The sequence below is a fragment of the Accipiter gentilis genome, chromosome 3 (genome assembly GCF_929443795.1).
Source record: "Accipiter gentilis chromosome 3, bAccGen1.1, whole genome shotgun sequence".
Taxonomy (NCBI): Eukaryota; Metazoa; Chordata; class Aves; order Accipitriformes; family Accipitridae; genus Astur; species Astur gentilis.
Window position 1 is genome coordinate 2,571,205 of NC_064882.1, and position 72,089 is coordinate 2,643,293.

Here is a 72,089-nt window from a genome sequence, read left to right on the forward strand (position 1 = left end):
CCCGTAAGTCTTGGACTACCCGATATGACCCATCGGGCTTCCGAACAGGTAATATAGGGGTACTGAATTCAGACTCACACTCTTTTAGTAATCCCAACTGCAAAAATTTTTCTATCACTGGCCAAATTCCTTCTCTGTCTTCCTTCTTTAGGGGATATTGTTTAATTCTTACCGGCTTTTGGCCTTCCTTGATCCTAACTTCAACAGGTAGGGCACTTTTCACTCTTCCAGGTGCATCAGTAGCCCATACCCCCGGGTACACTTGGTTTAAGATGTCCTCGTTCGTGTTTCCTTCTAGGGGGAGACTGGTTAAGGTTAGGCTCAATATTTGAATATATTCTTGATCTTTTACCTCCAGAGTAATTTCTCCCTTTTCAAATACAATTTTTGCTTCCAATTGTTCCAACAAGTCCCTTCCCAAAAGTGCTTTTGGGGGGTTGGGCATATATAAAAATTTATGAATGCCCCACTGTTTTCCTAATTTATATTCTAAAGGTTTACAAAAATATGCCTTTTCACTTTGGCCAGTTGCTCCTTTCACCATGACATAATCATCTCCCAGGGGCATCAAATCTTGGTTCAGAACCGAGTATGTTGCCCCCGTATCTACCAAGAATTCTATTTCTTGTTGTGTTTTCCCTAGCTTAATTATAACCAGTGGATCCACTAGGGTAGATTCCCCTGGTTCCCGTCAATCTCCCTCCACATGGGCTACTGTTCTTCCTGTTTGAGCCCTCTGATCTTCCTTCCTGTTCTTTGGACATTCCTTTTTCCAATGACCAAGTTTCTTACACAAAGCACATTGATCCTTGCCCAGTAGGAGCAAGCCTCGCCCAGGCCCTCTCCATCCTTCTTCCTGGATAACAGCCATTAATTTTCTTTGCCCCTGCCTATATCCTTCTTCTCTGTTACTAAATACTCTCAATGCTTCATCTAATAATATTTCTAAATTCCTACCCTCTGTAGGGTGTAATTTTTGAAGTTTGCACCTTATATCCCCTGTAGATTGACCCAAAAACAGGGAGACCAATTGTTGTATTCCTACCTCTGACCCAGGATCCAGTGGTGTGTTGCGGCACATTGCACCCCTCAATCGATCCAGGAATTCGGATGGAGACTCGGAAGGACTCTGTTTGACTGCATATAAAGCTGACCAATTTATAGTTTTGGGGATTGCCCTCTCCATTCCTTTTGTAATCCAATCCTGATACCCCTGCAATCTTTCCATATGTGCAGATTTATTAACATCCCACTTTGCGTCTTGGAGAGGGAAATATTCTTTAACGTCCCCTCCTGTGATCTTATAATGATCTTCAGCTAGGTTCCCTGCTGTTTTTAAAATCAGCTGTTTCTCTGTCTCAGTCATATATTCCAATAATAGTTGTATATCCTTCCAATCAGGGTTATGCTGTTTTACAATAAATTGGAAATGTTTGGTTACACTTACCAGATCACTCCTATAATCTTTTGCAACCTTCTTCCATTCCCCTAGGTCAGCAGTAGAAAAGGGTACTCTGATTAACATCGTCCCCACCATCCGGCCTCACCGCCTCTCGGAGAGGTGCTCGTAAAGCTGTTGAGGTAGTTTTCTTCCTAGTACGGGAAGATACAGGGCTGTCCCAGGGGGGTTGGAGTTCTATCCGAGTCTACATCCTGTTCCTGTGGTCGAGGGGGAGGCTTAAACAAATCAGTTAGATCTTGTTCTGGTACCTGATGGATTATATTTGTCTCTGTACATCTTTGTCCAATACTACATGCCGAACAACACTGCCTCAGTTTACCACTAAGCTGCTCCTTGTTGTTTTCTCGCTCAACTGCGAGCACCATGGGGTCCTGTGGGGGTACTATTCCACAGCCCCTTTGCCACTCCGGACGGTTTCGGAGGATGAAAAACATGTCTGCATATGAAACTTCATCCCATTTTCTTTCTCTCATTAAAAACAGCATTAGTTGTAATAGAGTATTATAATCTGTTGACCCATTAAGTGGCCACTTAGCATCACCTTCTAACTTGTATAACGGCCACCATTGATTGCAATACTTAATAAGGTTCTTTTTATTTTCCGTACCTCCACAGTCCCAACAATATCTTTCTAGTGGGTAATAACACAACACAGAGGACTCTTCCTCAATATTCCCCCTTGATTGTTTCCCATTTTATAACTTCTCCTTTTAATAATATTCCATGAAAATTGTTTCTTACACCTCTTTATAGAATTCTCCCAGTTTTCCTCTCACACGTCCCGAATTTCTGGGATTAAATTTTCCTTTCCACACACCAATTTTACTATTTCAGTTATCTTTCCAACCACAAACAATTCCAACTGTGTACGTAGCCCATTCCCTCTTATCCCAGGGAGTCCAAACCCCACACTCAGGGCATTCAATATCCCCGCCACAATCTATTTGCAATCTCTGTTTACACCACACACATTCCAGGACATATGAGGGCATACACTCATGTCCTGGATGTAAAAGACACCATTCAAATACCCACATTTATGCGATGGACCATACAGGGACTTTCTTATACCAACACCACAAAATGATTAAGATAATCAAACTCAAACTTACAATTACAATTCTAACATATAAATTCAAGTTCCAAACCACCAGTGAGTCACACTTCGTTCGTCTCCGGCTGTACCCCTTGTGGAGTTACGAAACTGTGGATGAGAACTCGCTCCACAACTGAGCTGTGTCTCTTTTACTCAAACATTCAATCTACAGTTTTAGACATTTACACGTTAACAGGCATATATACACCTCAACATAACATTTCCACATACTCACACAAAATCTTTAACATAAATTTCCAAACATTCACATCATACAAGCATCACTCCAGTTGACAACCTTTTAGCAGCTGCAAAAAATGTACCAAGCGCAATTGCGAGAGGGTGCGCTTACCCTTCTCCTGCCTCTTACATACCAGTCATCGACAGGTCCATCCTGGCTCCCGATACTGGGATGCAGCAGTCAACCTGGATTTGCTCGATCTACCCTCAAGATCGCTAGCGGCCGCTCTATCGGTCAGCAAATCCCCCCTTGTTACCATACAGGGTACCCTCCTCCCATACGGGGACTATGCTGCACACCAGACGTCTCTGCACGATTTACCAGCTGCCCCGGCCTGTACTTTTACAGGCTCCTCTTGTGACACATACCATTTGGTCCGCAGCTTCAGGAGGTTGTTGTCTGCTCCCGCGGTGAGTGGCTGGCAGCGGAGGCTCCTCCGAGGAGAGTGCTTGGGGCGCACCGAGGGGCGTCCGCTCCGCAGTCGGTCCCGCAGCTGAGCGGAGAGTCTCCTGCCTGGCTCACCAAAACTGACGTGCGGAAAACAGACTCCACAGTCTGTGAGACTGTAAAGTAGGTATGTTCATTCAGCGCTGGGCAGCACGGGGGGTAGTCCCACCAAAGTCGTGTGCGCCTGATTTGGCAGTTCACTTTAAATTTATACAGTCAAGTGTTACATATACATAGAGTTTCGCAATGCACTTATACATAGGCATTACCTATTCCCGCTTCATATTAAAATTAGCTCTAGGAAGTCATTTCCATAGTCTCCTCTCAACTGCGCTTGCGCAGTGCCTCCTTATGGTAGTCGTCTGGTGGTCGTGAAGATGAAGGCTGTATGTCTTCTTCACGGCGAACTCTCAACCTTCTGTCCCTGCGCAGACTCAGTTGTCCCTTGGCATTTGTCCAAATCCTAAGGCTGGTCTTGGCTGGTTCTTGGAGTCAACCGCTGCTTCTTATCAAGGACTATCTCCTGTCCCAGCCAGCCAGCCTCAACAATGCAAACGTTAAACATCACTTTTCATCCCCTTGGGCCATGTCTACCTCTATTGAAACTTCTTTAACTTCATTATAAGCCAGATAATTATTAAACAATTCCTATCTACATTCATAAATCTACTATATCTACTAAGGCTTCTTTGGTTCCCCGTCTCAGTATTATTATAGTAAGTATTCTTCTGTCACCAGATAGGGATTTATGTATCTCTGCATGTGTTGAAATAGGACTGCATTGTTCCTCCAGTGGTCTCACAATAAAGCACAAAAATCCCAAATGAGGGACAAGAATCCAGTTAGGCAAAGAGACCTTCATTATTCAGGGTCTCACTTAACCCTTCCTATAATACATCTTACACAATCCCAAAGCAAAACACTGTGACAATGTAAACAGGGGGGTTTGTGTCATCACAGAAAAGAAGGTAACCAAGAAAGTAAGCAAGCAAGCGGACAGACAGAAAGGGATGAGAGGAAAATAGCTTTCTGACCTTTCACATGTGTTTCAGGACTACAGACATTACATGCAATTTTTTAATGTCACATTTAGAGCTGGCAATGGCAAGTAAAAGAAATTAGGCCTCCTCTCACATCAGATATCAGCTGGATTCAAGCAGATCAGTAGACAGGTACCTCATGTCCTCATAATATGTTTCAATTGAATGAACTGGAAAATGAGTACAGACTGAAGCAGGTCCACTAACTGATGAACCAAAAGCTCAGACATTTTGAGGCCTGGTAGGTTTTGTATCAGGATGAGTGCAACACATCACTATTGCTACCAGCCAACTCTAAAACAATACAAATAGGGAGCTGTGCTCCACGGCACACCAAATATCCTACTTCCTCCATCATTCAGATGGTGTCCGTTTCCTTGCCCAGAAAGCATCCCACATCCACAAGTCTCAGATGCATTCTCTAATAAGGTATTGTTCCCTTAACCCAGCAAACTAAAAAGCTTTAACAGACCTATGTTTGCATCCCTGCCATACCCCCTTATATTTTCCTTTATTGCCTAGCCACCATGCACCATTGCCACGTCACTACTACTCTCCCTTAAATTATCCTTACTTCCATTGCCTTAATGCACCTGTATTAAGTGTTAATCATTAGAGATTACTCCTCCCCCTGCCTCTTAATACTACACTGTCCCATACAGTCAAGGGTCTCCCAACTTTCCTAGTGCTGCTCCTCTCCTGCCTACTCCACTTCCCTAAAAGTGAACAGCAGCACTGGAAAGCCACTTTGTTAACTGAAAACACAATCCTTTTACAATTGCTACGAGGCTGCCTTGCCCCATCATCTCTCAGGCATTTTCAGGATACAGCTTTATAAAAAGCAAGCATCACTTGAGTGTTGTGTGTACCTAGCTGGGAAAACTGTCTGGCTGGTCAAGCTGTTTCAGATTCTACCCAGTCAGCACTGTATCAGGAGACTCAACAGCCTAGGACTGGGTTTTTTTTCCAATCCCTCAATCAATGTGGTCCTAGGTTAACAACTCAGCTGGGCCTCTGGTATCTGGCTAATGATTTGCAGTTCTTCACTCTTCCTGAGAGCCCAGGGCGGAATAGGAAGGCAGAGATGAGAGAACTGCCATGGTCAATGAAGGGAACTGAGGCTTAAAAACAGAACAGCATTGGTTATCAGTGACACAGTGGATGAACATTATTTATCTTCATCATCTACAAACTCTCAGAGCCCACCTGCTGGCAGCATAGCCAGTGAGCCCCAAGTAGCAAAGCTGATCCAGATCCAAACTTCCCAGTACCATTTGTCTATCCAGAACACTTCAGTATTTAGACTCTGCTTTAAAAAGATAAGGAGTGTTTCTTACATCCTTTCCTTCTACAAAGCACACCCACATCAATCAAAGTAAAGCAATCCATGTCTCATGGTCTGAATGCAGCTTGAAACATACCACTCAGAACATTAATCACCAATACAGCTCTACAGCTCCACTTCTAACACAGTCATCAAAAACATTTGGTTTTCATTGGGTGTAGTTTTAAAGAGCTAGTAATGACTGGTTTCCCTGTTGTCATTAACAGGTTTGTACAACTAATTCTAAATCTGTACATGACCTGTAAGAATATATTTAAACTCAATGATATCCAGAAAACCTTTCTTGCCAGAAAAGGAGGCTCTGGCATAGGGTGAATACATTGTGGTTTTACACCAATAAGATATAGGGCTAGCTGAGGTCCACCACGTTGGGAAGCACATTCCCAAAGTGTCACTTTTATCTATTTATTACAATGCAACTTCACCTGCCAAAGAAACAGGCCAGAAGAGAGATGCTCATAACCAGGTCAATGATCAGAACTGAAAAGTGTCAGAAGCACGAAGGGCAAAATCCTCACTAGTAAAGGAGGCAAGGGAAATATCTACATGAAGAATCTTCATTATTTTTAGGAATACACACCTAAGGACCAAGATTGTCCAGGAGATGGTATCTCAGCTCTGGAGAACCACAGGAGACAGCCTGGGAGCAGCTTGATTTGGCAGCATGCTAGTTGAAACAAATAAAAGGAACATTTCAGAGTTAATCCTGAGTCACTGGTAGCTTCCAGACAAAATATTTTTTAGTGGTCTGAATCTATCCCAACACATAGTGAGTAAGAAGAGCTCTGCAAAGCATTGTAGAGTGGCATGCAAACCCCCAATGTTTCAGTTCTGAGGAAGGAGAGATCTTGAACAGGTGCAGGATCTGGCACCCCAAGGAAGCTCATCACCATTTAGTGGTAATCCTGCACTGTAAAAATCAGAGGAAGACATCTTTCAGTGACAGGAACAAATCAGCCTCCTTTAGCATTGAGCAGCAGAGTGGGAAGAGGGATTAAGGAAGAAGATTAAATTGCAACATCAATATTTAAAATAAAGCACATCTCTGCTTCCTCTGGACATTGTATCTCTCAATTAGCAAGCTATGAATGAGATGCCAGTTGAAACTGAACTATCCTATGACAGCAAAGATACAGGGCCACAAATGCAAATTCACAGAAGTCACAGAAAATTAAGGATAAATCATTTAATCAGTTCTCTGCTACAGCTTCCTTACTTGAAAGGACTGATGAGGTGAAAATCCATTCCTCAGAGGTATTGAGCACCTCTGGGATCAAAAAGGACTGAGGACAACATGGATTGCAATTAACTTCAGACATTACCGTCTCTGTAAAAGAACTTTTAATGTATGCCAATATCAAAAATGGTTACATTGTTCTGGTATAGGACCACAATTCTGAATCTTTTCAAGGTTGGTTTGGGTTTTTTTGGTTTGGTGTTGTGGTTTTTTTCTTTAAAAAAAACCCCAGTATCTCTGTAATGGAACTTCTGAGCATCAGAATGACTTTTGCCATTTCTCAAAGCTGCATGATAACAAAAGGTCACAGGCTGGCTCCAGTTCCCTTGTATTTAGCAAAATAACGTGGTTCAGAACAGAGAAGCTCAACTTAAAGGTCACAACAAAATCTATTTTTCTCCACTGCATTATACAGAATATTTCCTTAGAGTCATATTCCATCCTACAGCAGAGCAAGTGGGTTTCAAAATAAACCTAGGTAACACATTGTACACACCGTTTTCTAAACACTATCACTTTTTTTTTCTTTTTTTTTTTCCGGGGGGGGGGGGGGGGGGGGGGGGGGGAGAGGGCCAGGCAAAGCTTAATAACAACTAAAAAAAATAAGGATGGAAAAGTACCAGAACACTTAAGGATGCTAAATGCTACAGCAAACTGAATTAACACCTGTGAAAGTCAGCTGTCATGACTTTAAAATCTTTAGGAAGCAATTCTTATATCCCTGCTTGGACCATTCTTAATAAAAAGCAATCAATGGTGATAAAAGGGTTTATTGCATCACCTGTTTCCAGGCCTTAAAGAATTTTCCAGATGCAAATGCTATACCAGACAAAACCAGACTTTTTTGGCTTTTTGCTTATCTTCTCATTTAAAAGACCACTGGAGTGTGAAGTTCAGCCTACTCCTTTTGTTCTGTTTTTGTTTCTTTGGGATCAATTCTGAGTAACAAAGTCAAGAGAATAATTACTAGAACAGTGGTATTTAAAAGGTTTTCTACTGAGTGAGAATTAGCATAGACCTTTATGGCCTGGAGGAAGCTTAGAGAGCAATGATACTATCCGTGGCTACTGCAGGGGGAGACATGAGATAAATCTTATTCCCACATTTTTTTCCTAGTGCTTTTGAAAAGGTTGCCACCTGCAGAATGCTGTAACAACACAACTCTGAATATAAGGGGTGAAGCTAGATTTTAGACAAGGAAATGGTCAGAGAACTTCTTTGAATCCTTCCAGTTTACAAACATCCTGTGAAGTTCACCTTTTGCCTCTGTTTAGTTCCCCAAGTTTCAAATATAATAAAAAACACTAAATAAAGCCAAGAAGCTGATATACAAGATGTATGAAAGACCTTTTGTCATCTTTGTTTGTGTAGAGGCTTCTTCCTCCTCTCATCCTTTAAAATAAATGTTTGACATGAATTGTGATTCTGTACCTTTCTTGGGGTGGGGGCAGGGGAAGTCTCAGACTACAACCACCTTGATGCCAGGTACCCTATGAAAAAACAGCACATATATAACACAAGTATATGCACATATGTATGATCAGAAAGATCCATATCACACCACAGTGATAAAAGGGGCAAAAAAGATGTATACTAGGAAGATTCTGATAAAGCAGTGCAAAGGTAGGGGGTTTTCATGTCTGGCAAAGATAAAACACCTCTTATTAAGAAGCAATGACCTTTACAAGCAGTGACCTTATATACAAAATATTTCAGGGAAATTTAATCATCAGGATAACTGAAAGTTTATACAGCAAAAAGCCTGTTAGTCAAGGATGTAATTTTGCTGCAGAAGAATCAAAGTTAGTCTGAATTTTCACCTTTCTTATCCAAATTTAAAAAAACAACTGTAGCTCTTGCTATGGACATTTAACATTATAGACTCATGGCAAAGAGTAAGAGCACTGATGCGTAGCACTACTGCATGTAGAAGTCTGCAAAATAAGAGCTACTGACCAGCCTATAACTGAACAACAAATGTAGGCTTGATTTTTATTTTGCATCTTTAATATGTATAGAAGCCAGAATCTAACCTAAAGTTATCTTGGAATAAGTGTAAATAGTATAAAAGAAATCAAACTTAACTCCATATAAGACATTTTAGCTTGCCTGGATTTTTGTTGCCAATTTGTTTGAAGGAAACTATTACTGATGAAAACAGAAAAAGCACCTGGTATTCCTGCTTTAAAGGTGAGAAATATATAACATTAAAGCTTTTCTTCCTTGAATCTTTCACAAGCTTCATTTTATGGGCATCAAGAGTTTGTATTCAAAAACAAATCTTCTAGTAATAGCCTGACTAGAAATGTATTAACTACAAATTTGGACATTTTTGTCCCTTTCTAGCTGAATCAGTAGCCAACCTACCTAGATGTACATTAAAAAGATTTCACTTGAAGATTTTAACAAATCAAGAGCAATTACTACACTTGCGATCAACTAATCTTTTTTTCCCCATCTTTAGAGGGCTGATTTTTGTTTACCTATGAAAGTAAGTTTCTAGATAACAGCCAGTTTTAAAAACATGATGGAGATGGGAAATCTGAGAACTAACATCAGAACTGTCCTGCTAAAAGCAGTAGGAGGCTTTTGTCATGCAGGTTTCTGCTCAGCTATAACCTATACACAGTTTGGGTCTCTTTAAGGAAGATGAATTGAAAAGCAAATATTTTTCTTCCTCCTCACACTTATAAAGGATCAGCAAAAACTGATTGGCCTCTTTTTTCATGCACACTTTGTACTCAGCTCTATTTAGCATCATGCCATCTGGGCCTAATTTTTTTTTTTCTTTCTGACATCAGCAAGCTTCATAATGCAAAGCAAATTTCTTTTAATGCTAAGGCTAGATCAAGAAGAATGAGCAGGCCAGCATGTTTTTCCACATTTAGACAGCCAGATGAACTCCTACTCATCTTCACCACATGCTACTGAAAAGTCAAGATTTTGCTACATGAGGCTCATTGTCTTACAAGAAAAAAGGGATGCAATATTTAGGCATTGTTTTACTGTTAACAGGTGGTAACTTTCAAATTCAGCAACTGTCAGCAAGTGGATTGTCCCAGCTCCTTGGATATTTACACAGAGTAAGCTATTCCCTTCACAGATTTTTTGTTTGTTTTTAAATGAACAGAGACAAAGTTTAGATCCCAGCTACACCTATACACCACTACACAAGACTTCTTCCATCCTTTCTCCTAATCAGCACTGCTCATCAGCATTTGTGTGAGCATCTCATAAGAAAAAGGTGCCAGCAATACACATCCATGTTGCCAAGCCATGAGCTTCTGGTAAAGCTCTGCCAGCTTCCAAGGTAACAGAGTCCTTGATTATTGCTTGAAATTTGTTTTCACATACAGAACAGACTTACAAAGACAATAAAGACCTTCCTTTCCCTTCATTGGAAGATTTTTTTCAGTTGCTTATAACTCTGCATATAGTTTAACTGTTCAGGTCAAAGTCTGCAATCTTGTCTGAAGGGGTAAAAGTTGCTTGGTTTTTGGTTTTTTGTTGTTTGGTTTTTTTCCCAACCAAAACAATGCAATCGCTTCTGAAGCTAACATGCCTTCCCCATGTCAAAAAATTGACACATAAATACTCAAAATCTCAAGCATGCACATGATCTGCAGTCAAGACTAGCACAGCAACAAGCCACTAAGACAAATATACAGCTTTTGTCTCCACTGTTTGTGCACTTTGAAGATAAAGATTTGCCAGAGATTCAGTGCCAAAACCTTGATAGATGCCGCTTGCACGGATCTAGTTTGGCATACAGCTGATCAGGAATTTCTCTACAATTGTAGCTGAACTGCAGTGAAGCCAAGAACCAGACTTGAGAACTTTGACATCACATTCAAAGAAACTGACTGAACCAGTGCTTACAGAAACACCTTTGTGCATACTCCTGCTGTGGAATAAACTTGTGAGCTGAGGGTTGGCTATCCGAAAAACAATAACAAAACACCCCCCATGCTTTAGCAGCATGTCTGAAAGGTCAACGTTTTACACCAAGGGAAGGAGGTGCAGAATCCTGTTAATGCTAAGAATCTCCTGCCTGTCATCTCTTACCTTTTTTTTATTGAAAGGAACCCATCTTTAACAATCCCACTCATAAGATGACAAGAGAGAGGCAATCACTCTCAAAGGTCAGGCCCAAGCCCTTCTGTTTAAACTACTGAAGACAGGGCTGCAAACTGCATCTTTCAGAGTCAGCAGTGTGGAACTCGGAGAAAGACTGCATACTGTATGAGGAAAAAAGTTCCCAAAGGCATCGTGTCTATTTGATATCATCTAGATACCAAAACTGGCATATTTCTATACACCATTCTTGTAGTTATGAGGTGGTTTACTCTAGAAAGTACTTTCCCATTAAATTTCTCACTATATGGGTACATGTAAGGCTTGAGTAGCAAGCAAAAACACAGCCTCCTTGTTCTATTAAATAATTCTCTCAACACGTGCTACAGACTTCTTCCCAACACTAAACAATCATACTGTGATACTTCAACAATTTCTAGAGCACTATTAATAATGTAGCAGCACTCTGCATTCTACAGCACTATGGCTTTTCTTTGAGCATTTTATCTTTTCTTTGTGGTATGGTAGCTTTGCTAATACGCACATGATTTATGAGATTTCTGAAAAGAAATAGCTTTCCTTCCTGAAAGCAAGGTCTGCAGAAAGACATGCATTTTATTCCAACAGTAATTCAGATTATACACATCTTCCTTGACCAAGTAAGCATTCTTTGCTCCCTACTTTTCAGTATTTTGACATGTTCAAGCCAGAAACAAGTTACCTTAAGGGTTCACCCTTTGCCCCTAATGTTTTACAATTTTACCCCTTGTTAAAAACAGGGGATTAGTGACAAACATACCAAAACACCTAAAGAAAGGTAAAAATTACTACCAACACAAGTTTTTGTGCACTGCAAAGTGTTATCAAAGAAAACAGTTAAATATTTAAAATTATAGGATATTTGTTGAGCATTAAAAGTGAAAAGTGGTGTGTAAAGAGGAGGATGTATCTTAAGCAACTTATTTCATGACTGATGGAGGTGCTGTGAATATGGCCTGGAGTTCTTCTATCCATTGCAATGCAAAGGTCAAAAGCACAAACCATCAGCTGCAAAATACATACTATGCAAATTGACAATGCATTTCAAATGGAGTCATTCTTTACTTGTCCTGGAACGGTACTCAAGCAGGAATGACTGCTTCCAAGATTTGTATCTGCAAATACCAGTATTTGTACCAATCCAAAAGCGGGAACGATACAAAGATAGTTGTATCAGTATAATGCCACGTAAAATTAATCACAGCCACAACAGTTCTGAAGACCCAGAGCACATTAAAATTACTAGTGAAGTGGCTGTCATCTTTGGCATTCAACTAACTGAGAAACAGCAAAAAAACAGATTGCTTATTTCTTCACATTTTCAGATATGTATTGATAAAAATAGGGCCATTATGGAATCCAAGTTTAAAAGCTTACTATTAAAATACTTGTAAGGAGGAAAATGACCCATTTAAAACAAAGAGAAGAAACACAGTTAAAGGTAGTGCATTGAAAGCCTGAGTTTCGTCTAACTATAAATCACACCAATTCACTACTATAATAAAACCAACAAACAGCAATACAGTATTTTTCATTCATAAGCTGCAAAATCGACAGGAAAACTTTCCCAGCTGATAACAATAGCATTCTCTCTTGAAACTAGATATGGAATACTTTGATTTGGGGGTATTTAATGCCATTTTGAAAAATAAAAGTGCTAGTTGAGGAACACCTTATGATCTTGCAGTCAGTGTGTCACCTCAGAGCCATGGGCTGGGGATCACTATTAGTGAAATCACTTATGCACAGATGCAGCTCAAAGACAAAAATTTTGTTTCCTGCTAAGATGTAAGTGATTAAACTTAAGCTAAATAGAAACAAAACCAAAGTATCCAACTAGACAAAGAAGGAAGAAACACCTGAGATAAAGGATGCGCTACTGGTGGCTTATAAAACCTTCCTGGTGATCACAGGAGATGAAAGCACACTGCAGAAAAGCAATGATTATTACTCCTGTTAGCTGTGATCCCACTTGAAACGCTGTGTGCAGCTCTGTTAATATTCACCACCAGGCTGTGAAGAGTAACACACATGATAAGACTGAGAAACTGATTTATGGGGAAAGATTAAGAGTTAAACATGTGGATCTTTGCTAACTTACAGTGAAGAGTGAGCATGAGTATCCATGAATATTTGATAGATGTAACTTCTAAGAAGGAGGAGATCTATCTAGTGTGACACACAAGGATTAAAAGTAAAATGATGAAGACCAGAAAAGAGAAATTTTGATAAGAATTTCCTTATTGAGATGTTCCATCAGTGAAATAATTATAGTGTGAAACCTCTTCAAGTTTCAGGCTAATCACAGATAAAAGTTTTGTGTGCTGCAGCGAGAATTTTCACTTTGGCAGGGATACAGACCGGCTAATATAGCCATTTATCCTAGGCCCCTGGATAACTCTGCTTAAGTGTAAAAGGACAAGCAACAGCTGATGGGTCAAGGGTGAGTATGCCATGACTATTCTGCTGTCTTCTTACCTTTCCTAACCACCCGCTCCCCATATATGTATCCAACTACCTCAGTTGCTTTTCTTGCCTACTCCCTTTACAAGCACACACATACACAGCTGCTGCTTCTACCCTTGTACATAGATCTATAAACAATGGACACAGACATGAACTGGTACATCTTTATGGAACCGCAGCACATCTATGTGTCCACCTGCAGAACAAATTGATGCACATGTATAGAACCACTTAGTAGCAGTGACAGAGGTTTGTAAACAGGGAATGAGCAGGAAAAAAAAAAGTCTACACACACTGACTGTGAGACATAAGCACTGACTAAAAGGGGCCCACCAACAGAACAGACTGACAAGTGGTGCAAACTCTGCCATGCTTTTGATGCTTCCATGTGCATTTCCACCTGACTTGGACTCCAAATGTAGAGCAGAACATGCATCACTCTTGAGCTTTGCATCCCTAAAGATAGACATCACTGGTACACATATAGGTAAGTAGCAGATACTATCCTTGGTGTTTATAGATATAACCTTCTGATATCATGGGCTTTTTATGCCAACTGCAACCATAGGATGCCTCAAAATTCTTAGGCAAGTAAACACTGAAAGCTTTGTTGGGAAGGGGAGTTCTTGACAAAGATAGAAGGTTACTGCATAGAATACCTATGAAGATTTATGGAATATAGGTATTTTAGAAACTAACCAAAAAAAGAAGGAAAAAAAAAAAAATCAAAGCATAACAATGTAAAATTTCAGCTTACCAAAGGGAAAAAACCCAAACTTTGTTCTGAAAAGATGTGTCTACTTCAAACTCATTAAGCTCCATAGTGATGCCAAACAACGACTCTACTCCCACAACACACAGATAGAAAAAACTGGAAAATCTATTCACCCTCAGTGTGTAAATGGTGACCAGCTAGTGTATTGTACAAACTCAATTAGTGAAACAAAATTACAATAATATTATATATATAAAAAGGGTTGTATTTTTATGTCCTGTGAAATAAATTCATAAGACTTACTGCTGCGACAGTTCAGTGAAGCAAATAATTTAGTAAAATTCAAGAAAAATGGAAATGAATATGATTAAATGTCTACAGAGACCCTCTTGTGCAAGGATAACATATTTGGCCCAAGAATAACATTGTCTCTACTCATAGTTGATATAAGTTACAAGAACTATTAAGTCAGATGCTTTAAATCTCAGATCAAAAACTTCTTGTGAAATCCGTGCCTTTTTCCTTATGAGCTGCATTATAAATACCACACAACTAAATGAATTATTACAGGTAAAGAAACCTTCCTCAAAAGTTCCTGTAATAAGCAATTGTTAAGCACAGTCCATCAGAGAGGGTGTGTTACTTTCTTTTCTGATGGGCTTACTCTTTATAGCTGTTTTACAAAAAACATTGAAAGGCAAAACAACACAGAGACCATCCTCCCCAATGTTAATGTGATAAGGGAAGGGGGAGAACATAGTCCTTTCACCATTTAACTTCTTCAAAATGAAAATGGTGTCACTGGCAGATAATTGTTTGGTTTTCAATGGTTTATCATGCTTCAATTGTTATGCTTCTAGCAGGATTTCTTCATGCATTTTCCCTACAGGTATATAAAAATTATGGTGAGCATCTCAGTATCTGATTTGCCCAGGGGGAGAGAGAGTGAAGAGAAAAGCACATCTCTATTTCTGCATGGCTGGGGTTATTCATACATTGTGCCAATTTGTTCACGTAGAAGAAACAGAAGAAAAGCAGTAGCAAGTATACCCTTGGGTAAATCTAACGGTTAGAGAGCAGCAGGTCAGAAGGTTTATTGAAACATAACAGATGAGCTTTAAAATCTACCCTGAATGTCAAGTATCTGAAAACTAAGTAACATTCACATATAATTTTACATTAAGCATAAACAGTTACGCTGTGTCACAACAGCCTAAATGCAGTTTTCCAAGGTTATACGGGGAAACTGAGTATCTTTCCCACTCCTTGCCAGACAGACTTTTCCTTCCAGGGCCAAAGTTACCAATATGTGGGATATAAGCTATAAATCAAATAACGGGTATACACGGTCTCACCATGTATGTTACAGTACCTTTCACACCACATTCAGAGATTCAGTCAACATTTGTGTTAACAGCATTACTCAAAAATACCCAGGGGATCATTAGTGTCACAGTGTCATCACTGAAATCCTTAGTCATAACAGGAATAGCACCTTAAATGTCACCAAATTTAACTCTTTTTAAAAAGCACAGCTCTGTTACCCAGATTCACTGCAAGTAAGATGCTTCAGCTGAGTTGGACTTACTTGCTTGAATAAGTAATGTTATTGAACAGTAACAGAATCATGTTATGTCAGAAAGATCTTTCACTGACTTCTGCTTTTTTGGTAAAATTTCTTCCGAACCAGCAGAGTCAAATATACCAGTGGCACATAATGTAATTTATTTTTATTTTTAAATATCTGTTATTCTCATTCACTGCACATCAGGAAAATACTAGTAAGTCCAAGGTGAAGAACCAAATACCTCTCCCACTGGTATGTCAGGCAATTTCAATTCTGAAGAACTTTGCTTAGCCTGTTTAACTATTTCTTTCCACTGTGACCACAGCTCTTATTTCTTGTAATTGGAAATAAACTGCAGATTTAACTTCTGGAACTACTTAATGCCAAGAAATAAAATGAAATTACTAGCCATTTTTGCTGCAAGTCTTTGACAAGAAGTCACATAACAGATTTCTGGTTTAAAGCACACAATGCAGCCTTTCCTAAGTAGTCACTCTGAGGACTAACAAATGTCAGCTGCTTGGTAAAGCTAATCAAAACCACAAAACCTTCATGTGGTCACCTAAAACAGGTAGGTCCTTCTTGGAGCATCAGTATTTCAAAGAACATAGTCACTGTTTAACTACATACCATGAAGTATAGGCTCAGGTGCCATGTCTTCACACAATGATATGAAATTTGTCACAAATTTTGTATCCATTCATCTGATTTTGAACCATCCCACCTTCAGGGGGAACTGCAAAGCCAAATCATCAACCCTTTGTCTACTGGAAGGAACTGTGAAGGAAGAAGTCACAATGCTACTTGTGCTGTTAAGAAAAAGCATCACATTTAGAAGCAGCAAAATTTCTTCTGCTTCCCACCTCCCCACCTTACACTGTGATCAGTGTGGAAAGCCCGACCTATACAGGCATCTATACGACAGATACCAAAGTAATAAGACACAAGTCTGCAGCCTTCTGCTCCTTGAATCCCTCATGCAGGATTAGGGCATTAGATTGCAAACTCTTTGAAAGATATATTTTCTTCATAGCTCCTGGAAAGTAGACACAGCATTGTATAGATAAACAGCCTTCAGAGACTGGCACAAAGAATGCCTGAAACTCGTCCCCCTCTCTCTCGCCGCTCAAGAAAAAGTGTTTTAACAGCGGCTTCCTTAATAAAATTTGTCTTTAATTTCATTATTTTAAAAAGATAGGAACTCCCTGGCAAAATTCACTGGCCAGAAATGCAAGCCTTCTCTGCAATGCCATTATTGCACTTATATAAGACAGGGCGGGAGATGGTTATCTAGCAAAATGAATAGGCACCAATGTTCTACTCCAGCAGAGATGAAGGTTTCTACAACATGTTTCTATTTGTAATTAGGACCTTATTTAAAAGTACTTGGGTGACTACTGATCCTGCAAGCCCATTACTATAAACCACAAACCTCCCGTTAACTTCAACAGTGCAGTGCAAAGCTCACTGCTTTTAATGATTTAATTTTCTTACAACAATATTAACAATGGATAACATGCAGATCCCTGCACAATTTCAAAAATATTTAAGGGAAAACCATGTTTAAGGTAAATATTTAAGGCACATGAAATAAATTTTATACATAACATTCTTACTTTTAGAGAGTTCAAAAAAATCAGAAGGCACCCACAGGACTTGTGAAATCCATGCATGAAGCCCTTTCCTGGTCAAGCAAGTTAAGCATGATCATAATATGAAATATGTAAACAGAACTGTATGTATTATACATGCATTATACTAATTCAAAACTTACTATATACTTTTTTCCTGTTACAAAGGCAAGGTTGCTCTGTCCTACATTTTGTAAACTACTTGCCTTGAGAAGTTTCAGGATATGCCTCAAATCTGATGACATCTTTCAGGAGGTGCAGTCTCACAACATAAAGCCACATTTAAAAACCCAAAGACTTCCAAAGAGAAGAGACAGTTTCCAGAATCAAACTACCATTTGTAATTCAAGTAGAAGAAGAGAGCTTGGAATATGCTGACATTTTAATTTCATGGACAGAAGAGACTCATTTGATAGTGTGATTAGCTACAAGGACTGATCTGAATACAAGTGCTATTATGGTCAAGACAACAGTATAGAACAGAAGAGACTTATTTTCAAGAGGAGATTGAAGCTACTCCAGTGGTCAGACTATCTGTGTTATTGTCCATTTTAGACTTAAAAAGCTACAGTTAAACAAATGATCAAAACAGCTACTTGCTTAACGGAAGAGAAGCAAGTAGAAACAATTCCAACACTTGAGTATTGATCAAGTTAAAAACATTTAATTCCTCTTATGTTCTAGTTAGGTATACAATTTCTCATTTAATATTGAAGCAATTTCTTTCCTCGATGATAGACAGCAGAGTATTTTATCTCTGTCTATATTCAATTAGGTATATTAGTTTTATCCAAAAAGTAGTCCCATGTGCAATGATAAGAGTTCCTACATATTGAATTACAAATTTTCACACATACTGGGATCTTCAGACCCACCATTGATTTCCTTCTGACTACAATCCTAGGGTAGGACCTTGGAGCATTTCTCTGCACTCAGACCCTACTTCACACACTGCTCCTGCCCACACCCTTTCACAAGAAAGAAGCCCAAGCATGCAGGTGAGAAGAAACAGTATTAACCAGCCACATCCCCAAAGTGAGAGACTGGGGGAATGGGGAGTGAAAAGCATGTTAGCCAACACACCTGCCCCTCCAGGCTGGACTTTGCATATGGTCTGTAAAGTAAAGAAATAGATTTTAGGCCTCAGAGGAGGCTGCATCTTTAACAACCCCACGCTGAATTGATATTCACCTCTTTTTGTGGGTTTTTACTTCAACAGAAGTACATGAAATGGGGGAAAACAACGAAACTCTCAGCCTCAAACCATCTGCCCAAGACAGCCTGAATCTGGGCTTCTCTGGACCATGCAAACCATGGCCTAGACCCCAGGCCCTCCGCTTCAGCCAGTCCCCACAGCAGGCTTCTTTTGAGGTAAGAAACTACTTGTATGAGTGAATTCAAATAATTCATTATAACCTTTCCAAGCAGAAACAATATCTGCAACAGAGCAGGCAGGGCAGGCGGGGAGGTCAGGCTGAAAGTCTTAAGGCACACAAATGCAGTATTATAACTCTGCATTTTTACACTTTCTGCTCATTTCACCATTCATCTTTGAGACAGCAGCCAGCCAAATGGGCTTTCTCATTTTGTTATTCTGTTATTCTGAGCTTGTGGACCCAACTCTTCTTGAAGTAGTCACTCCTCAGCCATATCTCATACAAGCTTCATGTTAGAAAAAAATGGCTCACTTGATACATTTTATAACCAATCATGTATATTAAATAAGCTGATATCTGATAAATATGCCTTTCTTTCACAGTATAGAAATATATCTACACAATCTTGGCACCATATATATACTCTAAAGATTGAGACACACAGACCTAATAACACATTAGACAATATAAAGGAAAAATAAATTACCCAAACTTGTAGCAAAACATACACTGGAATATAAAATGCTTTGCAAATTTGTCAGTTACATTAAATTTTTCATACTATAACAACCTTTATAAGAACATTCATTCCAGCATTCCACTTCCAGCAAGTGCCATAATTCCCTAACCTTTGGTTTTTATTATACATATATATGTATAATATTTTAATATATATAAAATACACACTGAGAAACACCTGGCATCAAAACAAAATCCTTAAACTTCATGTTAATTAAACACTGAAGTCAACTTCACATAGTAATTTCTTTTTCATTCTGACTTGCTCAAGCTTTGGAGGAAAATTTCCTTTTGATTCAAAAAATCCCCAGTCAAATTCCAACATTATCAGAACCCTAAAACCCAATTATTCCCCCAGTTACACTATATTAGTGTTATTCCCCTGATAACACTGATACTCTTGATATCCAACTTGGGATTCTCAGCACTAAGCTACATAAGCCTCTGAAACTTAAGTTTTCAAAACTCACTTGTGGAGCATTTACAAATGCTCACATGGCTCTGTTTATGGAGAGACAGAGTGTCCTTCCCTAGGAGTCAATTCAGAACAAAACTTGTGTTTAAGCACTTCAAACCATTACCAGATGGAACTTGTCTCTTTGCTAGCAATTGAGAATTAACCAAATCTGGTCACCTTAGACTCAGTCTGACCAGCCTGAACCCCTCTTCTGGAGGGCTTAAAAATGAACTGGAAATGTTAAGTTACTGTCCTCTACAACCAAAAACAACATAACTGCTAAATCATTAATCTCCTCATAAACCAAAGCAACACAACTGTAGGTCTGAGCAGGCCATGTATCTTTTTTGTGAAACCTTTATGTCTATGAGTCTCATAATGGTTTACTGACTTGTCCCTGACTTCTCTTTAATTCCATTATCTGTGGAAAATATTTTCTTATAATTTAAAGGTAAAATGAGGTTTTGCATAATGAAGACTACTGAAGACATCTGGGAGGAAGTCATAAGGAGCTAGGGGAATAATTAAAGAGTCTCTTAATACAGGCATTTTTTTCCCCTGAAATAATACTTGCTGAATATACTGCCTTCTTCTGTGATGATAAAAATAAACAAAGCCCCTCTGCATAGTGTGGTAATATTGTGACTCCTATAAGAAGTAGCAGAACAGCTGCTACCCTCATTAAATTAAAGATAGTAGCAAAATGTAATGGAACTTAATTTGTACAGTGATGAGCTCTGAATAGATTGCTAATTGTCCTGCTAGATGTTGATTTTATGTTTCTCCTGTGATTCTTCATTCCTTCCTTAGTCTTGTGACAGACATGAAGCACAGGAGACAGGGAAACTGCCACCCTAGGATATGGTGAGACAAGCCTGACTAAATACAGGCTGGTTTATTTTATATTTTATAGAAAGCACTCTCTGAAGGAGGAGAAACATCTCCATTGTTTTCATGACCATACCACATTTACTCCTCTACAGTGCAAATTTGTTTTGCCTGCAGCAACCTGTATTATGCCTCAAAGTATTGCTTGCATGAACTGGGATATTTTTTGTTGCTACTGCATATTACAAGTTAGACAGGTAAGTGATTGATTTAGAAATTTAATATAAGGAGACTATGAGCATCTTGGTTTTGAAAGAGGTGAAAAAATAGCTGTGGAAAACGTGCATAATGATTGGCATGTAAACACGTCTTCCTAGAAGAGATGCATATTCTTCCAAAGGTAACAGGTATTATTAAAAACATATGCTGGGTTAAATGTGAAATTCTAAGCCAATTCCTATCAGTTTTATTGGGGTGGGGATTTTATCACCATGATGCCTGCCTCAAAAAATGCTCAAGCTACACACACCATGTATTTATCAACAAGCAGAAGACAGAGTAGGAGAGAGAAAAGATAAATAGTGACTATTTAGTAGTGTTTGTAGGAATAAACTTCCTTCCATCTGCAATGTGAAAATGGTAGAGTCATTGGGATTCAAAGAGTAGCAAAAGCACTCAACTGTTAGAAGTCCTCATGTAAAACTCACATCAATGTCATAAACCCTTTGCCACACTGACTTGCAGCCATCTCTAAGGAATACAATGACAATCACACTGAGCACATCTGTGCACAGAACAGATAATGGGAAAAGGATGAATGGCTTAGCCCTTTTGAAGTAGAAAAAATCTTCAGGCTTAAGTGGCACAGGTGCACCAGATCAAATGTTAATTGAATTTAGGTACTTCGGCCTTTTCAACAGACCTAGACATAGCAATGCAAGAACTGTGGTACTCAATTTTTAAGCATCTTGAAACTGCAACAAATCACACAAGCCCTGAGGCCTTTTTCTGTTTCTCCTTAATAACACAGGTGGTAATTACAAATATATAGGAAGGATCAACAAATCTCCTCACACTGACCAGACCATAGAAAAAGCAAAACAGACACCTTTACCCTAAACCCACCTAGCAGTGCAATTCAGACGTCTTGCTTTTGCATTGCAAAAAAAAGTGGCCTCCCCCACTTGAAATGCACAACTTATTGTGAATTATGCTTTGAAACAGTTCAAACAAAAAACCACATAAGTCTCTTAATTTGAAGTATGCCTGCCACACGCTCTAGCTACTCAACTGCTACAACAGTCCAACTTGCAGGGATCTTTCTTACCTACCAATTGGTACAAAATGCAAAAGTCTTCAGTTGAGGCTGCTGCAGTTCAGAAGGGAATAACAGCTTCTGTGAGCCTAAACCTAGAAGTACACACCACAGTCCTACTGATTAGGGCAGCAAGCTGGGTTCCAGTTCCTGCTTCAATGCATGCTTTTGTTTCACTGAACAAGGATCTATATAATCCTCCGTGCACAAACAGTAACAGACATCCAATCTGTGAACACCAAAGTATACTATCAAGAGAGGAACAGTTTCGAACTGAAAAAACTTCATCACAAAACATCTGCAACTTTGCAGTCAGGAACTTTCACTGAAAAAAGGAATGGGACTCTGTTCTCCAGTAGTCCAGCAAGTGGTCTAACTACTGCTTGCCAGGCAGCTTCCTGGAAAGAAGTGTGAGTTTTGAACTACAGCCAAAAAATGCTGCCACAATCTGGAGTTCGGCAGCCCTACAGGGTAAGGATCCTAACAAGTACCAAGGACAGAAATACAGCCATTAGTCATTTAGTCAGAAGTTTGTACACCAGGATCCCGTACTTCCAAGCAGGGGAACCCTCCCCACACATTGTAGAGGATACCTACATGTCCAATTTGGGATAGTGAATTCCAGAAGGCAGCAGGAAGTTTAAAACTATGTTGCTAATACTTTATTATGATGTTAAGAGTTGCGACAACTCAACCTTTTCATCAACTTGAATGAACAGAAGGGTTTGGGGTTGGGGTTTTGGTTGGGGTTTTTTTTGGGGGGTGGGGGGTCAGTATTTTAGAAATGCCCAACCATTACTAAGTAAGCAAGAACAAGCCTCATGATGTTGCTTTCCTCAAAGGACTCAGTAATATCAGAAATAATGCAACTTTATCAATAATCAAAGGTCTGCAGTTCAGAAAGTTTGGACTGCATATCTCCGAGTACCTGTAAGAAGTGAAGTAATGCATTCAGTGGAAGTGCAATGTTTGATAGAAATGGCAATGCTGAACAAGATAGGTATGAATGTACTTGTAAATATGTTGTATAACCCAGGAATCACAAATACAGTGTAACTTACCATCACTGGCTCCAAATCAGGAAGATTTGGGTTTAAACTAACAGTCAAAATACAAGAAGATATATGACTTCATCTGAAATCCGATAAAAACAGATTTTTCTAATCAAGTCATTGCATCAGTCTTCTATAAAGCATTAAGAGCCTTTCTCTCACTGTGAACAAGTCATTGTTTCGACAACCTTTTTAGGCATGCTGAGAAGCATTTTTTAAATAGCAAGGACATTTTAATTGTTGATGACATGAATCAACTATGTGAAAGAACAGCTGCATCTTCAGATGACATGAATAGAAGTGTGATCTGCGTGTAAAGTATAATAAAAGAACGTTTTATCCTCCATTTACTATTTTTGTGCAAGTTCTACCTCAGAAATTTAATTTTAACTGTTCACAAAAAAAGCTAGAAAAGAAGATAAGGTGGTAGGGAGGAAGCTTTTATGTGCATCTAAAGCATATGTTAATCTGTTTCAAAGATTACCTTAAAGAAATTATTTGTTTTCTGTTCACTGAACACACTGCTTCACTGAAGTCAGGGATGACAGATCTCAATGTTAAATAACTGCAATTTCTTGAGTCTAAAACCTGAGCCTTCTCATTATATGCTTTATAACTGGAAGCAAACACTGAAGTCCAAACAGCTATGAAATTCAGCCTTTGCAGCTTAGGCATATTCTAATTATTCTTGTAGGATTATTACTCATATCTTATATGAAAGACCTCAAATACAGGAGAAGGCCTCAAGAATTTAGACAGAAAATGAATTACAAAGCATACCTTGAACACAGGAACTGACATTCAGCCTCTGGCATGCTGTCATCAATAGTCACCAGTGCTTGATACTTCAGATACCACAACAAATGCAAAACTTCTTGAGTTAGCATATGCATTCCAACTAGTATTTTGTACTCTGTGTACTCTGTTGTTCTAGCTACTGCAGATACCATTCTCTCCTAGGCACAGTAGTGACATAAGGCCATCACTTCAGATCTCTGACAAGTTCTGAAGAAGCTTACAGGACGTTTTAAATTTATTCTTGCATGGACTACAGGACAATTTATAAAATAGCAAGAGAGCTTCAAACCTGAAAACTCAGCACTTCCAGTTCAGTCTAGTCTGGGAGTTGACAAATATCACATCTATGACCACAGCACAGCCAACAGTTATCCAGTGAACAAAAGCAACGTAAACCAATCCAGAGGGTTGAAAGAAATGTTACTCAAGCTATGTTAAATTTAAACTGCCAGACACAGTAAAGTTAATATCAGCATAAAAGGAGGAGGGAAAACTGTTCAGACAATTCCAAAACCTCATCAGAACAACAGCTTCTTAAGTGACTTTTCCTAAACCAACACATTGCTAGGAAAGTCAGCCCATAAGGCAGACAAATGCAATAGAGAAAAATTGAAAGACTTTGAGAGGGTCTTTGTCAGGAGATGCAGTTATGTCAAAGTTAAAGTTTCACAAAACAAACATTGGTTTTGTCAATAGGGTATTTCTGAGGGGCAAGGTCTGAAATATCTCCAGAGCAGATGGGGAAGAGTTTGCCAAATGAGTTCTAAACAATATTTCAACCAAGATGAGGGAGTTTATCCTCTCTTCTTTTGGAAATTTACAAAATACTCATACTTCACTCAAATCTCAAAATCTTTCAGAAACACTGGATTCTCCACATAGCACCAGGCATTAAGACATAATTTTAACAATTTTATTTATTGAAAGCTTACTGACAGTTCTGCAGGAACTTGTAAAACCAAGATTATACCTGGATAGAGAAAAGTCAATTGGCAATCAGGCAAATAAGAATTTCTCTGTGGAAGGCAGAGAGGCTAACATGGCTTATAAAATACATAAGATTACAGTTGGCCCATCTTTTAGGGACACTGAAAAATAGAGAAATAAAGCCAACAACTGACACAGCAATAGTGGAAAATCATTTTCTGTACTGTTGCGAAAGTCTTGTCTAAATTGCTTAAAATACAGTCAGTTTCTAAATCCATTAACCCTGACGCAAGCACCTTCATATCCATCATCAGTTCACAAGCGATTCTCAAACCTAGAAAAATATATTATTCCCACAGTCTGTATGCATACCACTTAGCAACCAAAAATCTTCATGAGTTATCAGATCAAACTTTCAAAGCAGCTTCTTCCAATGACAACTGGTTTTTAACTTGAAATTTATTTTCCAATGCAAAACTCGGCACCCTTTTCCATCTATGCACTCATATGGAAAATACAGACAGTCAAGAGATTTGAATTTGCATTTTCTGCAATTTCTTCTGGTGGGATGAAACACTATGGATACAAATTACAGCGAGAAAATGGGTAGATTAGACCTCAGCTCTCTGAATATTTAGCACCATAATGTTCTCTGCCTTTAAACTGTTATTTGCAGGTTGGGGAAAGAAGCTTCTCCCTTAAACTGTAAGAGGATTCCCTTAAGGAAGGGCAATTGGAACACTAAAAGAACTGCTTCTACCAAGGCTAGTCATATCAGTTCCTTAGAGCAGGGGTGGAAATCCTATCAGTTGGCTTATGCCCTTCCACAGCTTCATAAGGTATCCTTTGAAGCTGAAGAAAACCTTTTGAAATGACCAGTTATGCAAAAAGGTTTTTTGAAAACAGGTTATTATGGAATACTGCATTCTTCCAGGTATTCTGTAAATTGGGAAATAACCAAAGATGCATGGGGATCTGAGGAATATGCCAGTAAAGTTAAGACTTTTCCTACTTCTGCTTCAATACAATAGCTTTTGCTAAGTAAGCAGGCATGCTCAGCTAGACAGCTTCCCTCCGAACTGTCCAGCACTCCACAGCACAGTTTCAGGCTTTAAACTCTCTCATTAAGCCGATATAGACTTTAATACCCCATGGATTTCAAGGCCTTTCTGCTACTTTCTGCAAGATTTACTTTATATGCAGTCCCAGAATTACAGGGTATGCTCATCACTCCTGCTAGAGACAAAGAATAATTAGGAGAACCGGTCAGGCTTTCAGGTTGTCTCAGTGATATCCAAGCATATCTGTAAATGTCTACAATCATGCTGAAATATTATGTGACAAAATCTTTCCCTTTCATTTATCTACTAAGAGCAAGCAAACCTAAAACATATCAAGATCTGCAGTCATTTAATATTAAACTAAATAAGGAATAGAGAGTAATCAAACCAAGAAGCAGGATTGGGGGGGGGGGGGGGGTGTAAAATTTTCAGTTTCTTATCATACAAAACTAAGTCCAAAATCTTGATGTATTTTTACCCAAATTAAAGCCTTCACTTGACATGATTCTGCTAGATTACAGAGCAAGTTTAGTAGAAACAATGTTTTGAGTAGATAATTCAAAAAACCTTTAGAAAACTCCAGCAATATCTAAATAAACAAGTTTGAAAACAGAGTATATGATGTCTTCTCAAACAGATCAATGTATGGTAATATTTCTATTTTGAAACTGATGTTAATTTCCATTTTGATAGAGAAAAATATTTGAAAACATTTGACAGTGGAACTCATTTAAGAAACAAATCTAACATCTCATACATTATGTTCCTCTCACCTCCAGCACTCACATTTATTTCCACTCACTGTTGGCCACAACCCGGATGTCTAAAAGGAGATGTTTACAGCTCCTCATCTATGACTGTCTCACTCCGCCATTTGAACCTCACTCCGTCCACTCTTACAGGTTCACAGCCTTGTATATATAGTATTCTTCTTCTCCCCGCCCCCCCGCCCCCCCCCCGTGAAGTGAGGCTCAGCTACAGACTCTTCTCAAGAGTATTTCACCACCTCTAGATGCTTTCATGTCAAGAGAATCATGTCATAGAAATCAGAATCACCAAGGTGACTGACAGCTGTAAAAGGCTAGGGCATGCCATCTGATAGGAAATCCTATTTCAGAGAATCCCCAAACATGCATCTATCTTTCCAATCAACTACCAGTCTCATCCATGTGATAATCCCTCCTAAGAATTCCTGTGCACCACAAAAAAAAGGAACTTCTCTAAACTCATATGTGCCTTAGAATTTTGATTCATAATTCCTGGGATCCCTAGGACACTGTCACAAACACAGTTAATCATTTACAGGCAATATGGCAGCACAAGATCATCTACCTATAAGCATCGGCAACAGACTATTCCCTCTGACTTTGGCCCCCCGCTCCACGACACAGACATGGCATTAGCCAGAATTACCCTAAAAACACGGCCTCGTTGTATAAACAGTTACTTATACTCAGTGCTTCAGAGAAATGAAGACAATTCAGGCATATTCTACACATGAAGATAAACTGTTTTATTATGCCATCTATTGCATTTGCTTTGTGAATATGTTTGTTTTCTGTTTACTTCCATCATTCTACAGTTCCATCTTACTTGTACCCATCTTAGTTTTACTAATTAATCAGACATTTATATAACTTAATTCCTGAGGAATTAACTTTTGCAGTTTAATTGCTGACTGTTAGAAAAGCACTTTCTAAATCCATTTGAAAAGCAGTGATTTATATCATCAATGCAAACAGGGAGCAAAACAAAAGCAACTGCAGAGCTAAGAGCTTTTGGTGAATGCCAAAATGCCATTAAAATGCTGTTCATAGTCTATATGATACGGTCAATTTTATCATTCTTTGTGAATGCAATTGCTTCCTCGGAACATGCTGACGGAGAGGTACACGTCCACAGATTGTTGGTGCTTGCAGAACTCTTTATCATTTTTTAAATTTAGTGCTGTATGAAAAAACACAGAAAGCTAGTGTGCTTTACAAATCAAGATCATAAAAATTAACTTGGCTGAGGCTGTCTCTTTGAGGATTTTGAATCATGCCCCAGATAATCCAGAAGGAAAAAGGATGAGGTACTTGTCTGGGACACAAACACTGAAGTACAAAATACATTAAACAATGATAGCACAATCAAGACTCACTTGACACAGGAATAAAGCTCTTTCGCAAAGTGAGAGTGAGGAGTTCAACATCAGAAGAAACTAACTGTACTATTTAAAAACAAGATAAAACTACCCATCCCAGAACTTTCTTTTTATTACTTGATGATGAATTAATATAACCTTATTCAATCTGTATCCATCACCACTAAAGGAGCATTTCAAAGACCTACCAAACCTGTAGAACTCATGATTTTGCCTCCATCTGTCCTGTTATTCCAATAGATAATACATCATTCTGATTGTCCTATGAAAGTTACATTGTGCATTACAGCATTAGACACAACAGCAGCAAAACAGTTTGTCACTGCCTAAGGAAAAGTTCAGTTGGTCACATTTGGTACCAAGTAGCATGTAGACAACAATGTACCCTGGTTATAACCCAAACAGATTGGTTAAGGATATCCTCTGAAATGAGAGAAGAAATTTGCTTTAACTACCAAGCTGTTCCATATAATATGAAAAACACGATACAAAAGAAAGCAAAATGAGAAGGAAGATCAAGGAACCAACAACAGAGCTATAGGTACAAGAGGAAAACAGGATAGAGAGACAAGGGACTGAGGAATGAAGAGTCTGAAAGGGAAAGGAAGAAAAAAAAGGAGATGATACCCAAAGATTCTACAGCACTGCAGAACTCAGGCAGACATGAATATACTTCATGAAAAAGGATCACCTTGACCATCTGCAAGGATAGAAGCCCAAGAATCTAAGCAACAATGCATATTTTTCACTCTTGGAATTGCAGGGCTCAGCATTTGTTTGAATAAGGATTACAGAGTAGAGAAAGATGCCATAATTAAAACAGACCTTGCTTCAACTTGAATTAACAGATTTGCATTATCAGTACAACAGTGCACTTAGAAACTTCATTAGGAAAGGAACAGCCACATGTAGCAATTGTCCACAGAAGAGAAACCCAGTGCTTTGAACATGTTCTGACAGAGACGATGTTCTCAAATATAAGAGAGAAAAGGAGGACAAAACAAGAGATGGTCTGAGGGGAAAAAAAAAAATCAACAACAAAACAAAACAAAAAAAATTACACAGAGTATCCCTGAAGCACTCCTATAAACGTATGGCTCTCACGTTCTCAGTTCTCCCAATTCCTGCCTAGGTTTTTTTGGTTTGGGGTTGTTTTTTTTTTCTTTCAAGTGTGTTGAAGAACATTTAACCTTCATTAGAGATTAACTTGTTGTCAATGTTACAGAAACTTTTTACATCAAAGGACAGACTCCACAGCTTCTGAAGATTCCCATCTATTTTAGGTTTGAATCTCAAAGGCACTGGCCAACAGTGAGGTAAATAGGAGATGCAAAACACAGTAATACAATATGTCAAAACAAACATACTAGAAAAATAGTCACTAGTGAAGTTAAGCAGGAGATGGAGTTGGTCTATTTAGTAAGTCTCTACAAATATATTCTTTTCCAAAAATTTTCCAAGATTTTTAATGAGCCCTAGTTACATGTAATAATTGTGAAGTATATCAAGTGAAGACTGGATATTACGGGCTACATAAGACAGGAGAATTAGCACACTTCTGTATTGGGTTTGTGTGGCAAGGTTTTGGTAGGGGGGTGGGCTACAGCGGTGGCTTCTGTGAGAAGCTGCTAGAAGCTTCCCCTATGTCTGATACAGCCAATGTCAGCCAACTCCAAGGCCAAGCCCATCAGTGATGGTGGTAGTGCCTCCGGTATCAGATTTAAGGAGGCTGGGGCGGGGTGGGTGGTGGGGGGAACTGTGCAACAGTAATTGCAGGAGACAGGAGTGAGAACATGTGAGAGAAACAACGCTGCAGACACCCAGGTCAGTGAAGGAGGGGGAGGAGATGCTCCAGGTGCCAGAGCAGAGATTCCCATGCAGCCCGTGAGGAAGACCATGGTGAGGCAGGCTGTCCCCCTGCAGCCCATGGAGGTCCATGGTGGAGCAGATCTCCACCTGCAGCCCAGGTAGCACTCCACACCAGAGCAGATGGGTGCCCGAAGGAGGCTGTGACCCCGTGGGGAAGCCCGCACTGGAGCAGGTTTTCTGGCAGGACTTGTGACCCCACGTGGGACCCATGCTAGAGCAGTCTGTGCCTGAAGGCCTGCAGCCCGTGGGAAGGGACCCACGCTGGAGCAGTTCGTGAAGAACTGCAGCCCACGGGAAGGACCCACATTGGAGCAGTTCATGGAGGACTGTCTCCCATGGGAGGGACCCCACGCTGGAGCAGGGGAAGAGTGTGAGGAGTCCTCCCCTGAGGAGGAAGGAGCGGCAAAGACATGTGATGAACTGACCGCAACCCCCATTCCCCATCACCCTGCGCTGCTGGTGGGGAGGAGGTAGAGAATCTGGGAGTGAAGCTGTGCCCAGGAAGAAGGGAGGGGTGGGGGGGAAGGTTTTTTAAGATTTGGGTTTATTTCTCATTATCCAACTCTGGTTTGATTGGCAATAAATTAAATTAATTTTTCCCCAAGTAGAGTCTATTTTGCCCATGATGGTAACTGGTGAGTGATCTCTCCCTGCCCTTACCTCTGCCCACTAGCTTTTTGTTCTATTTTCCCTCCCCTGTCCAGCTGAGAAGAGGATTGATAGAGCAGCTTTGGTGAGCACCTGGAATCCAGCCAGGGTTGACCCACCACAGCTTCAAAGGCAATAGCTACATCAGGCAATCTCCCCAGATTCCCTGTATATTCAGAGTGACAGAAGCACCTTCAGGCTGCTTTAGGAATTCTGTATCATCTCTGGAGCCATGTAATGACTGCAGGCTGATAACCACTGTAAGACTGATCGATACAAGGATCTTGCTTATCCACACCCCACTCTGATAACACACATAGGCATCTGTTCTCAGAAGTGACATAATTTTCTTTTTACTAGAGATGTAATTTGAACATGAACTGAAGAAACTTAGCTCTTAAGAAAAGCAAAACCTAATGGAACAGAAGCATAATTCTATCACAACTGCTGAATGTAAGATTTGGCTTGCAGTAGGATACAGAGGGATAGTCTCTATTTTTTATGTTTACAGAAGCAAGGCCCAGAAATTAAAATTTAAGAGATAAATGTCCAAGTCAAGATAAACTTACTCTTATGACAAAAGGACAAATTCTAATCAAGAATTAACAACAAAAAGCTATCTTCAGCAGTTTGACAACGACTAGATGCAAAACCAGCAAATTATTCCATGATGAATACAACAGACAAACTTCAAAATACACAAAGAAACAGAACACATCTCTAGTACCAGTTGTCACCACACCCGAGAAACATCTTTTCTCCAGGCAATGACAAGAATGAAGCAACAGTTTCACTTTTCCATGATCTCATTGTGCCTTTAGGATCATTTCTTATTCCATGCCACTTTTGCATCAGACTAAAACACGTGACCTTTCTAGGAACAGAAAAACATACAAGGCCAGGGGAGAAAAACTCTTTTGCCTGCACTAAATGAAAATGGGTAATAAAGGCTGAGCCCAGGGAATAACATATGTTGCAAATAATAGCAAGTACCCACTTCCTGGGAGATTTACACAATAGAGTTCACATGTCAGCAACTGTTTGCCTATAATATAAATTCAAATTGACAAGACTGAGGTATTATGGAACAGCATTTATCTCGATTGTCAGGAGAAGTCATTTCATTCCTTATGATTCATTTAATTTATACGTTAGTGTATTAACTGGATATATTATTGATCTTTGCTCCATCCAATTTCAGTTGCTATAGCATGGACAAAGTGATATGAAAAATATCACTCCTGGCTTTTTTTTTTTTTAAATACAGGAGTGTCTGACATGTCTAAGGAAAACATTTCAGTGTATTGGACATCCTATCAAAAGAACACATTCTGGAGCAAGCAACTGATTTTGAGGAATAAGTTACTGTGAAAGTCAGTTTTTCTAGAGTTTGTACTAGAATATCTAGAAAACTCTGTTTTTCTAGATACCATGCTTTCCTCTCTCCTTGATTGGAAAAAGGCAAAGATGGAAGCAATCATGACAGCCCTGGTGCGGGGAGAAGGGGAGAAGGGGAGAAGGGGAGAAGGGGAGAAGGGGAGAAGGGGAGAAGGGGAGAAGGGGAGAAGGGGAGAAGGGGAGAAGGGGAGAAGGGGAGAAGGGGAGAAGGGGAGAAGGGGAGAAGGAAAAAACAAAGAAAAAAAGAAAAAAAAAGAAGAAAAAGGAAAAAAAGAAGAAAAAAAAAGAAAAGAAAAAAAGGCTGCTATGTATCTGGGTGAAACTACCTTTCAAGCACAGAGGGCTGCTTCAAACATATACAAGCCACAGCTGTCACTCTGCAGAACCGTAAGTCTTTCACTCTTAAGACAGTATCATTTGACAGCTGCTATGAATATTATGAATACCATGGATGTCCCATTACTTTCACCTGACAGTCTCTGAAGCATAATAAGGAGCCAAACATTAAAAAAAGCAGTAACAAAATGAGCACCAGCAGAAAGCACACTGACATAAGAATGTCCTCCTAACTCTGAAGTTGTCAACAAACATGAATAGCATACAGGTGAGCCTAGGCTGCCATTTAATTTTATTTGGATAGGCAGCAGGATTTTGAACTGTTTCAGAATCTTTCTTCACTGTTCCCCAAGCCCTCTCCCACTTTTGGGATGCATTAAGTTCTATAATCCTGGATAAAGACAATATAAACTGGTTTTACTACGCAGTTACCTCAAAAGAGGGGGAGAGAAGCAAGTGACAGCATTCTACTTGTTTTGCAGTAGCTCTGATTAGGGGCCAGCAAGATCAGGGTCCCACTGAAAAAGGCACTGCATAAAGGAATAATAAAAGAGTTACTTTCCCAAGAGCTTACAGCGAAGACAGACAAAAAGTCAGGAAATTACTCAAGTAATCTACAAGCCAAAGGACAATTAACATCACATCTCTTCCACCAATTCTCTCTAGACATAAAGCCAGCACTCTTCTAGCAGTTTTAGCTTCCTACAGGAAAAAGAGGTACCTCTGATCTTTACAGTAACTCTGTCAGTGGATGTTCACAACCTAGATTCAAACTGTTCTGCACTGCTGAGATCTTCCTGATCTTCGTGGCTGCTGCACACCTGTGATGGTTTGCTGCGTACAGGGTGTTCTGCAAACACAAAGGTACTGCCAAAGTCAGCACTTTTCCTGTGGAAGGCAGCCCTTGGCAGTAACAATTTGCTTCTGATGTTTAAAATGGCTGATCTCACACTTATCCATTTTCTGGTCTTCTATGATTTTCTCATGGGCAGCCATTGCAATTCGTCACGTTAAAATTTCCACCTTCACACTCTAACACTATTTTGGCAGCACCACTTTTTAATTCTGTTGTCTCCAACTAGTAATAAGCATTAGTGGCCCAAATTTAACCCATTAATTGAAATGCAGATAGCCAAGCTGTTCAAGTGGGAGTCTTAATTTCGAGTTTCAGAAAGTGCCTGCAGTGAAGCAATTACAGTCAAATAAAATATGCCAATATGATTTTATCTGAAATTTTTATTGAGTTTGAGTTCACTACCAGGAAACGAAGTGCGTATGCGCCATCTTATGGTCAACGAGAGTGGGTGCGAGCCCACAAACCAGGCTTTCCAAAGGGCAACCTTTATACGGCTTGGTCCACCACCACTGAGGTTTTAACCCTTCTAGTAGTTTTACTCCCAGCTAAGTGCTCCGTAGACGGTATCATATTTTTCATACGACTCACATTTAATAGATGTGAAATTATCACTTCAAATAGGGCACCCGGCAAATCTTACAGAATGAACATGCTTTAAAACTATAAAAATTATAGTATCCCAGGATACGTTGCAGCTTCTTAGGGTTATTTGCACTTTACATTAAAACAGATACAGTTGCAAAAACAGCATCTCAGTTGAATTTTGGTGTTTACTGTCTCAATTCTTTGCTCTCCTCTTGGTCCTCTTAAAAGGAAGGTTTTAGAGGTACTGTTTTGGTACTTCTGAAATCCTTAAGGGAGAAAGAAATAGTGCAGTAACATTATTTGCCTGATCTCCTTGTTGTCTTAAGTCAAATTGCTTTAGGCTTTTTTGTTCTGTTTGTTGGCTGTTTGGGGGTTTTTTAAACACATAACTGGACCTAGCTTAGCCTCAGCATGTAGACATTTTACAGACAGGTAGAGTACATTTTCAGATGACAGGAGAGGAGATATTTCTCATTAGAAACAACCATATGTGAGCCTTGCCAATGCTTCATAAATTATCTGACTTGCACCAAATAGCCATTGTTCTAAGTGTGCACATAATACACAAAGACAGCAAGGAAATAACTGTTTTTACACAGTAGGAAAACAGAGCACTCGACTCGTGGTTGCTAAGGAATATGAACAGTGATGCAGAGATCTCCCATATGAATCCAGAGGGGATAAGCATCCAAACATTTGTACACTTTCTAATTATTTTTTTTTAATTTGTTTCAATAGGATGACACTGTAATTGGCTAAGAGACCAGACAAAGCCCACAGAAATCAATGGAAACCTTTCTTTTGACTTCTCTGGGCTTTGGTCTGTGCCACAAACTGCAACACTGACAGCCTGGAAATGAAAAAAACAAGATTGCACAAAAAGCAGCTCAGATTCAATCTGTGTTTTCACAGCCAGCTCCCCACAGAAGTTTGGTATCTCTCCATTTGTGGCTGCTTGGGGACTTAGCCAATATACTCAGTGTTTTTTCTTACACGTTGCCATTTTCTAGGTTACTTCATATTTATATGCCCACCTTTTATTTTTGTCTGTACATCACACTATTAGAAGATAACTACCTACATTTGAAATTGTTCAGGCCATGAAAGTTAGTAACAAAATTTGATTTTCAGCGTAACAGCACTCACATGCCAACTAAAGTGAACAATCATTCCTCACCTACATCACAAACTAGGAAGGAACTCTGTTTCTATTTCATTTCACTCCATCTAATTATGGAGCCTTTCAGCAGATGCAAACACTGGGCACAGTCACCCAAACTAAAGAGGAAAAAAGGTATCTTGTTACAGTGCCTCCTCTTTCTTCTAGAGCCATTTTGCTCTTACACCTCAGCTTTGCCTTGAGAAGGTTTTGGAAGGTGCCAGTTAAAAAGTGCTTTAAGGACCAAGCACCTTAAAGCTTGGTGATTTACTGATTTAAAGCCTAGAAATGCTCCAGTGCTCATCCCTTCCAGCATTTTCACTTTCCTGCCTCCAAGCTAACTACGAAGACGTACATGCTGCAAAGCATGCCGGGTTTCGCATGTCCTTGCACTGGTTTTTCAGACTACTTTATACCTAGAGACCCCTCTCTCCCATTTTGCACTCAGGAGCAAGGACCACGGCAGCCCTGAGGTGCTAAAGTCCAAAGCCCTGACTAGAAAATGACTCTGTGTCCCTGGACCTTTCTAAGTAGCAGCAGCTAGTCACTGTGTTGCACAAACAAGCAGCACATCGCACCCAGAGAGCGGGGGACCTGTCACGACACAGCTGATCCCGCTTTTCCTGGCACCTGTGCTCTGTGAAAAAAACATACTTTCAGATGTCCCACTTCAAATTTTGATCATAGTCCTCCTTCCTTTTATCAGCAGCAGCTTTAGCAAAAACACGATACAGTGGATTAGAGCATAACTCGGTTGAAAAATGAGAACGTTTTTGCTGTGCTTTAACCAAAGCGAGTTCCTTCAGCCCGCGGGGCTCCAGCAGAGCAGGCCCCAACGAGCGGTGGGGTCAGAGACTGGCTGTGCTGCTGCTACTGCTGCTTCACGAACCTTGGAGCACAAGGAAAACGATACCCCCGGTTGCTCCGTTATCGCCGCCCTGGTGAGGTCTGCGAGACAACGCCGGGTTTAGCTCTCCTGCTCCACGCTACTGCCTCTTTTTGGCGGTTTATAAACTAATAACTTTATTACAAAACTGACGTATTGACGGAACGCGCCAGGCCCACTAATCCGAAAGGAAAACGACGCGCAGTTTCCCCGTCGCCCCCGGTTTCCCTCACCGCCAACCTCCGCTCGTGGCGGCGGGGCAGCGCCGCCCAGCCCTCTTGCCGTGCCCGCGGCCCGGCCACCTCCCCTCTCCCCGCACCGATCGAGCGCCAGCCCTCGTTTTCAGGACGTTACACCGAAGGAACCGATGGGGGAGCCGTGCGTTCCACGGCTTTTACACAGGATTGGCGTCCAAACCCGCTCAGCGGAACGCAGCCGCCCTGCCTGCGCCTACAGGACCAGCTGCCGCCCCCCGCTCGCAGCCAGCTACGCCGGCCAGGCCCGGGGCCTCGGCGGCCCCGAAGCGCTGAGGGAGCCGCCCCAGCCGACGCTCACCGCCCCGCCCGGCGCCCAGGGGCCGTCCCCGGGCCCGTCGCCGCGGGCACCGAGCGGGCGGGCCCGCACATGCCCAGCAGCGCGGGCAGCCGCCGCTGCCCTCTCCGGCCGCCGCCGCTGCCGGCTCCGCGCCGTCCTGCCGGTAGGTGCGCGCGCGGCCCGGCCAACGGCCGCCACCGTCCCCTCCACCGTGAGGGGCCGCGGCCCTCGGCCGGGCGGGTACCTACTGCGAGCGGAGGAAGGCGGTCGGGTCGGGTCCCGTCGCTCGGGGTCCCTTGGGGGCTCCGTCCCCGCTCGCGGCCTGTCCCTTCCGGGAAGGGGCAGCGGTGGGGCGTCTCGGGAGTCGCCTCGAGTGGGGTGGGGTGGGGGGGGGTAGGTGGGGAAACGCTGCCTCAGGTACTCCCGAAAACACAGCCGGAGCCAGCCTTTGTGTATAGGGAACAGCGCGACGGCAGGGCCTCGGTGTGCTTCTGCTGGGGTAAACGCGCTGGAGGGCGAGAAAAGTTATTTTTAGAAAGCATGAGGTTGGTGGCTTTTTAAAGCAGCCTTGGTCGACAGATCATTTTTAATAGCTGGCAGCACATGCGTGTCGCTGTGGCAGCACATGCGTGTCGCTGTGGCAGCACATGCGTGTCGCTGTGGCAGCACATGCGTGTCGCTGTGGCAGCACATGCGTGTCGCTGTGGCAGCACATGCGTGTCGCTGTGGCAGCACATGCGTGTCGCTGTGGCAGCACATGCGTGTCGCTGTGGCAGCACATGCGTGTCGCTGTGGCAGCACATGCGTGTCGCTGTGGTTGCTAGAGGATTATTTTCTGCGAATTCAGTAGAAGCACACTCAGAAGTGGTAGTCAAAATGACATGGTCTCTGTGCCCTTCATTTTATTCCTGTGCTTTCCTTCCTTTTGAAAAAAGATAGCTTTCCTGTGAGAGCAGGCCTTGAGGCCTCCCACGGGACTGCAGTTCATTATCCACTGAATCTCTATCAGCACCAAGGAAAAAGGGGGGAAAACACTTATCTGAAGCATTTTGAAAGACATTCTTAGTTATCCTTTAAAAAAAAACAAACAAAAAACACACCCCACACACAAACAAAAAACCACCACACATCTAACTTGACAAGTGTTGTGACTCATAGTGATGGCTTGCAATCATTAAAGCACTTTAAATGCAATACTTAATACAGCTAAATAAAGCTGGATTCTCATTTTAAAAAGAGCTGATGGTTGTTTAAGGTCTGTCAGATCTCCAAATTTGTAATCTGCCTTTAAAGCTCCACAGCTGGCAGTAAAGGGAGGGGAAAAGGGCTTTTTCCTGTTCACTGGGACACCAACAAATTCTCCAGACCAAAGCTGTACTGCTATTTGTGTTTACCAGAACAGCAGCATCTGGCCTAGTCTTGCTGTGCCAGTGTCATTGGGAGGCTGTGACAGAACCTGTGAGTATGAAGCAGAAACCTTTTCCCTTAGTTCAGAAAGGAAAATAAATGCCAGCACTGATTTTAACATGAATAAGTTGACATTTAATTTATGGTAGAGCACATCTATGGAGATGAATTGGAAGCATCAATTGCAGGAGATGCACATACCAAAAGCACTGGGGTTCCCATTTGCTTTTCTAGTTTAATGTTGAATTAATTGCTCTTTCCCTACAGATATGAATTACTCTCGGTTCATAACCACTGTGAGTGCAGCAAGAAAAGCATCTCCAATAAGACTTCTGAGTGAGTATATGCTCGTTCTCTGGAAGGGTATCATTCTACGTTCTGGACTTCACTGAGGTATCATGACTAAAGACTTGAAAGGTCTTGAAAGAAAACTGCTGTAAGCTGACAAGCTAGGCCAGTTAACTGCTTTGACTTTTGTCAAGTTGAGATGCCAAGCAGGTATAAAGAATGAAGTGAATAGCCATTTCAGAAACCCATCCAGACAGAAGAAATTGTATTGCCACTTCAACAGGTGTCCGAAAAGTCTCTGCTACTGCTTCTGAAGCAGGGCTTTTGGCACAGTTTGCTACTGAATTTATGCTGGTTGTCCACAAACAAGCTACTGCTAATGACTTGAAATTCAGTTCCAGCATGTTTCTTTTCACCTAGCTCTCCTGTATCCTGTTAATGTCCTTAAATTCCTCACTGCCCCCACCCCCTCAGTGTTGCTACACTTTCCTTTTCTATATTACAGTATCTTTAGGCTACCATGTTACATAGTCTTCTGTGTGACAAATAGAAAAGGTTAACTGCCTACTTGTTTACTCAGTTGAAACCTACAGGGACCTGACAGAATGAGAGCATGAGACATACATCACTAGTTAAGCCTTCAGGGGTCAGTTTCATCTCTTGGTAACGGGTTAGCATTTGCTGTTCAGCTTAAAATGCTTCATACAGGTACAGCTAAGTCAACTAATTCACTCTAGTCAATCTCTATACTTTCTCAAGTGATACACTGATATGCATCATAACACAAATATTAAGTAGCACAGCTTGTGCAGAAAGACATTAAGGCTGCAGTTTTGATGACAAAGTAAATATCTCCTTACCAGACCAAAAGTCACAGACATGACCCATGTTGCTGAACTGATAAGAATTAACTCCCCATGCTCAAGTTCACTAATAAATAGCAGAGAATAAACTCGATAACCAGGGGCTTTATGCCAGATCTGGTGTCATCTGTCCTCTCAGATCTGGTATAAAACTGTCAAGCCAGCATAAGTGCCATATTGTAAGCTCTTAGATTTAATGCAATAAGTGCCCTTGCTGGATTAAGGTCCAGTCTGCACTGCATAGATTGGATCTGAATGATTGTGAAACTGTGATTATAAAGCACAAGTTGTTAATATTTTCTTCATACTGAATTATTTACACAGTGCCTCTGCCACCAAAGCTGGGCTGCCAGAACCATTCCCATTCCCTTATGGAAAAGCTATAATCATATATGTAACTACTAATGTAGCTGCAGTACTGCCACATCAGCTAAAGTGAGACTGAAGAAAAACCAAATCATTCCAAGTCATTCTAAACAGAAGATCATTAAGGTGAAGCTTAAAAGACAGTCACACAAAAAGTTTTTATAATAGAAGAACAGTCCAGATAAGATAAAAACAGCTATTTATGATTTATTTTAACAAAGATGATTTTTTTTGGTTTGGTCTGTCCCACCCATGTCTCCCTCCCTGCCCCCCCAACACCTATTTAATCCAAGAAGAAGGGTGAGTTTAAAAAGAATTATCATACTTTTGAATTCATGACAGTTAAAAAAATAAAGTGAAAAATGGGACAAACTTCTTTGGACCATTATTATATCCTGACTGAAGAATATGATCAGTGTTACAATAATTGAATTGTAACCAAGGTCTTTTCCTTTCACTGTAGCTGAACTGATGCAGAAGTCTCCTCCATCTCTCATCTCTCTGGCTGGAGGGGCACCAAACCCTAATGTTTTTCCATTTAAGAGGGCTACTGTTGCCATTGGACATGGAACTGCTGTCGAGATTGGGGAAGATCTGATGAAGAGAGCTCTCCAGTACTCAGCCTCAGCAGGGTATCCGTCACAGCTGCTTGCGCTTCAATATACCAGAATCAGAGGATCATAAAATCCTTTATTATTGCATTAATTCACCTGTGCTTTTAAAACCTGTTTGTAAAACCTGTTTTACAAAAACCAGGTTTAAATTCTTTCAATTTGCCTTAACTATTTACATTTCAGTTTAAGTGGAAAGTTTTGAGCAGATAAGTAATTAAAAAAACCCTAATACTAGTAATTCTCAAGCCAGAGCATCTCCTGGCTATTAGTATTTGAGAATCCAGACTCCCAAATCAGTAGGAGGAATCATTTTGTGTTTTGCAATAAGATACTCATTAAAAGGTACTGCATTGCAATACATAGTTTCCACATTCTGGAGTATTTGTTTTGCTTTCATTTGGTACTATATATTAAAGTCAATATGTACTACTTGTGGTAGTTGGAGGTATTTATAGTATTGTCATCTTTAGTACAAAAATTGCATATCATTAAGTTACTTCAGCACTCATGTGAACTCCCAGCAGACAGCACTGAGTCAGGCTCATGACAGGTTTGCAAAAATATTTAGGTACCTAGAGGCACACAGGCCATTAATCAGTGAAGTTAAGACATTTCTTAATATTTAAATGAACCCAGCCATTTGTGAACATCCTACAAGATCTTAAGACTTTTTTTAAAAATCTCTTACAGAAATCCTTATTATTTTCAGCCTGTTACTAGCAGTACTGCAAGCTTTGTCACATTGCCACATTTGAGTATGGAAAGATCACTCCTAGGAGTGGATATTGTTCAGCCTCCACCCCTATTCCATCCTTGGCAAATCATTACCACCCAGATTTCAGTATGATAATTTGGTGTATGGACCACAGATGCCTATCTCTTCTGCCTTTCCATAAGAAACATTTATCTCATTTTCATCATTTGATAAAGCAGTCATAAAATCAGCATCTAAGTGTATCTATGACAGTTGAAATCCTACTCAGGACTGTGTGCTAGATGTGGCAGTGATTTAGAGGAACAGCCTAGCTTCAGCCTTTATAAGATCTTAGACACACCTTATTTGATTCATGTTTCAGGATTCCAGAGCTGTTGTCTTGGCTAAAGGATTTCCAGCGGAATCTACATAATCCCCCCACAGCCAATTATAGTCCTGAGCAAGGACAAATGGAAGTGTGTGTCACAACCGGCAGCCAGGAAGGCTTGTGTAAAGTAAGACTGAAAGCTTCATATGTTAAAAACATTTCTTTCAGAGAGATATTTTTCCATAAGTTCAGTTATACTCAGCATTAAGTCCTAGTGTATAACTATACACAGGGTACATCTCACTGTATTATCAATACGAGATAACAGAACTGAAATGAAACTGGTGTGGCAGTCTGATCTGTCAGGACTGCACAAATGTTCAAGTAAATCAAAGAGCCTGTCAGAAAATACACTATAAGGTAACATTTCATGTTACAGAAGTAGTGTAGTAATAAGTACATAGATGCATTATTTGCTTTACCATAACTCAATTCTAATTATGGTAGGCTTCCTTAAATAATTACCCTTTCCAGTCCACTCTCACTGCTTAGTTGATCCTTTCTTTAACTGAAGCACTGTTTCTATTGTACAAGAGCAGTGTCTTTCCATTTCAAATTGGTATTCTCTAGATGATTGCCTAGCTTCATTTGGCTCTCAAACAGATTTTTCATCTGTTCATTGCTTTTCTCACAGACAGCATAATTAAGTGGTTAGGGAATTACTAATACCTAATCAAGATTTTTAATTCCACTGCCAGAAGTATGAAGCATGTGCACAAGAATGGCACAATCTTTCTAAAATAGACTCTTCTTTTACAGGTGTTTGAAATGCTCATTAATCCTGGTGACAACATCCTTTTGGATGCACCTACATACTCTGGGACACTAGCAGCTGTAAGTATTCTTTAGCTACAAAATATTGTGAATGCTGTATTTGAAGTAAACAGCAATTTAGTAGCTGATCTGCAGGCTCATATACACTGTATTTACTGTAAAAAACTATCTAAGAATCAAGTTTAGTGTTAGTCCAGTTCATAAATATAAATTCATAGAAGCCTTTCTACTAAAAGTTCTGTAAGAGCTATTCCCAGGACAGAAGTTCCTCTTCCAAATCCTAGTTCATTCAAGGGCTAAAGTCACATTTAGAACTGGAAAGAAAGCCATCACAACCTAGTCAGGTTGAAGCAAATTTATAACAAGTGGGTATTTTAACATGTCAGCACATTCACCTGAAATATTTCATGGTCTGATTACACTGTAGCTATAAATACTATAAAATTGGAATAGGCCTGAAACATTCATATATGAGTATGAAGATGTGAATTAGTAAGAACTATACAAAAATAGCAAAGTTAACTTCTGAAAAATAGCTTAATCACTGTGTAAATAAATGTCAGCTCAAAATGCATAACAACTGTTAAGAAGGGTTAAAATAGGTAATACACCACAATTTCAGTCTAGTCTCCCCTTGCATCAAAAGGAATTTTGTTACTGTTTGCTGTGCTAAGTTTGAATATATCTTGTCTAATCAAATATACTTCTAGGAATATATTTGACATTGCAGCAACTTGCATTTTTACTTAAAAATGCAGAGCACTACATGGTACAAATTGAAATTCCTCAGAGGGGAGACAGCATGCTTTTTTGTTGGTATTTTACCTATATTTTTTCATACTGCTGTCAACATGTCATTGCAGCAGCACCATTTCATTCTCCTTTGTATTGCTGAATATATCTATTGAGAACAGATTCTTTGCCCTTTGTCAGTGAAGAGTAGCTTACAGTTCTGGCACTTCCACTGAAGTAGAATGTAAATTGTCAGGAGGAAATGAAAGTGCCATGAACTTACTATCTGTGGTGAGAGCATAAGAAATCCTCAGAGAACACAGTTCAAATTCACAAAACCCTCTTCTGCTTGCAAAACTATGTGATTTCCTAGAGAAGAGCAGCAATTGGACATAGGAGATACCCATTTCTTCTCAGCTGGCTTAACGGGGCAAATAAAGTGTAATGTGTTAAGTTTGACAAGCTTCACAGCAAATTCAGGCAAACTTTCTTTTGAATAATGACCAAATGGAGTTTGAGATAGCTATAAAGTCAGAAAGACTTTGTGTCAATGAAATTTTACAATGCCAGAGACAAAAGGAAGACCTTTGAATTATGGGATTATGACAGTTTTGTTCCTCCTACCAACAGCTGAGACCTTTGGGTTGTAACATAATTAATGTTCCTAGTGACCAACATGGCATTATTCCAAAAGCTCTAAAAGAAATTCTTTCTACTTGGAGCTCAGAAGATGTAAAAAATCATAGCCACCACCTCCCCAAATTCCTGTACACTATTCCGAATGGCTGCAACCCAACTGGAAACTCTTTGACCACAGAGCGCAAGAAGGAGATTTACCAGGTACGTAGCTGGTGAATCTTGTAGGTGGAAATGGATAAATGTCAGTCTTGTTTCAGTTAAGGATACCCCATGTGTGGTATTTGGGCCCATTATTGGTCCAGTAGACATTCCTCCTAGAACTTGTTTCTAGCAGAACCTCTTTCATGACAACTCTTCAGAGGTGGACTATGCATTAGATAAATTGTTTTTGCAATAGTAGCCTATTGCTGGCTGATACCCTTGCCATGGGCTTCAAACTGGACTTAGTACAAGTTTTCTGCACAGTTTGAACACTACATGGAACAGACCTTCGGTTATATGCATGTGTCCTTGTACTGCAGGTACCATGTTTACTCTTATAATTGCTTGATGTCTAAATCGGGCATTTGAAAGCTTCTCTTGACAGGGCCTTGTATATAGCGAATCAGCAATCCACAAGTTCATAACATGGTCCTGGTAATAGGCCCAAGGTACAGGAAGAACTGAATTTACAGTGTCTTTACATTTTAACAAATCTTTACTTTTTATTCATTTCTTTAGCTTGCAAGAAAATATGATTTCCTCATAATAGAAGACGATCCTTACTACTTTCTTCAGTTTGAAAAGGTAATTTGTCTTCCATACTCCTTAGTAACACCTTCTTTTCTGGTCCAGGAGAGAACTAATATTTGAGCCATGGATCTTTCTGCATGCTCCTTCATGTCCTGCCAAGGTAGCTGTAGGCCTCACAGTCTATACTACTTTCAGTTGTTGTCCCCTTTGTGGCATTTTATTGCATCAGTCCTGTCCTGAATCAGTGGTTCAAATGCCTCAAGCCTTATACAGGAGAGAATTTCCTTCAGTAGTCAGAAAATGGCAAAGGCTTTGCCTCCAGAGCAAAACAAGTATGCCACTGAAGCAGCACATGAAAATATCAGCCTCAATGTTTCTTTCAGCCCAAGCTCTTCTTTCATTCAGTGGAAGACTGCCTACTCCCAATCTACTATATTCCAATTTTACCCCTTTGCCTTTTAGACAACCTGAGGGAGTTCTCCCAGATACCACAGGAAGTAGTATTGGATAGGCAGCTTCCCTCCTTCATATAAATTTTCCCCAAATGGGTAACAATCGAGTGCTGACCCATCTTCACACATGGATCTACAGTTGCACAGTCTGCAAAAGTACCTAATTTCAGGAATGAAAACTGGTCTTATAAAGCAATTGAACATTGGTAGAAGCTAAAGTTCAATATTTTCTACTTTGAAACATGTTTTTATGGGAGGAAGCAATAAAACTGCTTCACTTATTGAATAGCATTGTGTAGCTTTGTTAGAGTGTAACGGGAGAAAGTGTAAAAGCAGAATTCTTGATAACGAAAAAGTGCGCTGAACTCAGATCATCAAAATTTGGTCATATCTTCTGATTTCCCTTTTTTAAGATAAAGCCAAAAGTTACAGGTCCCCATCTTAGAAATAAGAGTTTCTGTTCACTCCATAAAAAATCATAGCAGAGAAATCGTTATTTCTCTCTCCTACTTATGGCATCATACCACAACTTGAACTGAACAGTGGGCTAAGCATCAAAAAATAACAAGGCTGATTTCTTGATGACTTTCATAGAACATTGTGATCACATCTCAGACAGCTAGCCTGAACAATCACTTGTCAGCACATTACTACATTTTTTCCTTGGAATGCACATCTGTAAAATATTTACTATCAAAATATTTCTTTAGGAAATTAATTATGTCTTCATAGTAAAGAAAATAATTCCATCGTAATCCTTACTAGCACCTTGAATGTTATTTTTTATTTTTCTTCCAAGCCTTGGGCTCCAACTTTCCTCTCAATGGATGTGGATGGCCGAGTTATCAGGACTGACTCTTTCTCTAAAATTCTCTCATCTGGGTAAGGCCAGCTTCAGACTGCTCAGCATTGCCTGTTCAGTTAAGGCACAAGACTAATACTTCATACAAAATGATCAGACATGTCATAGTGTTTTTTCATCTAATACCTATCCATTTCTGGAATGTACTTTTGGATCCACAGCTTTTCTCAGTCTGCTCACTTCTCATGTCATCTCTTGGCAGTCATTTAACTCCAGATTCTGTTTCTCTTCTGATACTGATAGTTAAGCCACTCTCCCCAGGGAGCCCATTCTTGCAGACACCAGCTAGGCAGACAGGTGCTGGATTCCAGCTCTGTTCCTGGAACTCCTAGGAACTTTTCTCTCTTTTTCCATTTCTCCTTTTATGTCTTACCATTCCTGCAGACTCCCTGGACTTTAATACAGAAGAGGAATGATGGCATCATTCTCCAAAAACTATTCATAGGGTTATACTGATCTCTCATCTTCTAGCCCTACAGTTCTTTCAGGTTGTTTCCACCTGCCTGAAAAGCTAAACTGGCTGTTTTCCATTTCACACAAGTCAACATACTTGATTTTTAACTTGCTTTTGTTTATTATCCTAAAGATACATGAAAGTAATGTGAATTCTGCATTGGCAGCTAGTGGATTAGTGAGGAGACAATGCTAAGTTTGATTGCACTTTCAGAAGTGACACAGCAAAAAGGCATGATGCAATTTCATCTTTGTCAAAGATGCATATGAGCTTACTGGTTCTATTTTTCTTCAAAGAAAAACTTCAGCCAATCTATAAAGATGGGTTATAAGAATTGAAGCATGAATAAGAATCTACTTTATCATTCTAATTTCCATTTATTCTGCTATACTGAAAGGGAGTGAAAGAGTAAAGCTGTTTGCCACTTCTCATCTGTTTTTCATAAAGCCTGAGCATGCATGATTTTTCATTATGTGAAAACCTATCTTTTTCTTCCCTTTGATTCATGTAATCTTTATGGTTGCAGAGGAAGGCTTACGAATGTGGGATATGTCCTGAAGTCTCAGAACTAAGCTGCTACTCTAAGCATTAAAAACCCTTAAATGTTTTTATGAGCCAAGTATCAAAGTCATGAAATAAATTGCAGAAGCCTGGGGCTTAGGGCAGTATTAAGATACAAACTTAAATGCATAGAAGATCCTTACAATGTCAATGAAATGGTTACACATTTTCCCAGTTATAAGTTAAACAACTTACACAAAGTATTAGCACATTGCATTTCTGTAGTAACTTGTTTTTTGGTTTTTTTTTAGGTTAAGAATAGGTTTTCTGACAGGTCCCAAGCCTCTTATTGACAGAGTTATTCTACACATTCAGGTTTCAACAATGCACACCAGCACTTTCACACAGGCAAGTACCAAACTGCCAACTGAATTGTATTTAGAAAAGGTAACATATTCCAAGTCATAAGAAACCACAAACGAACAGCTTTGCACTTTTGCAGTTGCTCTGCACTTTTGTAGTTTTGTTTACAATAAGCACATACACAGTCAATTCTGCCAAAGGAGAGACCACCATAGAAATTACAACCAGAGCTAGAGGGTGTCTCAGTGCATGGAAAGCACAGCTAATATGCCCTTAACCCTCAGATTTCACAAATCAAGATTTAAAATACTTTATATCTCTTGCCAGTAGATTCACTTGAAAAACCTCAATGTAAAGCATACATTGGAAGAAGCACTTAGTTTTTTTCTGTTTGTCATTCTACTTTGCAATTAGAACAATACTGGCAGCCCACAAAGACATTACAAAGCAGGCTGCCGACTACAGCCCCTTTATGGTTAGTAATAAGGAAAGGAGACATTGAGCACATCTAAATATGGCTTCCATCTTCCGGCTCCATTAATTTGTCATAGAGACAGTATTAAAGCAGAGAGGCTGATACAGGCAGGAAGGTAAAACAACATACATTGCCTTCCTCTTTCTCCCTGATTACTATATTTAGCTCTGCACCCATTTTTCTCTCCCCCCACCCCAACTTCCAAACATGGCCATGATCCTTGGAGACATCAGTAACACGGACTACAATGGCCTGTTGCTGTTGCCACCTCTGTTTATAAAGGGCTCCAAGAGACCCCACATGCAATTTCTTGCCTGTGTGGAATTTTGGATAATGCATCAGGCTATATATCTTTTGATGTCTGCGGAGAAGTGCTGTTTAAAATATGGTATTGATGATGTGTTTTATTTCTTTAGATTATGATATCACAGCTGCTTCAGCAATGGGGAGAAAAGGGTTTCTTGGAGCATATAGACAGGTAGGGTCATGTCATATGCCAAATCCCATCATCTGTCATTCTGCTTCTTGTTACCTACATAAAACATGCTTCGCGGTAACCGGGTCAGAGGAGGTGCACCAGTATTAGGCCAAATGGGTAAGCCAGGTCACCAAGACTGACAAGTATTCACACAAGAGTCCTGAAGGAGCTCAGCATGAAGTTACAGACATGCCAGTCAGGGCATGTAACCTACCACACAACAATCTGCCAGTCCACTGGCACAGTCATTACACAGCTCCCATCTGAAGGGAACTCAGGAGGATCCTGGGACCTCCATGTCAGTGAATAAAGTTTTCAACCCTGCGAAAGTGGTAGGGTCTATAGCAAAGGCTAAGATCACTGAGCACGTATCTATTGAGAAGGAGTCAGCATAGCTTCTGTAAAGGCAGTTCGTGTCTCACTAACTCAGTGGGGACTCACCCTCTAACATCCTTAATCTAATGATTGTGGATGCTGATAGAAAGACCTACAGAGAGCAGTAAGGTTCACCTACACTCACTAAACATTGCCATTATCACCATTCTTAGAGACAGAGCACTAGGCTAAGGTCTAACTCAGCAAGGCATTTCTTACATACTGACTGACACACATTTGTTTTTCATTTATTATGCTGGAGAAGCATAGTTTCTCTGAGTATCCATGCTTCATTTCAGATGCAATTGGAACCCCAAGCTTCCTACCTCAGGGGAGTGTGCCACACTCTGCAGAGGCATGTAACAGGAGCGTGGGCAAAGCATGGAGAAGGTTCTTATGTTCACTGTAACAGCCACTTCTGTCCCCTGAGCACCTGCCTGTTGTCCATACTGTAAACACCAGCATTAAAAAAACCCAAAGCAGATGCACCAGCCCTAGCTTTGCCTTCTTTTAAGAATTAGGAGCATAAAGATAGGTTTTGCAGGGAAACTTGGACCACACTTTAGCTCAACTTTCAGCAGTTCAAAAAATATACTCTAAATGCATCTCTTCACTTACCACCTTCTTGTATGCTAAAAGGCATCCTTGCTCAAGCCAGAAAGCTGTTCTTCCTCTCAAACTAATGAAAATAGTGCTGCAGTAGGGTAACTGCAATGCTTTATAACCTTCTAGACTCAGTTGTCAGGTGACTTACTGATGAGGCCCAACAGCTGACTGCAATCTGTTCCAGGTGATATCATTTGGACAAGGATGACTTCTTAGATCATGCTCTTGAGTAGGAGCTAGCCTGTTGTTTGGAGCAGCTACATTTTTGTGGAAGTCTTGTCTTACTTATAATTTCATCCAACGTGAAAGTAAAATGATAACAGAAAGGCAAAAAACTTGCAACAGAATTTGTGACATGATAAAAACTGCATAATTGAGATTTTCCATTTCGTGCAGAATGTAGCAATTAGTATAGGCTGAGTCCCAAAACTATATAAGCCTTTGGTAGTGTCGCTGTTTTTCTATCAGGTGTAATAAAATACATCCAGAAATCAAAGCTATTGGGTCAGAGAGTATAAAAAAAATCTAAACGTAAAATCATGCAAAGTACTAGGTATGTTTTCTCTGCAGAGAAGGGAACACATTTGCATCTGATTTATGAACTCTTTATCAGGCATTTCTCTTGTGCCTCCCATTGCACAGCTGTCTCATTTCATGTTAACAAAAGCCGCTGCACAAGACTTATCCATGTTGAAACTTGGGTTAGGGTAATTTTCCCTAGTAAGAGATTGAATCGTTTGGTAGTTTTACTTAAAGTGTGAAGGTGATAGGGGATAGAAAAGGGGAAGCTGTCAAATAGTCATGACAGGTTTATCCTATGATTTGCTTTTTACCTTGTGAAATACTATTTCCATATGTGCATATTACACAAATTCAACCCAAATGCACAAGTACTGAGGCTGTACTTTTGCATACGTATAAGTCCTTATTTTTCTTCAGTATGCCTGTTTTGTGCAGTAAATATTGCTAACAGGACTTGTATCCACTGATATAATAGACAGAATGGATATAATATGTAAAGAGTTTCCTTGGCATGTGTAAAGCTTAAGAAGCAGCCACACAGGCACTTCCTCTGATTGATCAGTGCTTTGTTGCAGACACTCTGAAGCATTCAAGACTTCTCTGATACATACACAAAATTTTATACACATAGTATACTGTATTGTGCCCACTTAGGATATGCTTATGTTTCCATTAAATGTGCACTTAGGTTGTTGAAATAGAAAAGCTTTGTTTCTGCCTTTGGAAACAAATGGACTCTGAAGTGCTATGGGAACATGACTTTGAATTGATAATTTACTTTCAGAGTGGTGGAGTTCTACAGGACCCAGCGGGATGCAATGCTTATTGCTGCTGACAAGTGGTTGAAAGGTCAGTGAGTACAACACAGCTAATTACTTAAATTTTTTTCTAGCGATTTATCATTTTTGTGTTCAAGAAAAATCACTGAAGTTCATCTCTTGACTGAAGTGACAGATAAACACTATAAGCAAATGACTGACATTAAATATTAAGCTTGGGACAAATTATCTAGTGCTGCTTTTTTCATACTTTTCTGATGGGACAAGGAGGTGGTGATGAGAAAAAAGCTCACCACATTACTGTATAAAGCAGTTTTATAAAGAGCATATATTTCACTCCACTATGTCCTTAGATTTTTTATGTTTAAAATCTGTCTTTAAAATCTCTGTCTGAAATAACCCGATTCAATGGCCTTAATTTAAAAGAAGATATAAACAATTGATATAGCAGTACTGATAATCTTTTCTTTCTCTGAAATCAATTTCAAATGTTCTCTTTTGTGGTTAGTCACGGAGCATAGAAAGAATTTGATCAACGATAATGCAATTACAGTTAGTGACTCAATCCTTTTAGTTAGTCTAAGTGAAATCAGCAATAACTGCTTAAGAACTGCCCACCTACCTTAGAGGATACTTCCATGGGACATGGGTACTTGGGCACCACACAATCATTAATGTACTTACTCTTGCTAATTCCAGGTTTTTAGATATGCAGTATTTCTTTTTCTACATAGCTCTGAACAACCTTGGGTTGTTGACCTAGGTAGGTCCTCTTTGTCTCAATTCCCCAAGTATCAAACCAGTGTAATAGCAGTGGGCTACCTTAAAGTGTATTGTGAGAATATACTTATGTAAAAGACTACAGGATCTTCATGTTTTCTAGTAATAGGAGCCATAATATTATAGAAGACAGACCTTTATTTTGTCGATATGTAATGTTTAAATGCACCAAGGAATAGCTGGAGAAGATGTCAAGTCAAATAAATAGTTTCTTCAAAAATATGTCCAAAACCAGATAAAGAATTCTAGGTAAACAAAAGGTATACAGTAAGTTTGCAAGTGTAGTTTAAGACATAAATCCTCTCTAAGCCTTCCCATCTGCCTCACAACTCCTAGGCTCTCCTTTTCTTTGGGGAAGAATCTGTAATCATTGTAACTTAAAACCGTTTTGCGCTTTGCTGTGCTTTAAATCGTATTGATAGTCAATGTGATGTTAAGAGAAACTTAATCAGAAAAATGATTTTAGGTTGTTTACTTGATCTGAAAGTAATCAACAAGTATAGTTTGTTAATGTTTGGGATTTCTGTAATTCAGAGCAATCACATTCACAAAAAAAGCATTGAGGATACCAGCACAAGTGCAGTAAGCCCACACAGATTTGGTTAGGAATACTTTAAATTTGGGAAGTGGCATCCTGGCTCTGTGGCCTACATTCCCTTTGAGTTCATTGGAGCAACAAATCTACAACATCACTAAATCTATGATGTATTGGCTAAAGGTAAAGCAGAAGTTTCTTTCTTGATTCCTTTCTTTTTTCTCTCTCCAGACTTGGCAGAATGGTACCCCCCTGCTGCTGGCATGTTCTTATGGATCAAAATTAAGGGTGTTTCCGATACACAGCAGCTGATCATGGAAAAAGCTTTGCAGAAAGAAGTATGACCTATGGTTTAACAGCTTATGATGTTAAAATGAAATGAGGGAAGGATAAAATAAATTTACGGTATCTATCCGCACATATGAACACACATTAAAAAGCAGGGGAACTTGCTGTGCATCATTATTGAGTCTGCAAGTCAGGCATTGTTGCACAGTGACTCATTAATAAAATACTTTCATGTCTGTACTCAGTTGTTGATATTTAATCACCTTACTTAAATTTAAACCATTATAATATATAGTACAAGGTCATGTATACAACATATATATGTATCTATATGAATGATGGCTGTCCACTATAGCTTTTTAATAACAGAAATTAAGTGTGGTTTTATTTCTACATTTATAAGAGCCAGCACTGTGTACTCAGTAAACTACATCCCACCTCACTGGTGCTTCTAAACACTGTGATGATAAGCCAGACCTGGTAACCCACCAGCCTAGGTGACCAAAATCTGAGAGCCCCTTATTTTGTTATGAAAAGATTCCAGGTTGCATATTTTTGGCTTCTCATTTTGAAGAGAAGAAATATATGACACCATGTTCTGGTACCAGTGTTTCAGCAGTGAGCCTTCTCAAATGTAATTTAACATAATGTAGAAGTGGTGATAACTGGGTGCTAATCAATTTTTCTTAGGTGTTACTGGTTCCTGGAGGAGCATTCAATATTGATAGTTCAGAGCCTAGTTCTTATGTCAGAGCCTCCTTCTCTCTGTCTTCTCCAGGCCAGATGGATCTGGTAAGTGAGATTTTTTTTTTCTACATTCTTATCAAGACAGTTTCTCACATAATAGTGCTCCCTTATTTTTACTTACTTTGGTGATTAAGCAGTACTTTTGAAGCAGTATTAGCTGTTTATTAGGCAAGGTACTCATATCCAAATGACCTGAAAGGTACCAAATTTTTAGGACTACTTAAAATTTTTCTGTGTATCTCATACATGTAGAGTCTCACGCTTAATCCTCCCAGACATCATTCATAAAGGCTTTACTGAAGTCAGAGGAAGTTTTGATATTTGTTTTAGCATTAGCAGGCATCACATATCTTTTGTTTTTCAGACTTTCCATTCCTGAGATTGAATTGCCTGTTTTCTTCTGTGTGTGTGTGTGTGTGTGTGTTGTCAATCCCTTATAAGAAAGAACAGTGGTTTTCTTTCATGCAATTGACATATATGTTGTATTTAATTTCTCAGGAACTAATCTTCTATGTATTTTAGGAAATTTTGGATGCTATTTGCCTGTATTTGTAAAATCAGTGGGAAGAAAGATAAGAGACATTTATTTGTGCAGATTTAATACTTGTTTGATTCAGGTCCTTGAAACAGTTCAGTATTTGTAGTTGTACTTTCATTCAGTTGTGAAGGTGTGTAAGAGATAAGTGCTTCTATTGCCTTTCTATTTCTTCTTCTGTATTTCTTCTATTTCTTCCTTCTCCTTTGTAAAAGTAGTTCATAACCATACTATTGACAGTCAAACTGTATCTTTTATATGCTTCCCCACTCAACTGTTCTTCCTTTTCTTTCATCCTTGCAGCCTCTAGGCCCTTATATTAAGTTAAAAGAGATACTATTCCAGAAGATCACTAGTAGTATTAAAAGTACAACTGTTTAGTTGCATCTGAACTCCGAATAACCTTTGAAAATCAGTATATATATATATTTTTCTGTTTCAGAAAACTCTGCCTTGTATTTTCTGTCAGAGAAGTGGAAGCTTTGTCCGGTCAAAGCCCATGCATGTTGTTATAAAAGGAAAACAGAGAATATCAGCAGAATTTTGCAGTATCAAATACTGACTTTGTATATGGTTAGGGTAGTTTTAGTAACCTTACAGGTTTGGTATGCTGCCTATTTAAGTAATGCTGGAATATAAATGTGAACCGTGTTTGTGTCATTTCAGGCCTTCAAGAGACTGGCTGACCTTATAAAAGAAGCTTTGTGAAAAAGCTAAATAGAGCTCTTGCAGCAATCAAAGTCATCTCCAGAAAATATTTGTTAACATTTGGATTTCATCAGAACACTTTCAAAGCAAGCACAATACAGTGGATGTTTCCTTAGATTGTTTCAGCTAAAAAAGCAAAAAAATGAAAGAGTGAAAAATGATTTGCATAATTTTTTTTGACAGGACATTGCATTGCTAAATTTATTCCAATTCAGAAACATTTAAAATACTCAAAACCAAAATATTCTGTTTCCTGTCAAATCCATGGTTTTATTAGATTTTAATTGATTTTTGTTCTGGCTTTTGTTTTCCATTTGGGTTGGGAAACAGGGAAATCTGTTACTTGGGAAGTTGCACCTGAGGTGGTCTTAGCCACTGTTACTTAATCCCAACTGATACATTCCTCCAACACCTTATGTTGGAATTTGTTTTGTGTGTCGCTTTCCTTCTTGTCCTGCTGTATGGCATCTGGTTTTGAAGATGTGAAGAACAGTATTTAATTCTACTACAGTTTTGTCAGATAAAACTGATGTAAGGATGCTAAAAAATTGAAACTGATCCAGCAAAATTAGGCTGTGATTACAAATAAAACTATTTGGCCTAAGGTCCCTTGCAATTTGCATGGGTTTTGCAGCTCATTCTCTAATTCGTAAAAGGTTTTCTGATTTCTGCCTTCCACTTCAGTCTGTGAATAATTACTCTGTACCTGTGTTAGAACATCTCTGGTTTGCAAAGGCATGTGAATGTGCTAATACAGCTGCCCTCTGCTCCTAGTTAATCAGTCCGACATGTTTTTGAACAGAGAGCATAAGTAACTGAACCGGGGACATCATGGAATGGACAATACCCTGACACTGCCAGATGTACAAAGCAAGCAAAATGAAAAAAATAAATAAATGTTTTGATCTCTAATCCGTTGGTCATTATCATCCAAACATTTGATACTTGGCAACATATACAAAACCTTCAGAAAGTTTTAACTGTACAGATTCTCCAAGGCTTCCCATTTTGCTTAGTAACTTAAGTTTTATTTACTCTTTGGATGAAAGTGCTGTGGTTTTCCACCAGTAGCAGATGGTTGTTTCTTTATGTGCAAGTGTTCAGAAATTCTAAGTAAAAATATGTGTTCAAGGATCCAGCCAATCCTTCAGCAGCTCAAGAAACCCAACCGAGTAAGGGTCAGGCACAGCCTTGCTTAATTGGAAGTTTCACTAGAGTCCTGGTTTTAGTACTAACAATAATTTTCATCCCCTCTTTTCCCTGTAGTCGTAAGTAGCATGTGTTATAACAAACTAGTACAGACGTGTGCCTTTCCCAGCATCTCTCCTGTCATCAGGATCATTCCAGTGCCTTCAGCCCAGCATCGCTTTTTTTCTCAAGCCTGTTAATTTAGTCACACATCCAAGCCATCTCTGCACTTTGCAGCTTCTTGAGCAGCATATCTAAACTCAATCCAGATATCAAACCCTCTTCCCAGATTACTGCAACTTCTAGTCCAGTTGCGGACTAATTTTCTCCAACTTGATATCGGCACATGACGCCTTTCCTCTCAGACCCATTCAAAGTACTCGGCATGGTCCCAACTTGTCTGTCGCTCCCGCCCTCCTTCTGCAAACATGGGGCTGGGGCTGTTGTCCCACCACACCTCATCTGAACCCAACCCCCATCTCCAGGTTCCCTTCTGATCCTCCCTGTCAGCAGCAGGAGTGGGGCTGCCACCGGTGGGCAGGCTGGTGCAGTAGATGAGGTCAGCCCTGCCACGGCGTCAGGCTGGGCTTGGGCAGCCAGGACGCACACAGTGACATAGTGTGGGGAGAGCCTGCAGTCCCAAAGCTGCTCTCGGGGCGCCAGCGCTGGCTTTGAAGACAAACGTGTCCCTTTTTACACTGATGGTGCTAATGGGGGGTTCAAACTAGCGGTGCCTTCTGTGCAGTGCTGCCTAACGCCAGTTTTCACGTTTCAAGTCCATTTGTTAACCACAAGTAGAAATTTTGAAAGCTCTGACTTTGCTATCAGTAAGCCAATTTTTATCTTCAGTTCCATTTAGAAAATCATTTTATACAACAGAACGAACTGATGTGTGTTTAATTAAAACAGAGGAATAAATTTAAATGTTATTTGACTGGTGTTAGTTCTCAGGCAAATGCTATTGTCATTGTCAGATACTTTTGTCATATTGTCATTCAGCCAGATCTGAATTAGAAAAATGTAATCAAAATATCATTATTAAGCAACTTTATATTGTTGATGTGTTGAATAATACACCTCTTAATTTTCAGAGATCTGAATGTTAATTTAGTTGAATGTAAGCAAAATGCAATTCAATTTGCTACACATTAGATGCTTTTGCTATCAGCTAATTTGAGAGAGTTTGGTTTTTCCCCTGACTGTGGTGAAGCATCTAAAATTACATTAACATCCTGAGCAATGCAGATTGAACAATGGCAGTGAAATCTTATATGCACATAGTGTTTTCCTGAACCTCTTAAAGCACAGTTTCTGGTCTCCCGGGAGAGAGCATTCACTGTGATTAAATGTTGCTGGAGGAAGCCACTTAGAGACAAAAGGAAAAGGGTGGGCAACAGGTTCACATAGAAAGAAATGATGTGGCAAATGAAAGTTTTCAGTTTCTCTTTGTTTCGTCCATCCAAGAGCAAATAATGTCTCTCATTCACAGCTGGGTTTAAGCCATCTGATGGAAATGACACACTCTACTGTCACGTCCCAGAGTTGGAGCGACTCAGGTTCGTGGATTTCCTTTGTCAGAATTAAGGTGAAACGACACCAGGGGAGTTCAAACAACAATCAACATTTATTCAACCTAGCTAACTTTGTCCAAGTACACATGAACTTGTTAATGTGAACCTTGTAACATGTCATTAAGCCGCTGTTTGAGAAGAGGAGGGAAGTATAGAAAAAGAAAAGGAAAAAGGAACATGAAATGTATCAGAAGGAGAGCCCTCCTGTTGAGTCACGAGGTTCAGAGCAGACCCTCTTGCTTTCTGGACTCCTTCTCAGAGAGGAGCTCAGGGGTGGCTAGATCCACTCCTAGTCTTAGACTGGGTCAACGGTTTATGTTTCAAAGGATGAGGTGTAGAGACTGTGGAAAAGAGAGAAGGAAAAGAGGGAGAGAGAGAAAGAAAGAGAGAAGAGAAAGGTTTCACCAGTCCTGGGTCCAGCGTTGGTCCAGCCAGCATAGAGATCCAGTTCCGGAGGGCGTGCACCGAGGACTCATTCTCCCTTCTCTTATAGTGCGTTTGATGGTCTTGACATGCGCAGTCCCATTCCTGGGGTTCTCTGGAATCGGTCAGTGAGCTTTTGGGGGGGTGTTCATTGCAAAGTTGCCTCTCTTTTTCTGCTGGCATGACCGCTAAAGACAGAAGCACAGTCCCATCCTCCATGGGGCCTCCTCCAGGTGCTGCTGTGCTCCTTCTCCTGGTCACTTAAGATAAGGACTTGCGGGTTTGGAGAAGCGCAGTCCCACCCTCTGGGGGGCCCTCTCCTCTGGCCACATTGTCCTGTTCACAAAACTCCAGCATTTTTACAGAGGCCGTTTTCTTCACCAAAGTTCTTCAACGAATGTTTGAGGCATTGACTATAATTTGTCAGACCGTCACACCACCCCGTGGCTCAAACAGCCGCTGGACTTTGATTCTTGTTCATATCATCTTCGTCAGTGGTGATTTTAATATAGCGGACAGTAGGAGAAGAGAGAGAGACAGTTAAGGATAGTAAGCGGCTAATCATACATCTTACTATGGCAAGGCCTGTTGTTAAACATACAAATCCAATTAATATCGTAAGTCCAATATTTACAAGCCATTTTCCCCATCCCGTCAGTCCCAAGGAACCTAAAATGGAATGTGGCCATGAGTTTGGATTCCAGACATCAAACCAGTCAGTTGGTTGCATTGCGTGAAAGAGTTCTCTTGTCTGGTTGGCAATCTCCTTCATCTTTGCCTGGGCTTCTTCAATGGAGGTCGTGGCATTATGAATGGTAATACAACATCCAGATTCCGTCAAGTTTAACGTACCGCACACACCTTGTTCTTTTAACAATAACATATCAAAGGCTAAATGATTCTGTAATATCATTTTTGATACCTGTTGCACTTGGAGATTTAGTTCCCCAAAGGCATATCGAGTCCAATTACTTAATACATGTACTTACCAAGTTAGGTTTTCTAGCACCCATTGGTGCTGAACAATACACACAGATGGTGCAAAGAATGCTTCTAGCTCTAACGATACCTTCTGTCCCCAGGTATAATAATCGGGTTTTAAAATGCTTTGAATCCATTTCTGGGTGCTACTTGGGTTATCAAGTTCTCATTTCTTTCTGTGAATAGGTGGTGTGGAATATTCAAAGATTCGCCTGGGACACGTAGTAGGAATTCCCAAACCACACTGCAATCCAGCCTGTTCAGTAACATTCAAGTGCGAGTACATTTTCCCATCTGAGCACCCCCAGACGGTCCTCTCAGGGGCAGCATACAAAGCGTTTTGACAAGTAGCTGCGTCTCCCTGAGGTATTTGATTATCCTCCCCCACCTTATGTCTTGAGACATGAGGGAATTCCACATTTTAGCCAGATATTAACATTATTGGTGATCTGATTACATTGGTTATCCCGGTTTTGGTATCCAAAATTAGGATATTTCCAACAGGTGCACATATCTCAAATTAAGGTTCTAACTTCCAAACTGATCTACATTTCGATGGGATTGCCAGCACCTGTGGTACAATCTATAAGGTGGGTACAGTTTAACAAATGGGCATCATTGGGGTTGGCTGTGCCCACGAATTCTTTCTTTAATAAGTGAAGAACATGTGTTTCACTGACCATCCCCAAGCAGTGTGGGCACTATTCATTGAAGGGTATTGTCCCTTCCTGTCAGGTATGTGAACACACCAAGCTGAATCCCATTTTACATTACATTGTAATTCAAAAGGGGTAATTTCCGGGGAAGCAGGCCGAAAGGGCACTAGATTACAAGAGATTGTGATAGGAAAGGCAGCCTGTTATTTTCCACCAGGATGGAGAAGGTGGGAATCGTCTGGAATAGGCTTCCTCGAATCCTGGAGGACACGGTGGGCTATGACTAGTACCAATTTCGTGACTGACCTCCAATCTCCATCGCTTACAAGTTTTGTATTAAGTCAGGCCACCCCATGTCCCAAGGGATCTCATAGAAGGCTGTTTCATCTCGCCACCATCTACCAGAGGAGGTATAATCACTTCAATATTGATACTCAAAAGGAGCATCTACTAACCCTATAATGCCATTGGTCATATTATGTTTTTCAATATTAAGCTTCATGGGTATCAAACCGAATCTAATCCCCTGCTCAGCAGAAGTAGGAATCTGAATACAGATCCACTGATCCATTTTATTCCAGACATGTATGAATCCCTGTCTCACTTCCCAAGCTAAATTGGGTCCTTTCTCCTTGTCCAGATGCACCAAAGCTAAGAAAGGCAAGGAGGAAAGAGTTCCAAACCATCTTTCCCCGTTATACCATAAGAATATCACAACCAAAATCAAACAAACAATACAGGTAATGGCCCACTCATCAAGTGAAAACATAAGTCCTGCTGTGGGCTTCTGATAACCTGCAAAATATATACAAAAATAAACAATCATTAGAGGGATAGGATTGGAGGAGATGTCAAGCAGTGCTGCTAGTGATTGGGATCCATCCGAGATGCTGAGGTGCACTCTCCAAGGCGCTCATGCAGCTTCTGTAAAACAACCTCATACAGGCCATGTATAGGATGTGTTACTTATTATAGATGCATACAAACTAGCCTTAAACTTAACTAATATGCTTGTTAGAATTCAGTTAGTGGAATACAGAAAAAATCCATATCAGCCATTTAACATTGGAGCAACTTTAACTCAGAACACGAAAGTCCGCTTAGAAGGATGTGACAATCCATCAGATATTGAAACGATGCTCTTTCCCGTGAGCAACTTTGGCCACCCAGGAATAGAGGTTAAGGATTGTCTTTAGGGTTAGGGGCACTTGGCCCACAGTGGGTAGTTCCACTAATACTGGTTGTCCAGCATAGTGGAGCAAGTGTGCAGGGTCTTTGCCACCTTTCGTCCCTGGAACAATAGAAGGGGGTGTGGGGCAGAACGCTAGGAGTCGGGGGCAGCCATTTGCCCCCCACCGGCTATTAATTCGGTATACTGCTTCTGGTACTCGCGAGGCCCACCCTGGGTCATGGGGCCTCAGAGCTCGTTTTAGAAGTCCATTCGTTCTCTTCACAATACCATTAGCTTGAGGGTAGTAAGGGGTGTGGAAAACCCACTGGATTTCCTCACCCTTAGCCCATTCTTGCACCACTCCAGCAGTGAAATGGCTCCCATTATCAGACTGAATTGATTGAGCCTTGGGTAAGCAGCTAAACCATACTTTAAGACTTTTCACTGTATTTTCTCCTGTTGCTCTGGATACAGCTTCAGCTTGTGTTAGTCCTGATATTACCTCAACTCCTACTAACACATATCGTTTTCCCTCTGATACCCGAAAGGGGCCAATATAATCAATTTGCCACATTTGCCATAAACCTTTGTTTGTCCTTAAGTGTAGGGGTTGCTCTTTTAAAGGGTTATATCTTTCCAAACGAACTCGACATTGACCACATGCAGAAATAACAGTGTTACATAATTCTCATGTAACGGCCCATCCTCTACTAATAGCCTCTTTGTACAGGTCTTTACTCCCTGAATGGCCACGCTTCACATGCAGCCACTCCAAAAGGTGTTCCCATTTTTCTGCTTCACCATCGATGGCAAGACTGGCTAGACGTCTTAAGGAATCTACCTGGTTATTTAGGAGGTGAGCTGGGTTATCCCCTGCCTGGTGTGCAGCAACCCAGCCTACTTGGCCACACTGGTACTTGGTTTACTTCCCATTGATTTTGCTCCCAAAATGGTAACCATTCAGTGCATCCTTTGAACACTGCATAGGAGTCAGTATAAATGTATACTGGTTCCGTTGTCTCAGCTTCCTTAACGACTACGCTCCACGCAGCGACTAACTCCCCTACTTGGGCACTACCCTCTCCCTCAGTTATCACATGCTCCCCTGAATTAATATGTAATGTACTGCTCAATACTTCCATGTCTTTCCATCCCTTTTTGTGGAAGCATCAGTGAACCATACTTTTTTTAAATGGGGGTTGAAATCAGGAGCCACTTTGATGTACGATGGAAGGGGTTCTGTATCTGGGAGATCAGAAGGGGGATCCTGTATTTGGAGCGTTTTGGGTGTTCCCTCCCCTATCTGTCTAGTGTGACAGTAGTGGTCTAGCTGGGCATACCACTTCCTTACTGTTTCTCGTTGAGCTACTCCTGCGGGGGGGGAGGAGTTCCAGCCAATATTGGTTTCAGGATCTTAAAAGGTCCTTGCAAGATAGTGGGCTGCTGTCGTATAATTCTCACGGCTTCCTGTAAGGCTAACCACAAAGAGTCCTTTCTCCCAAACTGAATACCGTTTTTCAGCATCCTTAAAGCTACGCAAGAAAAATCCTATAGGACGAGTAGGACCTTCAGGTCCACGCTGCCACATATGTATAGATAACCCATGAATTGCAAAACCCCATTCTATGTGGAGTGGGTCTGTTGGATGTATCGGCCCTAAATTCTCTAAGTGATTGATGATTTCTTTCTGGGTTTGTCCCACCACAGTGGCATCTGGTCCTCCAATTAGCACATCATCAATATATTGATATACTTTTACTCCATCTTTGGGAGTGATCTGATTTAGTTCCTGGGCTAATGCATAGTGAGCAATGGTTGGTGAGTGGCAATAGCCTTGAGGAAGCCGTGTAAATGTATACTGTACACCTTCCCAGGTAAAGGCAAAGCGGTCCCTATCTGCTTCCTGCAAGGGAACCATAAAGAACATGTCTTTCACATCAATGGTTGCTAAAATCTGGTGACCCTGTTCTTGTACGGTTGCAATTAATTCTGCTCTATCGGGGACTGCAGCTGTTAATGGGCCAGTGTTGGCGTTCAGGCATCGATAGTCAACTGTCAATCGCCACTTCCCATTTGCCTTGCGGACTGGCCATACTGGGGAATTATAGGGTGAGTGTACAGGAATAACTATCCCCTGTTCCCGTAACTCAGTTATCACTGAAGTGATCCCTTCCCTTGCTCCCAAAGGCAAAGCATAAGGTTTGACATTAACTGTATTTGAAGGGGCAAGAGTTAGTGCAGACTGCAAAAGCCTCACAGAGATTGCGGGACACCCGAATTTCCATTCTCTTCCCTTAGAGTCTACCCACAACCGGCCCTTTAAGAGGTCGAGTCCTAGAATATTGGTGGGTAGAGGACCTAATATCATAGAAACCTCAACAGGGGATGAACCCCCTGGCAGCCAACATTTATCTTTAGCTGTCGGCTGTGGTTGGGAGCTTCCGAAAACATCTGTGACCCATATCTGCTTCTTATCTGCAATTATTCCATTGCGTTTAGCAACATCTGTCTGGAGTGACGGTATAATTTGTCAGACCGTCACATCTACCACTGGGGAAGAGAGGATGGTTCTGTGTGGGAAGCACATTCTCTGGCGCTACCTAGGTATGGGCAGTTGTGAAAGAGCTTACAGGAGAGCTGCCTGACCTCTGGGCAGCTCCAGGCAGGCTGGGTCTCCAGACTTATTTCTGAGTGGGCAATTACCTGCTCATTCTCTTGTACCTACACTTCGGTTCCACTGGATTTTCAGGCTTTTGACAGATGAAAAAAGTGGAGAAATTCTGGACAAGTGGCCACTGTACGACCGGAACAATTCTGCTGTACAAGGGACATAAATCTCAACCCACCCGGCGCACATCATGTGTGCATGTGTTGTTCCACACATTTAGACTCGTGCGATGCATCCCACCTCTGCTTTGCGAGTTTTACAGATGTAGCAAGGGGGAGTGGTTCTTCCCGGGGAGAATGGAAGTATTAACTGTAACAACTTCAACAAAATTCCTGAACTTCTGCATAAAATACATTTACAAATTTTGGGTTCATACAGGTCATTGATCTGAAGGCAAATATCCCCCTTTACTTTCAAACGAGAGCCCTTCTGCACAGCTGTGATTAATGAGTAATTGAGAAAAATATTTTTATGGGGAATTCATTAGAAGAGAGAATGTTTGTATGTGTGTATACGACAGTTCTTACGTTAAACTGTGAGCGTGCAGAGAATTATTTCATCCAATTGACTGTCAGTTCCTGAGCATCAGATGTGGTGTGAGTTTTTGTGGAAAACAGTTTATTTTGGGGGGGATTGTCCCCTAAATCCTGAATGCAAGTTTCATTTTAAACTTCATCCTTTAAAAATCATTTGCTCTGTGTGGAACCTTGTATTTTAAAACTTTGTGGCCTACAGATCTGCAGTACTTTCAGTTCTGCCTTTGCAATCTGGATTGTGATACACTGGGACAAATATTTAAAAGAGCTCCTTTGAGCTGCACTGGTGCATACCCTAATCTGTCTTGTTTTCTTTATTATTTAATAACAGTTTTTGAGCAGCCCACTGTAGGCTGTGTCTTAGATGGGAACAGAACAATTGCAGTGTTTGAACCGTAACCTGAATGAAAAGCACTCTGCGAATACAAAGAAACATACATTTTCATTCTTCTAACGTTGCTACCAGGAATGCCAGTACCTCACTTCTCTCATAGTGGCTGTGGAAGCTATTGTGTAACCCTGCAAAGCTCAGATTATCACCATGGGAGAAGGATAAAGGTCTTGCTGATTCTTTACAAGAATGAATATCCAGAAATGTGTTAACAAATCTGACTGCTGCTAGAATTTGGAGAATACCTTCAAAATTATATTTTCTTTTTAATTTCAACTTATATTAAATCAGATCTCGATGGACATAGCAAGTGAACATGCTGTGATGTGACCCAGAAAAAAATAACACAAAGTTATTTCTGTACCTTGATTTACATAGAACTTTGAACTTTCTCTAAGTTTGGCTACTAATGAACTTTGAACCTAAAAGGTTCAAAAAATTAAAAATATTTTTCTGCACTTTCCTCAGAAAAATCCGGTATTAACAGAGTTAGAATACCATTGGCCTGGCCCAGGATTTTGGCTCCTGCTTATTATATGCTGGAATTTCTAACCAGATCCAGCTTGAGACACCATGCCAGCGCTAGAACCCTCCTGGTATCCAGGTGCACTAGCAGACTGGAAACTCGATCTTTCAGTGCACCTCACTGCCAGCCTGTAGCCACCAAGGACATGGTGGAGCATCTGTGTGGCTCCATCATACTGGAATAAGCACCAGAAGATGATGTGGCACATCCTGAATTAGTGGTGGGCAACAGCACTGTATTGGGTCTGGCTGAGATGGAGCCAATACTCCCCATAGCAGCCCTCATAGCACTGTGCTCTGCATCAGTAGCTAGAAAGGTGTTGATAACACACCAGTGTTTTGGCTACTGCTGAGCAGAGCTGGCACAGCATCAAGGCTGGCTCTCCAACTTTTTTGCCCTCTCCTCAATGGCAGGCTGGGGCAGGGCAAGATCTTGGGAGGGGACATAACCAGGACAGCTGACCTAAACTAACCAAACAGATATTCCATACCATATGACGTCAGCTCAGATATAAAAGCTAAGTGAAGGGAGACGGAAGGGGGGGGGGGGGGGGGCATTTTTGTCTTCCGGAGCAACCACTACGCGTACCGAAGCCCTGCTTCCCGGGGAAGTGGCCAGACATCGCCTGCTGATGGGAAGTAGAGAGTAACATCATTTGTTTTTTCTTTGCTTTCATGCGCGACCTTTGCTATCGTTTTATTAAACTGTCCTTATCTTGACCCACGAGCCTTTTGTTATATTTTCTCTCCCCCGTCCAGCTGAGGAGGGGGAGTGATAGAGCGGCTTTGGTGGGCACCTGGCACCCAGCCAGGGTCAACCCACCACAAGCACTAAAGAAAGGACAAGGTCGCAGCTTTGGTACACTGCACATTTCAGCATGTGAATGCACGCCAGATCAGCAGAACCCTGGAGGAGCAACCACTGCAGTGTCTCTTTTAGGAAGGAGAATATAACCATCTGTGTAAACCCAGAATCCAAGAATATAAAACCAAACAATTATTATTGCAGAAGTCTTTTCTTTTTTTCAGCTTGTTACATCATTTGAACCAGAAATCTGCTTATTTTTGTCATCAGCCTGAATCATCACCAGTTTATCTGCATGTAAAAACACTTTGGTAAAAACCTATCCAGTTTGGCTCCTAAGACAATACCCAGTTTAACTGATAGAACATTTGCTTTTCTATTGTTATTTAGCCATGAAAATTTAGCGGAAGGTAGAACACGTCTTGCTATGAAACTGATAGCAAAGTTTGATTTTAGCGATCGTGAACATGGCTTGTTTGCCTCCATTTTGTAGCCACCAGAATGCAGGAACAATTTGAAACACTGAATTTCTTTACCTTTTTTTTTTTAACATTTCTCTTTTGTTTAATGTCTTTAAATTAAAATTTAAATAGCATCTAGTGAAAGCCGATATTAAAGAAAATTTAACTGGGCAAACTAATCCCTAAAATACTGCTAGTTATGTGTATAAAGTTGCACTAGTGCTAGCCTAGTTATTGCAGGAATTTTTGGAGTTACATCTGTATTGATGACTTCTCTTTCTGTTTTTCTGGGCTAAAGAAGTTTTTGTGACAAGATCAATTTATTTTATTGCCTTATATGGAATCCTCTTTCAATTAGACAATGTATCATTTAATACACTGTCTCCCTGTCCGCCTCTTCCCCAAAACAATAAAGAGGAGGGATGGAAACACTAGTTCAGTTTTCTTGGTGGACTATGTAAAATACTGTTGTCAACACAGTTTCAAGAACTTGGAAGACATTACTTAAATAAGCAAATAAGCTAGTTCCTGCATCTCTGAGGAAGACTGAGAAGAGTTACTGTCTTAGTATGGGCATAGCCAGTTAAACCGTAAATGTTTTAGGCATCCCACAAACATGAAAGGAAACAGCAAAAAGCCCTTTAGAAATACCTAAGAAAGGAAATACTTAATCACATACTGAAACCACAAGAGAACAGCCTTGATTCTTACAGATGCATTATTCAGTATTCAATTTTTTTCATACCTTTTCCACTTCAAGTATTTAACCCACACTTTTGCACCTCAGTACGCTTTTTTTTTAATCTGGACTTCTTTGTTCAGCTCTTTTCATGGAGGTCTCTAATCATTCCTGCCACAGGCCCCCCAGGTAACATATTTTTTTTCAAGAATCAAGGCCAATTATTTTCCTACAGTTGTCACCATTTTGTTTATCTTTTATTAATTTGATGACCGAGTATGCTATTACCTTATTGTCTGCATTTGTTGTAGGTCACATCAGACATAATGCCATCCATAATTAATCTCTGGCTGGTGGCAAGTCTGACCCAAACACTTCCTCATTTAAAGCAGCCAGCATCACTATAGGAGACCAGCACTGACTTTAGACAGATGTTCCTCAGAAGGGTAACTATCAGGAATATAATACAGCCTATATCTTCAAGTAACAGCAGTTATGCCAAATGAATAAAACTGGTTTTTGTTTCTGCTTCTTAATTGGCATAATAAAATGTTTCCCTTTTTTTGTCTTTTTTGTTCCTTTTTATTTAGTTATTGATACATATTACCAGCCAGACATACAAATTAGGAACTAGTCATATTTATCAGGAAACTGACTACTTTGTGTTACTCAGTTTAAACATTTCTATTGCATACCTTCAGGAACTCCTTATTTTTACTCTCAAGATGAATTAGGTTACTCAGCAATAGTATTTTTATGAAGCCTATTACAATGGCAATCTTCTATGGCCACGTTTAATTCGCTCCTTAGCAATTCTGCAATAACCCTTAGATGTTAAATTAGTTTCCACATAATAGATGACCAGAGAGGACTTTTAGAAAGCAACATGCACTGACAATTCAGGGGTTGAACTCTGTGGATATCAATCATGTTTGTAAGTGGTGTTTGCTGCGAACAAGAATCCCAGTGACTCATGAGTTTCAAAGCCAGAGGAAATCATCATTAGCTTTATAATGAAGGCTGTGCATTTCGTTATCTCTGAGAAAGATATCCTGTCTTGGTTTTAAGGTTTACCATGATGGAAAACCCACCAGAATAATCTATGGGACGAAAGAGCCCTCCATTACAGGGCATTCTCTCCAGTCATGTCACTTGTATGAATTCAGCTAATTCCCTAAAGCCAAAAGTAAGGGATAAAAAGGATCTATTTCAGAAGTCTGGAGCTGTTTTCCTAATTAATGAGTTTTCAAAAGACTCTCCGTAGTCTTCTCAAAACCTATCCTAAGCAGGGAAACATGAAATTTCCCTTTTAGACAGGAAGGTTTTGTGAAGCCGATAAGAGAGCAGGTGGGAAATACACCAATGGAGATAGTTTCTCTACTGGCAAATCACCATTTGCTGTCTGGTGTCAGAAATAAGGAAATCACATTTGAGCCTTTTATGATTATGACATTATCATAAACCACATAGACATCTGATGTCAGTAGCATTTTATTTAAAAAGGCCACTGGATATGCCTGGTTTCCATCCTGGCAGGTTAGGCCTCGGGCTATTTTGTAAAAGTGGCATTCAGAAAAATGATTTGGAATTCCTTAGCTGTGGTACCAAAGCCGTGAAGGTGGAATGGGGTAAAAAGTTCCTACGATCCTCTGTTTTTAAAAGTAAAACTGATTTTCAGAGTAAGTAAAGTAGGGAGTTGAAGTCCTACCGGTTATGTTTGTAAATTAGACTCCCGAATGACTAAGTTAGTTTTTAAAATGGTACTAAAATTCCTAAGACAATTACACGGTTTTGATGTCCTCTTTAATGAAATCCCATATAAAAGTTTCATGACTGAGAATTGTAAGGGCAAAGGAAATCTTAGCCAAGTTCTTGTGAGCTTTCTGGATGAAATGTTGCAACACCATGACCACGTGCACACCCATACATTGCCTCGGAGGTCTAATAACAGTGGAAAAGATCTTTGCAAACAGCTTAGTAGCATGCTCCTACGCTTCTCTCACTGTTCAAAATAAAGTATTGGTGATGCTCAGGACAAATGAAGTGAGAAAAGTCCGGTGATAACAGACAAGAAGACATGGTCCCCAAAGCCACATACAAATTGTTGAGAGACACTGACTCTGTTAGAGACGTTTCTAATACTCTTTCACAGTGCTAACCACACTTTCTGATTGTGAAATGGCCTTCTTTCTCAAGGGACAAAAATTTTTTATTTCTCTAAAGTTTATTTATATATTAAGGATGATAAACATCAGGCCGAAATAATCATATATGATTGTATAACTACTGACACTTTGAAGAATCTCATCGAAAATACTGCTTACTCTGCTTTTTCTCCAGGCTATAATAGAATTCTGCTAATAGCTTTGCTAACATCTTTACCTCCAAACTAGAAATTGAATAGCTGCCACAGCTTGCTACCAGTAACAGACTCACAGAGCACGGAAGACACAATATTACTGTGATGAATGAGCTATACAAATGTTTTGCCCCTGCCAAAAACCGAAACCTGCAAAAAACCCTGTTCTTTTGCTCTTATACATCACTCTTCATTCAGAAAATCAGAGCTATTTTATACATGCAGCCAGCATCACAGCATTAGAAAGCATACAGGGGTAAGAAACAGCTTCCCTAAAGGATGTATAAAATGGGCCAGGCACTGCAGTTTGGAAAGAGATTGAAAGTATGCAAGACAGATTTACAAAACCAGCAACAGCACAAGCAAAACACATAGGGAGTGGTTGTGCACTGTTCTCATAGCAGAAGAAGTGGGGGGGAGTTCCTCAGCGGATGCTGATTAAACAGGAAAAAATGTTACATGCACCACAACATTACACAGGACTTTGTGTAGTCCAAATATGCAAATGGGTCTGAAAAAGGGATTTAAACACAACAATTGGGAACAGGTCCATAAAAGACTATTTAACACAATGATCTGCATGGTCCCGATCAGGAGTTGCTAATCCAATGATTGCCTAAACGAGGGAGGAGCTCAAAGGATCACCAAATATTTCCCCATTTCTTATGCTCTTGCTTTGGCTATTGTCAGAGACGCTATACTGGACTAAAAACCATTGGTCTGAACTAGTATGGCAATACAGGTGTTTATGTTAGCTTGTCTCTCTGTTTTTAGCAAGGACAATTTAGGCAAGAAGGAAGTTAGTGACAGTGAGAATTAAAATCTAGGGACAAGATTTAGAAGTAATCCTCAGTTCATGCACAGGCACCAAGTAGTTTACTGCTCAGTAAGTTCAAGCTTTTCTTTAGGTCACAATTTTTTTCCAGTCTTGGTTTGGCTTTTGTGTGCTCAGCTTAAGCCAGTGGCTACATTGTCATGCAGAGCCTATATGAAATATCTCATTTCCCCTTTCTGCACTTGAATAAGGATGGAATGAATAGCTGCATTGGAACAACACTTTGGTTACGTACCAGAGGGGAAAAAAACATCCTAATGGTGTTGCCAAATGGGCAGAGCGTTGTATAAGGGTTTGACCTGGATTTCCTGCTCCTTTCTGAGTAACTTCAAACAAGTCCCTTCATTCTCTGTATCCCCATGGGGATAGCAGTAGCCACCATCCTTTGTAAAGAACTTTGATATCCAGTGCTGCTATTGATGTTCCCAGGTACTTACATCATCTAATTACTTAGTAGATCCTGACAAAGAATGCAAGTTTATTTGAGATTTTTTTTTTTCATAGCTGCAAACTATTATTATTTGCTTCTAGACGAGGATGATCCGTTTCATCTTTTGTGATTCAAAGAGGTAAAAATTCTTTTCTGAATTTACTGCTGTTCAGAGGAGGGGAAGAAGAGAGCAGAAAGATAAGAGTATACACCCCGTCTTTAAGAATCTAAACTAGTGGCTCCTGTATCACTTCCATGCTAGGAGGGTCAGCTCTCCAGTCACTCTGAAGGCAATGGAGAAAGGCAGGTATGTCCGGATCAGGAGGCTTCATTGCTCCGAGTCACTCTAGCTGCACTGAGGGCAAATTACCCCACCTCTCTCCATCAAGTGCACAAGGAAAACAGTCTCCTAACTCAGCCTCCCCTAACGCAGAGTGCTGAATGCAGGAAGGGAGATGCATTTGAGGTAATCCTGGGTTAAACCAGGCAGTTGGATACTACAGGGTTGTATACGTGTCTTTTAACTTGCCGTAGTGGTTCTCACATTCTTAAGCAGACTGATTTTAAAGCAGCATTTGCTCTAGAAGTCTTACCGTGGCAGAGCACCAGCGGTGTCGCTGAATCACAGTGCCTGTCCTTTGTAAATCTCCTCATGAGCTCCTCCTGAAAACATCCCCCTGATTAAAGCCATTGCAAGAACTGGTCCTACAGCGTTTTCATTTCAATTCTATTTGAAGCGTAGGGCAGGAAACGGGGGAAAAAATCATCAATACATCAACAGTAATTATGAGGGAAAATTAAGTTATTAATATTTACAAAGCTTTTTAAACTGGCTTATTTACTAGATGCTGCTGTGGGACCCCATCTACACAAGTGTCAGTTTATGAAGGCTACAATGTACATATGTGCATGTGAATTACTCACATCTGTCAATGCAATTAATCTCTATAGCTGAGGTTTAAAATCGGTCAGATGAATGGTATTTCTATGGTTCCTTTTTCCTTATGTAGACAGTGACTCGCTTCATTATAGAGGACTATATTTTAGCTATCAAAAGCTCTGTGAGAAGAATCTCATCTTCCATAGTTCTTTTCATGACATTGTATTTTTGCTGTTTCGTGTCACTCTAGATGTCCTCTTAGAGATGTGTATTAGTGCTAGCCTAGTGGAAGTTTTTAGAAATTATTGCAATAATTTTTGTTTTCTTGGTTAACAAAAGCAGATTAAAATGGTGGGTTTGGTGTTAATACAACTAGCTCATTTATAACTTCATTTTTCCCTTCATGTCTTAGGCACGAATATTTCTGTTAGTGGAATCTGCTATTTTTCCTCCTGGATAAGCGCTGCTCCAGAGTAGTGACCAGGAAATAACTCTAGAATATGCACACAGCTGTGGTTCCCAGTACTCTGTATTATACTTCTCACAGGTACAACACTATTCCAGTCACATTGTTAAGTCCATACACTCAACCAGTCATCTTTGCAATTAAAGGTACCTTTTAATAGCAGGCCTTTGAGATTTATTAAAAATAAAATTAGGCCTTTTAACTTATCTCAACACTTGTATTATCAGCACAGTTTTATGAATGCAGATCTCAGAGATCTGAGATTTTTCATAAAGATGAGTGCTGATGTGCAAATAACAAATGCCTTTCCCTTTTATGCATGCCAGCTTCGCTTTCTTGCATGAGGTTAAACAGAAGCAGGGTTACAGAGCTGCCAAAAGCACGTGATATGTGGAAACAATATTGTGCCCGTTAAAGAAAATTTTAAAGGAGCAAGGCTTTTTCTGTTAAGCCTTACAGCATTAAGAATATGGTCCACACTAACCGTGTTAGAAGAGCATGAATATGTAGAGTGTTGGGGTGTTCACATTAAATGATAAAATGGGCTGGAAAGCAATCAGTAGTTTCAAACTGAAGTGTCATTCACCACACCAGTGAAGAAGCAGAAAGATAAAACATATTAACAAGTCTCCAGGTGATAATATTTAGACAGAGCTTAGCCCACAGAACTGCTGTCCTAGCTCTCAAAATATAGACAAGATCACTAACTGACAAAGCAGCCCTCAAATTATTAAGCAGTAATAATGATAATTCTTTCTTGGGTACCATTATCCCAACTCCTTCAGACATGAAAATGAGGCTTCCTGAAGCATGCAGATAAGTGATGATTTTGTATTCCTGTATAGCATTTTCCTCTTCCATTGCTGAAATCGGCATTCGTTACGTAAAAGACAAAGTAACAGTAAACACGGATTTAGATGTAAACTTCCCAATGGGGAGGTCTCCAAACATCAGCTGCTTGGAACATTATCTGTCATTTTAAAATGAAAATTACATCAGGAATTGCTTGACGGTATTTTAAGAAACTGTTTTATCTTTCATCTTGCATGTTTTAATTACAGTCTCAAAATTTCCCTTGTCTTGTATCTGCCCAATCCTACCACAATCACAGATACAGAATTCAGTTCTCACATAGTTTGTTCCTGGCTGCGTAAGAAGAAAAGTCAAGTTTTCAGAAAGTGTCTGATCTGAAGAGGTATTGGAAAGCACAGCAGATACGAAAACAAATAATTCCATGTGTTTATGCTGTCAAAGAACAACACACTTTAATTCCTTTAAATTTACTTTTATAGCTCACAAGTTATTTTTACAACTCATTTTATAGAGCAATTATCTCAAATTAAGGAACATCTTCAGAAAACTATTGCAGTACCTTAATTCTGAAGTACTGATGTTCTCTGGTTATGTATTTAGTAGTAGCACAGACCCCATTTATTCTTTATCATCTTCCTTCAGAGTGCATCTCTAGACTAGATGGACCAAGTGGGCATAGTGCTGCTGAATATGAACAGATGCATCTGATAATGTCATTCAGGAGAAGTTGTTTATATATACACTGTGTTCTGGAGCCCTATTTTTTCACTCAGTCTTATCTGCAAAGTAAGATTTTATTTTCTCAACCACACAGTATCAAACCACATCTGGTTAGCTTTGGTTTCAGGTGATAAATAAGTCAATTGCTACGACAGCTATAGCTTAAGGAAGGTGGGTTTGCACTTGTCTATTAATTACCTTTATTATTCACTGAAATTATGTGCTCACCTACTTGAGGGACCACCTTATTTCAAGGGCTTTTCAAGTGAATTTACAAGCAGGTTGTATTTTTTCAATTCTTGTCTTTGTCCACTTTTTGATACTGAGCTCTGGCAAGTATCATCTGTTAATATCTAACAGCATGGTTTTTTAATCAGAATGCATTTCAGGACCCAGGTTCAACATTTACAAAACAAGTGGTTCCTTAACAACATGTAACGCTCTTGCCAGCCCAAGTATTGTGC

At 40.1% G+C, this 72,089-nt stretch overlaps 1 protein-coding gene across 1 annotated transcript; it reads left to right on the forward strand.

Moving 5' to 3' along the window:
• The first annotated feature begins 35,740 nt into the window (after positions 1-35,740).
• Positions 35,741-53,979, forward strand: AADAT (aminoadipate aminotransferase). Its single transcript, XM_049792156.1, is given in 16 exon segments — positions 35,741-36,017; positions 36,019-36,042; positions 36,044-36,273; positions 37,785-37,853; positions 39,498-39,666; positions 40,725-40,857; positions 41,490-41,564; positions 42,867-43,076; positions 43,596-43,661; positions 44,859-44,941; positions 46,188-46,284; positions 47,131-47,192; positions 49,480-49,544; positions 51,021-51,127; positions 51,768-51,869; positions 53,026-53,979. Coding segments are annotated over 16 exon segments (1,608 nt in total). The 5' UTR covers positions 35,741-35,943; the 3' UTR covers positions 53,068-53,979.
• Positions 53,980-72,089: the final 18,110 nt, after the last annotated feature.